The sequence below is a fragment of the Helicoverpa zea genome, chromosome 26 (assembly GCF_022581195.2).
Source record: "Helicoverpa zea isolate HzStark_Cry1AcR chromosome 26, ilHelZeax1.1, whole genome shotgun sequence".
Classification (NCBI taxonomy): Eukaryota; Metazoa; Arthropoda; class Insecta; order Lepidoptera; family Noctuidae; genus Helicoverpa; species Helicoverpa zea.
In genome coordinates this window covers 1,170,476-1,225,426 of record NC_061477.1, presented here as the reverse complement: position 1 = coordinate 1,225,426, position 54,951 = coordinate 1,170,476, and the positions used below count along the sequence as shown (strand labels likewise).

Here is a 54,951-nt window from a genome sequence, read left to right as displayed (position 1 = left end):
GCTAAAAATATCAGATTAGAGATACATACGTACTTCTTTATGACTATAACCAGATTGTGCCAGCGTTGCATAGAAACTAATTCGCGCTCCTGGATCAAAGGTAGAGCCTTCCTCGTTAAATGGGTTATTTAACACTGAAAGAATTTTTCAAATCTAGCCCGTAGCTCCCGGACATTCAAATTCTCTTCACCTTTGTTATTGCTTTGTAATAGATATATAGATAACTATCCGTTTTCTAAAGTTATCCTAAGGGAAATCTTATACGCATGATTTCATGAAAATATAAAAGGTTTCCTCTTAGAACAATGGGATACTGGAACATTATTATCTCAAAACTTTTGTCGGTCCTTCCTAGTTAATGTATGCAACATATTTCACCTCTACCTATATTGCAGTTTGTTAGAATCTTATTACTTTTACAATACGTGAGCCCAAATAAATGCATGTAATATTAAGAAATTGATGTGCCTCATAGATAGCGAATACTCAACTTACCCAATTACGTTAAAGTGCACTTAAAACTCGGTATAACCGTGACTCCTAATTAATATATTACAATGTAAGCCAATGATCTGAACCACAAAGGTATGCTCTTGCGCAAACGCAACTATCAAACTTTGATTTATTGAGGGTACTTGCAGGGGCGCTCAACTAAGTAGGTGCTTACAATTTTGGTCAATATATTTTAATTTACGATTCTTATTTACTTACCGTTGTGTTTATCCCTATAAAAGAGAGGAAGAAAGAAAATGTAAGTATAGTTACTTATTCGCGCAATATAATGTGAATGTATGAATTCTGGTTAGAATAAGGTATATACTTATAATCCTGCATGTATGAGAAAAACTGGTGAAGCATTTTGAATGTAAATCAGCTCACTTCACTTTTCATCTTCCCACTTCCATTAAAAACCGGCCAAGTGCGAGTCGGACTTGCGCACGAAGGGTTCCGTACCATTGTTTATAAAATAGGCGAAAAAATCACGTTTTTGTATGTGAGCCCCCCAAAATATTTAATTTATTCTAGTTTTCAGTATTTGTTGTTATATAGCGGCAACAGAAATACATTTTACCCTTTGGGTATGGAACTAAAAAAGCTCAAATTTTGACCAGTTCTCATTCCATCATTGTTTTACTTGTCAATGTCTTTTTAATTACAGATATATGTTTGAATACAATTAGAGTCTATGTCTATATCTACATTATTTCAAAGTAAACAAAATTGTATTTGTATTCCATCTAATTGTATTTAAAGCTGTCCAAATTGTTTGTCACCTCATCACTACATTCATAACTCTCGAAAGGCCATCAGTAATAGCTCTCGGTGTCTGATAGCGAGCTATCCCAAAGCATGGCCCGATGATCAACTTTTTGTTTTAATCACTTTGCTGTGGGAACTTATTGTAATTTAGCAAGGATGTCGAAATTCAGCTTCAGCCACCCCGTTCACAGTCCAGGGTAAAAGAAGTTCATTGTGTTCTTCGTATATCGAAATCCATTGAGTAGTTTTTGCGTGAAAGAGTAACGCCCATACCTGTCCATACTCTACCTATACCCGTTTTATAATATTACTAAAAGTAGTTTTTCTTTTTGCTTTTTCCTGGGTTTTGCAAGTTCCGGGGTAATGTAGGGTTTTCTAAAATAGTAGGGCCAAAAGGAACGGAGGTGGAAGGCACAATTTTAAACGTAAAATAGGTATAAGTAATACCACCAATATTTTCCGCGCTCCTCAACAAATTAAGTAAGTATTGCAACAAATGCTGAAGATAGAAGTTTATTCGGCAGATCATTTATGACTTAAGAAGGTTCTACTTATCTTTTGGTTCAAATCGTCAGGTACATCTAAGAAGGTAGGTACTTCCCTTTAAGAAATACCTTTTAAGCCCGTGAGAGAGACCTTGAAATCGATGGAACTTACTACTCTAACATTGCATAATAATCCAATACTAATTGTAACACAAGCCATTGTATTTAGAATATACAAAATTCTTTAATTCCATTGTATAAGTATGTGAAAATTTCGTGAAAAAGCGCTTGGAGCATTGAACCAACAGGAACCGCTATAAGTACAAATTTAATCTATGCGAACAAATACTTATAATAAGTTAGGGCGCCAAAGGCGTACCTTTGGCAGAAGAGATGTCACAGCAATTACAATGGCATACCATATTCATCTGCCTAGCCTATTCCCAACTATTTTGGGTTCGGCATCCAGTTTTAATCTGAACTCCTAAACCCAGTTACCCGGGCAACCCGATAGGTACCCTGACGTCCTCCTAGCCGATTATCAGCTACGGCGGCTGTTCTCATGTAAGGAGATTAGCCAACTACGCAGGACATACTTAATAATATTATAGTGCACGAGCTTTTGCGCAGACACAGGTGCACTCCCTATTCCTTCACTCTCATAGCCCGATGGGACGGTAATCCGACACGACCGGAGAGAGATCAGGCGCAGGACCGACATTTACGTGCTCTCCGATGCACGGGTGTATCAATTCAGCTTCCAGGCTCCGGGCTGCTTTGTGAAAGTCTTCTAAAACCCACAAAGCGATTTCGGCCCGACTCGGGAGTCGAACCCGAGACCTTGCGACAGCTAGACCAACGAGGCAGTTACCCTAAAGTAAAACTGGTTATCTGTCTGGCTCTGACTGCCAAAACTGTTCAAATGACAGCCGGGACCCACCAGTTTATCGTGCCTTCGAAATACGAAAAAACTCATCATGACAAGATCACGCATCCACGGACCGACCGCAGCAAGGGTATATCCAGTTGGTTCAATGCTCTAAGCTTTCATGTAAGAACATTTTTAATGGCATGGGCGTTTAGACTAAGACTTGCTTAACTAATGCGAGGTTTAGTAGGAAAAGATGTTAATCTGTGTAAATTAGATCACACACGTAAGTAAGGTAAGCATTATGTACCTATCTACTTACTTACTTAATCGTAAGGTAGTGTGTGAAACGGAAAATGTAGATAGATAGGTATTGCAAGAAGCAAGAAAATGCTAATGTAAAGTGTTATCAATGAAAGACGAAATCATCGTGGCAGTCAACTTTCTTATAATAGCTCGGGTTTAGAAATCCTTGCTTAATAATTGTACCTAAGCATTATAAACAAATGCGAAAGTAACTTTGTCTAAACTTCTGTCTCTGGCCAAAACTACACAACCAATTTGTATAGGGAGGTAGCTTAGAGCCTGAAAAAAGACATCAGGCTAAACCTTTCATCTATTTGCGGGAAATAAGTGGATCCGTCGGGATACGGGCGGAAACTAGACGATTAGATAGATATGTCACCGTAAGATTACAAATATCGTTAGATTACAATCTATCTCGAGAGATTGTATACTGTCGAATTATTGTAAACCGTAACACCTGATTGCAATTTAACGCATTATTTTTCGCTATATTATAATCTATCGATGAGAAATTGTGAAATTGTCAACTGTCCGAAAGCTCTCCCTGATTGGTCAGTCTTTTTGTAAGATCGAGAGCGATGTAGAGCGGTCAAATTGTCAACTGGCGTAGAACGGAATGCATCTTGCGCGCTGATTGGTAGAACGTCAAAAAAGACAATGTTCTTTGCAACTCCCGGTGTCACAGCTCTTTGACGTGCAAAAATAAGTGACGGTTTAATTTTTTATAAAATCAAAAATTGTACTTAATTTTTAAGACTCAAATTACACACAATTAAAAATTGTATTAAAAATTGAAGTTAGTGACGAAAACGAATCGCTGCAAAACCGACTCCACGTAGTCTTGTCTGCCCTACCCCTAGAGTGCAATTCAAAACCGCGTAGGCGCGGAGGGGCGAGGCGGCCTGCGAGCTGAGGCGCAGGTAGTTTCAGCGCTCGCCACCGCGGCTGAGGCTGGCCGGCGGAGCCGGCCAGCAAGCCGAAGCTGCGGTGGTGAGCGTGAAAACCATCTGCGACGATAAGCTCGCATGGGACCGCCGGAGCCCCGCAGCGCCGGAGCCGTGACAGAAGTTATGCTTGCTGCATGTTGCATGCTTACTTCCATGCTGGGTCAATTAATATGGGATGTCAGTAGGTACGAGTTAAAAAATTAGAAGGTAAATAAATATTTTTATGATGTCATTTAATAGTATTTAAGAAGTTTACTGTTAGAATGCATGCTACAAATTTAGATGCAAAAAAATAACCATCATGCTGAGTTGTATTTAGAGTGGAAGATAACTCGTGGCTTCTTCTTTCTCCTGCCCTGTTCCCAAATATTACTTGGGGTCGGCGCAATATGTCATTTTCTTCCATTTTCCCCTGTCACTCGTCATACTGACACTCACTCCCTTCCTATTCATATCATCTTTCAGGCAATCCATCCATCTTTTCTTAGGTCTTCCTCTTCCTCTCCATCCATCTACATTCATACTTAGCACACACTTTGTTGCATGCGTATCATCCCTCCTCATTACATGTCCATACCACGACAATCTTCTACTTCTCATCTTTTCTGTAACTGGCGCTACTTTCAGACTTCCTCTAATGTAATCATTCCTCACTTTATCCATTCTTGTAACACCACACATCCATCTCAGCATTCTCATTTCTGTTACATGCACTCTCTTCTCGTCCGTCTTTTTCAATGCCCAACACTCCGATCCATACAGGACGACAGGTCTAATGACGGATTTGTAAATTTTGCCCTTCAGTTTGAGGGGCATCCGCGGGTCACAAATAGCGCTAGTTACCTGTCGCCACTTCATCCATCCAGTATTGATCCGATGCGTAACGTCCCTGTTCACCTCACCGTCACTTTGGACGAGTGAACCAAGGTACCGGAAGTCGGAGCAAACTGGTAGGGGCATGCCGGCTAGGGTTATGGTCATGGGTCCCGAAATACCGCCAAAATCACAATGAAGGTATTCGGTTTTACTCCTGCTCACCTTTAAACCCACTGTCTCCAGTCTCAGCCGCCATGCCTCCAGTCTACTCTGGACCTCTGGCCCACTCTCCCCCACCAGAACAATGTCATCGGCGAAAAGCATACACCAGGGTGCCTCCTCCCGTATATCTGCCGTAAGCGCGTCCATTACAAGCAGGAAGAGATACGGGCTGAGGGCCGACCCCTGATGTAAGCCAACACCTACACTGAAGCTGGTGGTAGTGCCCGCTGCGGACCGGACTTCTGTACGGCATCTGCCGTACATCGCTCGGATCAACTGCACATACTTCCCTGGTATACCTTTCTCCTCAAGGGCCCACCACAAAACCTCACGAGGCACCCGGTCATATGCCTTCTCGAGGTCAACGAACACCATATGCAAGTTTTTGTGTGCACCCCTGTACTTTTCGCACAATTGGCGAATACAGAATATAGCGTCCGTTGTACTCCGACCAGGCATAAAACCGAATTGATTTCGTGCGATATCACTCTCTTCTCTCAGCCTCCTTTCAATAACTTTCTCCCACACTTTCATACTATGTGACATTAGCTTTATTCCTCTATAGTTGTTGCAATTCAACACATCACCCTTGTTCTTAAAAATGGGCACCAGGAAACTATTGCACCACTCGTCTGGTATAGTTTCCTCTTGCAACAACTTATTGAAGAATAAAGCCAGCCATTTCCATCCATCCATCTTTAATAATTTCCACACTTCCACTGGTATTCCATCTGGCCCTATCGCTTTTCCATTTTTCATTCCATTCACTGCTAATCTGACCTCATCCTCACATACATTTCTTACAAGGCCCTCGTTCACCGCTTTATGATGGAGCACACCGCTCCACTCATTTTCTTCATTCATCAGTCTTTCAAAATATTCCTTCCACCTACCTTTAATCTCCACATCATTCGAAAGGACCGTTCCGTCTCCATTCTTTACACACCTTATCTGGCATACATCTCTTGTCATTTTCTCCCTAGATTTAACCAATCGGTAAAAGTCATTTTGACCAGCTGGGCTATCTAGGGAGTCATACATCCTCTCGTGCGCTTTTGCCCTTGAAACAGCCACAATCTTCTTTGCTTTCTTCTTACATTCATCATATTCAGCCTTTTTTCGTGCTTTTTCACTATCATCATTGTCTTCCGTCCGCTGCCATTCCTTGAATTTCATCTTCTTTTCCTTTAATACACTCTGCACTTCTTCCACCCACCACCAAGTTTCCTTCTCTATCACTCCATTCCCTTTTGATTCTCCTAGAATGCTTCTTGCCGCTTTCCTTATACACGTCGCCATTCCACTCCAGCATTCATTCACATTCTTTTCATTCATTTCTCCCATTTCAATCATCTTATCAACCACTACTTTTCTAAATTCCCGGGCCAACTCAGCCTTCCCCAACAGATGCCATTTGATTTTGGGGGGCCGTCTCTCTTTGGCTTTTGGCCGGGAAGTTAAAATCACATCCATAATTAGGGGTCGGTGCTGCGAGACTACAGCTTCGCCTGGTATCACCTTGCAGTCTTTGATGTTCTTTAAACTACTGCGTCTGACCAAAAAGTAATCTATTTGTGTCACGTGGTGACCGCTTTTATAGGTGATTAGATGTTCGGTGTTCTTTTGAAACCACGTATTTACCACTGCTAGGTCAAACGCAGTAGCAGCCTGTAGCAGGGCTTCACCCTCGTCGTTCTGGCAACCGAACCCCCACCCTCCATGCACTCTTTCATAATTCCCTCTCATTCTGCCAACATGGCCATTAAAGTCTCCTCCCACAAATACCTGTTCATTCGTCGGCACATTCATCATTACTGCATCGAAATCCGTCCAAAATTGTTCTTTCACCCTGTCATCACAACCGACTTGAGGAGCATACACACTTATAACATTTATTATCAAACTTTCATACATTATTTTAACAACTATTATTCTATCATTCACTCTCTTTACATCTATCACACTTTCTTTCAAGTTCTTATCTAACACAATGCCTACCCCATTCCTTTTCCCATCACTTCCACAATAATAAAACTTGTATCCTTCCCCAATTTCTCTAGCTTTCGTGCCCTTCCATTTAGTCTCTTGCAAACATGCCACATTTATTCGTCTTCTCTTTAATACATCCGCTAACTCTCTGGCTCTTCCAGTCATCGTTCCTACATTCCAACTTGCATACCTCAATCTTACTTCCCGGACTCGCTTCTTACATTGCACCCGCCCAGGTTGGTGCAAAAACCCTTGTCCACTTCCCACAGGGGCCGGGTGCTGCCCCTGCGCGTCGCCTGAGGGGTACGCCCTAGCCCTATCGCTCATCTCTTCAACATTCGACATATTGCTATATGATTTGGCATTGTGTTTTTACGACCGGCCGCCTGCCTGACGTCAACCCTCTTTGGGAATGCAATTGTTGGTGGTCACTCTCCTACCACCTAAGGATTGGTGTATTTTAGGATACATACATTAAAATATTAAACATTAAATTAACAGACATTAAAAAAAATATCACACTCCAGTCTTTTAAAATCCGGATCTAGTCTCCTCACTGCAACCTCCAGCTTAGAGAGGTCTAGTATGAGTTCCCTCATGTTCTTATTAGGCCCACAGGGGCCCTGGTGGGATGTCATCTGCTAGGCGATCTCTTCTTTTGACGCTTCATCAGCATAGGATTCATTTTCCTCTGTAGCCGCATGTTATAGTTCAAGATTATCTGTCGGCTGAAACGTGATGCTCTTGTTGACATATATATCCGTTCTTCTCTCTACAGTGCAGGTATTTGGTGGCTTAGACCACATCTTCGGTCCTTATCTTGTAGGCTACCACCCACACTACTGTACCTTAGATCAGCGTTGCACTCATCTTGGTTTTTCTGGTACTCCAGGGTGATCACATCAATGTTGATAAAATCTTCTCAGGTAACAATAATCCAAAGCCAAATATCATTTATTTTATTATTTCACGTTTCGATTTACCAAATTTATAATAATATGAGTCCCTTTATTATGTAAATATAATTAAATAAATTAAATTACAAAAAATTTCAGTTCAGTCATTTTGACAAAGAAGATAACTCGTGGCTAAGATAGTATTATTTAGATGCTCGACGCTTTATTAATTGTGGCTGACTTAGTAATTTAGAAGGCAACATACATTTTTGGGGGCGAATAATGATATTAAAAAGAAGCCTGTTTAATTAGCACCCCTTTTATTTTATTTTTAAATATTAGTTTGTATTTGAAGACAAAATACCTAACTGTATTTTTATAAGAGTTATTTTTATATAAATTTAATACTTGAAGAATTTTTGAAGAGCATTTATTTTATTTAACTGACACCTCTATTTCATTCCTAACTCTACGGGAACTCCATGGGAACAGAACGGCTGGTCGTGATTGGTCGATCTTACAAAAAGACTGACCAATCAGAGAGAGCTTTCGGACAGTTGACAATTTGTCAATTTCTCATCGATAGATTATAATATAGCGAAAAATAATGCGTTAAATTGCAATCAGATGTTACAGTTCACAATAATTCGACAGTTTACAATCTCTCGAGATAGATTGTAATCTAACGATGTTTGTAATCTTACGGTAACAGATATATCACATAAATCCTAGCGACACAGCACGGCACCGAACAATGTAAAAATTTAAAACATCAATTTACCAAGAGTCTGTGGGTGAAAATCGCATGAAAATCCCTTCAATTACCTATGTATGAGTGTATCCTGGACAGACAGACAGATGATATAGAGGACTTTGTTTTATAATGTTAGTGCGACGCCGTAGAAATCACTATGATTTATTTCGTCATACTTGTACCAGTAACTACATACATACACTAGGATGTTAGAAACATCTTACTCACATCTTCAAAACATATAATTTTTCGTCAATTACTGCCAATATGGTGTGCCTAATTACCCAAATCAGTTCAGTTCACTATTGCAATATTTCGTAAGAGCAATAGAAGATATTAATTCATGTTATTGCATTGCGTTAATAATGGTACTTCGTTTAATTATTTAATTTTAGTGTAAAACGTATTTCGTGGTGGCCTAGAAGTTCATCATCTGACTAGCCTTTTCACAACTATGTTGATGTCGGCTTTCAGTCTTACAGATGCAGCTGAGTAGTGAGTACCAGTGTTTTACAAGGAGCGACTGCCTATCTGACCTCCTCAACCCAGTTACCCGGACAACCCAATACCCCAGGGTAAGATTTCTTGTCAGACTTATTGGCTTCTGACTACCCGTAACGACTGCCAAAGATGTTCAAATGTTTTTCGTTCAACATAATACATATAATTATCATACAAATGTATAATACTCTACATTCGTTAACGAAGATCATTGGCGGCCATCTTTCCTCCAAGGACCCATAGACCACGTTCCAATTTCAAACTACAAAGCGCGCCAACGTTACAAAATTTATGAGTTATGTTTCTATTTTTTAAAGATGGTATTGTTAAGATAGCTTTTTAGGGGCCTAATGACGATAAATTGTTTGTGAAATACTTAGGAAATTAAGATAGGTACTTAATATTAGGTACTGTCGAAATAAATCACATTAAATCTAATGTTATTTCTCTTGCAATGTAAATCAAACTTAGGTAGGTACCTATATAAAGTACTGAGTTACTTTAATTGGTTTCTGATAGACTTATAACGAGTTATGCCCGATTCGTCATTTTAGTGATTTGGCATCCATAAAAAACGTGTCCCAGTTGGTCATTCAATAAAATATTTTATTTTGCTTAGTCCCAATTGGTCATCCGTACTTTATTTTGTAAAAAGTACTGTCAACAAGATAAGCTTTACAATATTGTAATATGTTTTTTTTTTATTTATTTTGGTTATGTTTTTTCCGAACATGGCAAGACGCTATTAATAAAATCGCGATTTCAACGGCGTCACACACCGCACGGCCAAAACCAAAATACCAGGATCGCATAAATCAGATGAGTAATATACCAATCAACGAGTGTCCATGGAACTGCCCACCGTGTACTAGGACCGCATAACTTACAGGAGTATAGCAGTCAAGAGTGTCAGGATTTTACGTTTTTTTCCTAATTGTAGATAAACATACCAATTTAAAAAATCATTCATCATTTTTATGTATACAATGATACAATCTCTTTGCTAGTTATGGGCCCCTGGTACTTTTGTTACCGGCACAAAAAGTATCGAGTCACATTATCGGGTTTATAAAATGCCCATGTTGTCTTCACCTGTGTTTTAATGTAAATTTTATTATATTTATATGAGAGCTATACCTTTACCTACATCGAAGTTTTTCATGTAAAATTTCTTCTAACACTTTTATTTCTGACGGTACTCTGATACGTGAAATTTTATGCGGGTGACGAATCGGAACTCAAAATTTAAATATTAAATTATTTATTTTGCTCGAATGACCAATTGGGATTTGGTATATGGAAAAAATAGTTGGTGACCAATCGGTACTAATGACAAATTGGGAATAACTCCTTATAACCAATATCTATAGACAATACATACTTTTTTGTTTTAAAATTTGCTAAATCATAGACAAAGTTTAATTTAAAAAGGTATCATACCTACCTACTCGTAATTGATACCAATTTATTTTATACAATTCCGTTTCCCTGTAATTAGTCTTATTCAATTATTAAAAATTATAATTGACTTAATTAATAGCACCTTCATGAATGACAAAAGGTATTTAATGATTGTCTGAATCGAACAATGACACCAAAGTTTTGCAGATTATTTTTAGTTATTATCTTGATATTATAAGGCAAAAAAAATGCATAGATAAATGATTTAATCTCTGGATCAATTTGAAATATTGTTCAATTGTTAGATAGTAAATGGGCTATCTAACAATTGAACTATTAACTAATCAAGGATTAATATAAGCACTAAGATTAACCAGCTGCGAATTCCATATTTAAGTGGTCCACAAGCATTTGCGCAGACCACCAACTTCCAGACTCCGTGCTACCTTGCGTTTCTTAAAACTGACGAAGCAATTTTGGTCCGAGTCGGAAATATAGTTATCGGCACGGATAATGAGCTCTCGGCGGAAGAGTGGGGATCGCTTTGCGCACTGTACACTTAAGGCATCCATCCATCCTCCGAGCCTTTTCCCAACTATGTTGGGGTCGGCTTCCAGTCTAACCGGATTCAGCTGAGTACCAGTGCTTTACAAGAAGCGACTGCCTATCTGACCTCCTCAACCCAGTTACTTGGGCAACCCAATACCCCTTGGTTAGACTGGTGTCAGACTTACTTGGCATCTGACTACCCGTAACGACTGCCAAGGATGTTCAATGACAGCCGGGACCTACAGTTTAACGTGCCATCCGAAACACTGTCAACACAACAACAGGCTCTTTACTTTATAAGTAGAAAATATAACCCACATACTTATTATAACGTGGTACGTAAATAATGGTAAGGTCTTTGCCAGCTCAAAGGACGCCGAGACGACATGCGACATTAGGATTGCCATATAAGATTTTTATGCATTGCACAATTATTTTGCCTAAACGAATCACAGATAATGAGGTTCTTCCAATTAAAAGATCCATGAATTTCAGCTTTTGGAGCAGGTATTATAAAAAAATTCGTTAAATTCAAAGCTGATATATCATGTTGATGTGATCAGATTTCTATCTGCTTCACGAAATATCTAAAACAAAAACCGGCCAAGTGCGAGTAGGACTCGCACACGAAGGGTTCCGTACCAGAGAAAAAAATATCACGTTTGTTGTATGGTGTATAACTAAAACCTGAAACCCCCTAAAACATTGATTTTATTCTAGTTTTCAGTATTTTTGTTGTTATAGCGGCAACAGAAACACATCAACTATGAAAATTTCAACTCTCTAATTGTCACGGTTCGTGAGATACAGCCTGGTGACAGACGGACGGACGCACAGAGGAGCGGAAACAATAGGGTCCCGATTTACCTTTGGGTATGGAACCCTAAAAACACAGATGATATACTAACTTTTTTATTTTTGATCCTAGTCCCTCAGATCAAAAAATATGATCTGAGCCTAGTCCTATATGCAATCTAATATCCTCCAAAAACCCAAAAACGGCCCTGAATCAAACCCTTCACCTTCACATCCACTAAACTCATGGTACAATAAGGTAGACGTTATTAAATGTAGTGACCGTCACGCCTTCAATGTGATCATAACAAATAGAATAGAATAAACAAATAGAATTGATGATTGTTTTTATTTTTGTATGTATTAGTTTATAATTATTTTAATGTTATTTGTGTAGGTATTGTATTTTCTATGGGCCCTAGTTGCCTGAATTAAAGGAATTAAAGGAATAAATAAAAAATAACCACACATACAGACAAACAGACATCATCATCTCACGAGCCTTTCCCCAACTATGTTGGGGTCGGCTTCCAGTCTAACCGAAAGCAGCCGTGTACCAGTGTTTGACAAGGAGCGACTGTGCCTATCTGACCTCCTCAACCCGTGCATCCCATTCCAATACCCCTTGGTAAGACTGGTTGTCAGACGTAGTCTTTTAACTACACGTAACGAACGACTGCCAAAGATGTTCAATTACAGTCATTGGTGAGTACATGATATACTTAGAAACTTAGATAAGTTGCATTGGTACTTGCCTCACCTGTAATCCAACCCACACACTCATACTTGAGAGAGTTCTTCACTAGGCCACTACGACTTGTATGTAGTGACCGTCACGCCTTCAATGTGATCATAATCAGACACAGACAAACAGACATGATCAATCTGAAACACTTGATCTGACTGCTGACAGTGAGTGACGGCTTAGCTTGAATAACATGTTAATCAGTTACCGTCATATCATCATATGATGCAAGGGTCTTTTCGTGAAGTAGGTAGGCATATTATTAAAAAAACAGTCCGAATTGAAGACGAAGGGTTGACTATTGAACTGGCTGTTAGTTTTAGGTTTTAATTGCTGTCCTTTTGTAATTTTGACGTGAAAATGTGCTTATATAATTAGCCCAGTTTCACCAAATAATTATGACTTTGACTGCGTACTTACTGTTATCTATAGACCAAAGAGGCCAAAAACTCACGTTTGTTCGATGGTTCTATATTATTATAGTTTTCAACAATTACTACCTCGGTTTATGAGATACAGGATACCGCCTGGTGACAGACGGAAAGACAAACTACATAAGTAATTGTCCTTTTCTAAAACCCGCCTGAAACAGCCTACCTAGGTATCTATAGCACATTTTAAATAAGCTTCTGCAATTTTCCACATCGCTAAACATACTTGCCTATTACCATACAAACAATAGTTAATACCTTATTATTACATCACTTTCGTCTCATAGAGCTATGTAATATCTTACAGCTGACCTTGCTTTCTTCTCAATAATAAACAGATACATCTTACTACGTCAATCTCGTCAAATGTATATAAAAACAATAAACAAAACGCTTATTGTATTTGTTTTTGTCGCAAGTTGTGAGCGAGAGCGACTTTTGATTAGAATTATTTTATTTCGTTCGTAAGCGGTGTCACCCGCGTTTCATCCATAATTAAGTGCTTGCAAAAGCCTAAATTATAATGAAATTAATTATTTGACTTTGACTTTCCTTGGGTGGGAACTATTTCGCGAAAAGTGCACTTTTTCGATAAATTGACTATACCTAAATATTGAAAGAATTCTTCAAATCGGTCCACAAGTTTTGGAGCCTTGCGGTACAAACAAACAACCTTTTAATGATAAGAATTTAGATATTTTTAATAGAGATGGTTTTATGTTAATTATCTGCAGGATTGTTCTAAAGATTTACCGCAGCCTCGGCTGGAGTGTTATATGCCTGGTACCTATATGAAGGGCTTTTCATACATTTACATAATAGTCAGTAAGAGTCTGACACTTCCTCACGCTGCTAACACACAACGGGAGGGGTAATTTGATAATTTAACATAAAAAAGAAGGCACACAAAGATATACCATAATAAAACACACGTCCATGAACAACCAAAAACAATAGGATACTTCTATTTTTAGGGTTCCGTACCCAAAGGGTAAAACGGGACCCTATGTATTGTGTTCTCTCCACTGTCCGTCCGTCTGTCGCCAGGCTGTATCTCATGAACCGTGATACCAAATACTGAAAACTAAAATTAAATAAATATTTTGGGGGGCTCCCACACAACAAACGTGAATTTTTTGTCCGTTTTATAAATAATGGTACGAAACCCTTCGTACGCGAGTCCGACTCGCTAACTACACCGAGAACATTCCAAAAACATACTTTGATGATCAACCAAAAACCACACTTCTATTTTATAACATCGGTCAAAAGCTCTCCCAACTCGCTCCCGCTGCCGCTTACACCTTACACCGCGGTTGGAAGACACCGGACACAATTGGTTCATAATTGCGATCCACTGACCTTGCTCCAAATCCAGAGATTATTTGTTTTGTTCCATAGAGTAGATGAGAGGCTGCAGAGGTGGCTGTAGGCATAATTCTAACGCCGTTAAAAATATTCTGTCTATATACAATTTTGACATTAGGGAGCGTTCAAGTATTAAGTACGTAAAGCAAATTGGAGGGGGCGGGGGGTTCTTGTAATACGTTTACGATGCGGTAGGTACAGGGGCGGCAGGGGGTCCTTCTTACAACACGTTACGTAACAGTTCTTTCTTTATGTAAAAAAATTGGGAATTAAAACTCCCAAATTGGCAACCCTTTACGTTTACGTTTTACGGGGAATCCCTCGATTGTATTGTACGTCATGAGATAAGTGTGTTCAAGCAAACAATCAAAATTATCGCAAATCGTGCAGTTTCTTTTGGAGGTAATGATCAGATTCTAAAACAATCAACTCTATTATGATCTCACTTCTAAAGGTATGTAAGAATCAAAGACGCATCTTCTAAATAAATAATCTTTGCCCCAACCAAACCACACAATAATAATAAAACGCATGGTGTTTTCCTATCTGGATCACTACTCGCTACGTCTGTGTGGGCAAACTTTTGTAATTACTCAGCCATGATGCAACGCAGCCATATTGTTCTTTATTTGAGTTTTAATAGCCGCCATCTTGTGAACTTGAGAAGGTTATGGTTAGAAAGGAGATCGGTTGCTTTGTGAAATTGTTTTTGGAAAAGGTATTCAATGACTTCTGTATGAAGGTAAACTAAGTATGTAATTAGGTGCTAAGTATTTGCCTATCCTTATAGGTAACTACTTACTACCAACCAGGTATGTTGGGAACCTCAGGCTGACCTCTTCAAGCCCCTTTGTTAACAGGTTGTCAGTCTATCTGGCTTCTGCCTAGCCGTCACAACTGTCAGAGATGTTTAAATGATAGCCAGGAGAGGACCCACAGTTTAACGTTCCTCCCCAATGTAGGTACTGGAACACGTAATGGATCGAGATGGTAACCTACCTTCCCTCCATGGACTGACTGCGCCTCTTCTTCTTCTTGGTGAGTCGATGGCAATCAATCTTTAATTTGAGACGCCCAGTACCTACCTACCTATTTATCAAACGCACACGGCATTCAAGATTAATGACTTGCTTACCTACTTTTATCTATCTTTAAGTCATCATTCTCAGAACAAAGAAATAATCATTATTACGATAAAAGTACTGTCTACTTTGAAGGCGAAAAAGTAGAGACAAGTGCAGTGCCGAAACCTAAATACCTAAAATTTTAAAAGGGACTGAAGGATGATTTAAGTCATTTATGTAGGTACACAACGTAAGAGTTATGTAGGTGCGCCCTCAAAAGGACGATTTTTAATTCATCAAACATTTTAACACACTGTCATCTACCGGTGATAATTGAAACCAATGAAAAATGACTAAATGGTTACGTAAATATTGAATAAATGCTTTAGATGATTATTTTTGCAATAAACAGTATATAATAATTATTTATTTAGTGATTCAAATGCAAAATAGACTTTTATTAGTCTATTTTGCATTTGAATGAGAAAGAACAAAATCTGAGACAAAATCTATCTTGGTTATTTGTGAACAGCGCCATCTATTATCGAGTAGCACAACTAAACGGCAATCGGAGGCGGCTCTTTTGTGTTTGAATAAATGAGTGCCGACAAAACCATCGGGTCCTTTGATAGACATGTAGCTTTACTTGTAGGTACAGCAAAAGTAATCTCTGATTTTTATTTGTTTGTATCAAACGAAGTCATTCCTAATCGAATAAATATTATGTTAATGAAAAAATATTATATGGTCTGGGATAAAACTTGTAATTAAATATTTCAAATAACTACATAAATAACTTAAACTTTAGAATGTTCTCTATCAAGTTTTTATCGCACTTCTAAACAACGTATAAGTACCAAAACATTAAAACAACATTCAATTATGGTTACCTAAAATTCTATTGAAACTTTGACAAAAAATCGAACCTATTACTACTGAACCTTCAAACCACAGAACAACTACGGTTGTCGGCATCCTTTGTGCGGTGCCGAAAGGCGAAAATAATCAGTTTTATTTTTGGTAAAATATTTCATTTCAACGCCGAAGTTCGTAGAGTAAACTTGTGCTAGCAATGAGCTCTATCAACGGTAAGTTTTGATTATTATATTATTTATTTACACGAAACCTTGTGTTTGTTTACTTAGGTATTGTATTAGGTACACAAATTAGTATTTGTCGTAATTTTTTATCATATTTTATACGGAATTTCGTGACTAAACTTATATGAATCTTATAAATAAGTATTGAATTTTATAATTGTCTTACTTTATTATATTTCATTCATATTTTTTTTCTTTGTTTCCTATTGTGAATATCCGGAACTTAGAGAGTAGGTACTTATATCCGGTATTTTTTGGGTTTGACATAATTTAGCAATTTGATTAACTGTAATACTACTTAATTATTTTAAAAGTTTACCTTAAACATGATAAAGTAACAACATCATGGTTTTGGTTAATAACATTCTTACAAGAATCTAATTCGACATAATTTGGCCATATTTTCGTGTGACGTAACTTCCGGCAAACTTTCAAAATGGATGATTGATTTTTTTTTTCTATGCAAAATGTAAATAGTGTCAATTAATTTATTTATTATATCCTGGTGTTATTTCAGGTCCAAAAATGTTTCCTACGAAAGGCAATAATGATTATATGAATGAAATGAATCGTTTGTTCCCTCGGAACGCAGAAAATGGTGAGTAAAACAAAAACATTCTAAACTTTTATTTTGTCGAGATTTCATTTTGTTTTCGATTATAAAATAATTCAGTTGTCTTTTGGAAGTTTTCTATGACGTGCGCTGTTCAGCCATGCCAATTACTATGATCAAAATTCAAACAAATGAACATGAAAAGTAAATTGCGTAAAACAAATGACTTTCTGTAGTTTTGATAATTATTTCGAGCTGTCGCTAGTTTTAGCTACGTAGGTACCATTATCAGAACTTAGATTGACATGTCCATCAGGATTGAGGAGCCACTTTTTGTATCTTAATGAAATTTTGTACTTATTTAGTAGTAAGTTAAAAAGTATTGTAGGCTCAATCTTTGAATTTGTAGTATAATAGTTCAAAAGTTATATGAACACAAAGGTGGCTCCTCAATCTAAATATTTGGACCGAGGAGCCACGTTGGAACACAGAAAGTATACGATGTACATTCTTGAAAATTTTGTATGATTTAGTAGTAATTGAGCGCAATGAGTACTAAAAATTTAATTCCAGTACCTTTAATATTTAAGAAGATACAATACTTTTAATGTGGCACCTTAACCCATACAATGAAAGTGTGAATTCCCATGAATCGTAAGTCGCAAATTCAAATTACACCCCATAAACATTTAGTAGTAAGTGTGCCTGAATTTGTAGTACATAAACAAAGTAGTAAAACTGAGTGAATTTTGTAAAAAAACGTATTTTAAGTGGCTCCTCAATCCTGACGTTTCTGAAATGAGAAAATGCTTGAGTTACCTGAAATCGGAATGGAATAAAAAAAATAAAGACACTAACATTTAGTATAAATTTCTACTAAATATACATGCACAAATGAAAATTGTATGTATTCAATATCTGATAAAAAAACATCTTTTCCATATTCCTTAGGACGTCGCCATTAAGGGTGACCATGTAATATGAAAAACATCAGGATAAATAGCTCTCAGCTTTGCCGCCGTGCTCTCGCTGTGGCGGCATATTGGGCTGACATAGTGCAGTCTCAATATATGACATGTCATCGACACGAAAGAAGAAGAAGCTTTGCCGCCATTTTTTTTTATATTCTTTATTATTTTTTATCTCTAATAATTTGTCGTCAATCGTCGTGCTGTATGATCTTATTCTCATTTAGTACAGCTGTCAATTTTACTAAATGTGCATGAATTTTCTAAAATGTTTTGATGTAACAAAAATGTTCATCAATCAGTTATTAAAACTGCAGTATCAGTTTCCTGAACATCACTTGGAAAACTTGCTATTCAAAACACCGACATTTCTACTAGGAATTAGTCCAGAACAAGGTATTAACAACTTACTTAGCAATTCTCCAAAATTAAAATTAAGAATAGATACACATGCTTGGCAAAACCTTTTGATGCTAGTAATATATTCCAGTCACTAAAACCTTTTGAAACATAAAGTTCTTAAAACCAAGATTTAACATAGGTGCCCGCTTTTTTTGCAAAAGAGTGTATTTTAAGTACCCTTAGTGGCAGGTGTAAAGATCTCGTTAATACGAAGCCAATGATCCCAAACACTTGGCAGTTGCTATATACCGATACGGAGTTCCCTTGATTTTCTGTCGCCTCCATCATCAGGTAAGATCCAAACCTTCATAGTCATATCACGAATAACCTGTTAGCTATGGGGCAAAACTGCGAGTAGAAAGAAAAAAAAATCATTTCGGTCCAGGCGTCTTCCAGGTAGCGAGTAACAAAGAAAATAACAAGTGACTTGAGAACTTGCTCCTTTTTTTAAAGTCGGTTACAACAACGCAGCAAATATGTTTCAAATGTAATGCTGTCATTATTAAAAAAAAAAATGCGAAGTATCGAATTTACGGACAATGAAAATCAAATCCATTGCCACTACGAAATACTAGGCAGTATGGTCGTAACACTAGCCTGCCCTATAAAGGGCAAAAAAAACAGGCGCGTTTTTTTAATTTGGAACATTACACCGCTCCAGCAATGTTGAATGACAAAGCAAGTTTATTAAATAGGTACTTTATTAAGTAACGTTATTAAATACTTTTGTATTTACCCAATAATATTTTGTCATTCAAGAGGCGGAATAGCCATAAATGTGTTTGCCTACAGAGGTTTAATAAAAAAATTGGCGGCAAAGCTGAGAATTACCTATTTATCCTGATTTTTATTCATATTACATGGTCACCCTTAATGGCGACGTCCTAAGGAATATGGAAAAAATGATTTTTTATCAGATATTGAATACATACAATTTTCATTTGTGCATGTATATTTAGTAGAAATTTATACTAAATGTTAGTGTCTTTATTTTTTTTATTCCATTCCGATTTCAGGTAACTCAAGCATTTTCTCATTTCAGAAACGTCAGGATTGAGGAGCCACTTAAAATACGTTTTTTTACAAAATTCACTCAGTTTTACTACTTTGTTTATGTTCTACAAATTCAGGCACACTTACTACTAAATGTTTATGGGGTGTAATTTGAATTTGCGACTTACGATTCATGGGAATTCACACTTTCATTGTATGGGTTAAGGTGCCACATTAAAAGTATTGTATCTTCTTAAATATTAAAGATACTGGAATTAAATTTTTAGTACTCATTGCGCTCAATTACTACTAAATCATACAAAATTTTCAAGAATGTACATCGTATACTTTCTGTGTTCCAACGTGGCTCCTCGGTCCAAATATTTAGATTGAGGAGCCACCTTTGTGTTCATATAACTTTTGAACTATTATACTACAAATTCCAAGATTGAGCCTACAATACTTTTTAACTTACTACTAAATAAGTACAAAATTTCATTAAGATACAAAAAGTGGCTCCTCAATCCTGATGGACATAGATTGACGATTATTGTTTCTTAACTGTATTTTTACGTACTTATCAAACTTTATCCTCTCTCTAAGTAGAAACTCTTGAAACTAATCTTTATAAGCACTGATACTATAAAAATTCACATTTCAGATGTCTACCAGTTTCCTCCCACAATGCCGAGCCAAAATTTCTCATCACCGTTCCGGCAGTCAACACCAGTCAACCACTCTTCAAGCTCTGCTGACTCCCTGTCACCAGACTCCTTTCCAGACATGTCACACCGTTCAGACACTGACAGACCAGCATTTGACACTCCATACATAGTCAGACACCAAAGACCGATCATTGGACGTAAAATATTTGACAAGCCGGAACCACCAACGGTGAGGCAAATCATGAAAATGAATGAACATGACGTAGAATTCCCTAATACAATATGGCAGCCAGATGATCACCATTTATTCCCACCAACACCCCCAAGTATTGGTACAGAGCAGAAGAGTTATACTCAAAACGTCTTCTATGAGCTATTTCCAGCAGAAAAGAGGGAATTCGAGTTCAAGCCACCAGCTTCTACCCTGTCTCCTATATCAAACTATAGCCAAGCTTCGCCAAGGTTTTCACCAACATTACCAAGTACACCAAAATCTGTATACGTTGGGCCAACACATATGCAGCCAACATTGCCATTTAAGCTGCCAAGACAGCCAAACTTTAGGCCAACTTCTTCGAGAGACCAGGAGATGATTAAACCGAAGATGTGTACCTTTTGTCGCAAGAATGGGGAGACTCCAACTGTGTATATGACTCATAATGTAAGGGAAAATGTTGACAATAAGAATATTGTGTCCTGTCCAATTTTGAGGTCACATGTTTGCTCTATTTGTGGAGCTTTTGGAGATAATGCTCATACCATGTAAGTATAAACTTTGCCAATATTTTTTTTAGGAGAGAAATTTTCTTCAAACACATATAATCTAGGCTTAAATATTTTAACCAATCATTTGACTTTAAATTAGTATTTATTTGTTAAATACTTTTTAGTATTTATAGTTTTGTAGAGCACATAAAGAAACAAAATTTAATTAAGTCAAAACAATATGATTCAAATAAAATAAGTTACATTTTCCACTCTGGAAAATTATCAAAATCTATTACCTCATACCCAGTCTAATGTTATTTAATATATCTTTTTCAGCACATACTGCCCGGTGCTTCGCAGCAACAATAATGGCCGACCACTACAGTCTACCACTATAACTCTCAAAAATACAAGGATTAAAAGCAATGGTAGGAGAAGGTATTAATTTATTTACTATTTTCATATACATATAATTTTAACTACTTCACTGTCCACGATGCAGACACAATGGTTAAACAATTGGTGTGTGTCACATATAACTCATAGGATTGGAGGGAATTTATTAAATTTTATTACTTTGACAAAGAGATTATTGTTATTAAAATATGAAAATGATGCCAAGTTCTATGTGCCTTTATTATAATACAAAAAAATATATTGTGAAACATTATAATTATTCAAAATGTGTGACACTAATGACTAATTTGATATCATTATTTCATTAGAAAGGTAGACAGCTGTTAAACAGCTACAAAAGATTACATAATATAGTTAGTAATTTTGTTTCTTAACTTAAAAACAAGAAATGCATGACCCCCTAGATTTTTCAAATTCTCTGAATTGTTGTTATTGTTAGCTCAAATATCCAGATGGTCATACTATTTTGTTATTCCATTACAAGTACCTACATTAACTTGTAGGTACATCTTATGATCTCATTCAGTATAGGTGACAAATACTTTTAAAAGTTTTGTTCAAAAACCAATAATTAGTTTTGAAAGTATTTTTTAGTTGTTAATAAGACTAATTTAGAAAAGACTTAGAATTTCAACCTACTTTTAATTGACTGATCTCATAAAAATTGTCTCCTAAGATTTCTATCATTAATAAGTATAAGTTATTTCAATGACTGACTAAAAATAATTATAATTATATAATCAATAACAACATGGTTATTACAAACTAGATTCTCTTAAAAAGAGATTATTTTGGCTATGAGCCTGTAAAACTTGGTTGTCTCTTACAATTCTTTCTAAAATCGTGTATTTCTTTCCCAAGTCATGTTACAAGCTTAACTTTTTGATATCACAATTTTGATTTTATAACTTGTACTTATATTTAGTGTTTTTATAACTTGACAATTAACATTAAAATAATCACTGATCATAATTTGATGTTAACATAAGTAGTTATTTTGTAGTAGTTTATGAAACTGTTTCCTTTGAAAGTAGTAGTATTTTTTTTTTTGTTCTCAAATTATTTAGCTGTTTTGAATAATACTTATTAGTGCTATACATATTTAATTTCTGTATTGATATGATTGACGATTATTCTACCATCATTAAAAATCGTGTTTTGCTTATACTTTTTGACTGCTTTACGCAAATTTTTAATCTCTATAATATCATGTTTTTTTCTTAATATTTTGACTGACTTGATGACTGATTTATAAATACTGACTGACCTATTAAAAAGGTAAAATCACGGAGTAAGGAATTAGCGGAGATGTCATAATGCTAGTAGGTCAGGCGCCTTCTTCTAGCTCAAATACCTATGGTGGGCATTAGGTACTAAAAAGATCGGTTACTAGTGAACAAATGAAGCGTTTTGTTTCTGAGACATTTGTCAACAATTTTTCGTATTATTATAGAAAAAAATGGGCGTTTTATCCAAAGAAAGCATATAAGGGCAGAGACAATAACGTTCCTCGTCCCACGAACACCCATTTGGCGCGATACTTTCTTAGGATATTTTCCGTTATGGCATCTCCGCTAGTCAGTTTTGTAGTCCATGCTTAAAATCTTGAAAATGTAAAATCATGTTTGACATGATTATGTGTAAATCTCTATATTTTAGACACCTTTTGCTTGTACTTTTTTATCTCCTAAGATGTTTAATATTTGGAAAATGTTCCAAATAACTGTTTTAACTGTGTTTATAAACTACTTATACTGTGTTCCCATAATTAATTAAGAAATATTTGATTACGAAGATGAGTGAGCCATACTTATGTATATTATTGTTACATGTTCTCTGTATGTATATTTACTCACGCAAACAAGAAACGCTGACCCGCTTTCGTGAAAAAAAATATCTGTTTTGTTAAAAATACATGCAATATAATTTTAGAGGTATTACATATACCTCTATACTGTTTTGTTAAAAAGTACCTGCTATATAATAATAATAGAGGGAATATTCTATAAGATATTCACTGCGTGAGATTTTTAGCCATTTAGTGGTAGGATTTAATAATGTGTTAGTGGCACTGTAAATAAACTTCTGTCTAGTATTTTATGATTTTTGTGACTGATACAAATTAAGATTACACTACATTTTATAACTATGAAGAATATTAATTAGACCAAGGGTGCATCTACAGGGTGCAAGTAGCGGGTTACATGCATTTTAATAACGTGCGGGTCCACCGACTCGCGCATTTACCAGAGCAAAATACCCACCCGCGTGCTCTTGTCACTTGCGCATGTTAACTTGCTCCAGCTACATGCGCCGTGTAGACGCACCCTAAGAGTTCTCTAATTTTATGTATTAGTGAAGTTATTTCATTATGCCAATTTGCCATACTTTGACTGCTTCTAGTTTTTATTGGTATCTAAAGATACTTTATTGATTTATATAATATTAATTAACTCTTACCCTTGTGTAACTTTCAAAGACTAAATTCAGCTAGAATTGGTCTCAACATACTTTGGTACCAATTTTTAAATGTCTTTCTCTCTCTGATTGATGATTCTTTGATATGAAATTCTAAGATAACAATGATTTTTGTTCATGAACTAAAATGTGAAAGGTGTCATGTGGACCTTATTTCTTTAGCTGTAAGGTTAATTTTTGAATTTCTTAGATAATAATGGTTTTGAACTACAAATGTTCCTAGTTTTTAAGGCTGATTTCAGTACAAATGAGTTTATTAAAAAGTTAGGAGTGTTTATGTTTTGTTTTAGATTTTTATTTGTATGATTTTAATGTTCTGGTATTGTTATAAAAAATTGTATGTAGTTTTCTTATGGTTTTTCTGATAATTTTTAATGTTTTCTGAGTTAAAGTAACATTTTGAAAAGTTATTTTTCCATTATCAATTGTGCCCATAGATACTCTATTGCAATGTTTTTCAAAACGTTTTTTTTTTCATTAATTATTTCCATAGATAACCGTCTAAAGAGGTTGTATGTTTTAAATGATTGTTTATGGCACAGAACTTTCAATATGTAATGAATATGGTTTTTAATAATTACTATTTACTGTTTCAATATTCCGAATTATTTTCTAATGTACACTAAGTACTTATTTTATGTATTTGTAAGCTTGTTTACTAGAACAGTACAAACTTATTGCATGTTTTCTAATACAATTTTAAATTGAAACATCTTTGTTTTATTTATTCTCATACTGCTAAGTCAGAACTCCTTTCAGTGATAAACCCTCTTTAGCAAAATTTTACACACATAATATAAACTGCATAAAATAATTAATACATTGTTTGAAATCTGTACATATTTACCAACATTTTGATAACACTTTAAAAGTCATCAAGATTGTTTTATCTTTATATAAAGTACTTGCTCGAATGGAATGGGTATAGATCTTTAGATACCCTAGGTAGTCTACATTCAAGACCTACCTACATAAGGCAGGTAGGTGCTTAGTGCCTAATTTGTGATCTAAACAGCAAAGAACATAGATATAATATTACTAAACAAGATTGCGCACGCTCAAAATATATATTTACGAAAATGAACTCTATTCTAACGCAATAAGGTACTAAATTGGTTGCATAATACACAGAGGCAAATCCGAGCCGAGAGGGATAGTTCGAACGGAGGCTGTTTGTCTCTTTCTAACACCTTGCCAGCATAAAAAAATGTTGTGATCAAAAGTTTTGTCTTCCCAAAAACAATTGAATCACTTATATTTTTATCTTATTTTAACAATTGTAAGTCAACAAATTAATAACAATCGCATTAATTTATTCGTATTTATTATTAAAACATAAACAACATAAATTTTTATTTTGCTTTTTTTTATTTTCTAGCGGTAACCCTGAACATTCTTGGCGCGTAATCAGCATTTAAAATTTTGTTTATATTTTTTTGTATTAAATCAATTTAAACTATTAAAATGGTGAAAAAGTGTTGCGTTTCTACTTGCAAAAGTGAATCCTATGGTGGTTGCAATATATCGTTCCACAGGTTAGCTAATAATAACATTTTCGTAAACCAAACAACTAGGGTGCCCATGAATTCTTGTAACGAGTCAAAATATGGGTGATGGATTTTAAAACTGTTGTACTATTGTTATAGCTTCCCAAAAAATGAAGAAAGGTGACATAAATGGCTCAGCAGTCTATATATGAAGTAGAAATACAAAAAAACAGTCTTCACTTCGAATCTTCCTGCTTTTATACTGCTAATTTCCGCTAATTATTAAAAGCCTTTATTAGTATTTTAAGGTCACAAACTGCGTAAGTTAAAACTTCAATACTAATCTGTGTTTAATAATCTTAGCAAATTCGGATTTGTCTCACATAGCTTAATCTCATAGTCACCCTATTAGAAAGGGACAGACAGCCTCCGTACTAACTGTTTCACTCGGCTCGTTTTTTGGGTTTATATGCGCAGTCCTGTTTACTAATATTATGTCTATGGCAAAGAATGACAGCTAGCGCCATCTAGTACCTTTTGATTGAACGTAAAAGTTTACTGTACAAGGTCAGGTTACAACTACGTTATCAAACAAGTGGCCATATGATAAGTTAAACATATACCTAGCTACCAGTAGTTCCTATGTCATTGATCAAAACATAGCTGAATCATTACAATCAATCGTGAGTGAAAATAGTGAGACGTGTGTTTGGGATAGCGACAAAAAGTGCCAAAACTATTTTTAGTTCTGTGTTATATGTGGTTTATTCCACTTATTATAGGAAGCCAGTGCGTTTATATTTTAGTTAATTAATTGAAATATTGTGCGAAGATGGATGAAGATAATTATAACAACGGTGTTTATATTGATACGGAGAATTTGCCGGTGATGCGGCTTTTGACTCCGTTTAACGCGGAGGCTAGTGCAATATATGGCAGGTATGTGATAAATAATGTATATTTTATTTTATTTAATTACAGGAGCTATAAATTAGAAATTATGCTATATCATAAGTACGTATTGTTGTGAATAAATTAAATATTTAATTTATCATTCCATCAAAAAAAGTTAACGTAATTAACTTCGCAAACGCTCCTCCGCTTTCACTCAATGTCAATGTCACTTCAATGTCATCACAAAATTCACAACATTCGATTTTTTTACAAAAATAAACAATATCCATTCGGTTATGGCATAAAAAATTTACTGTGACAACAAAAAATGAGTTCTCCGCCTCAAGACCCGTCTACCCCGAAGCCGGGTTCTCCGGGAGCTGCGTCACCGGTTAAAGTAGCTTCTCCAGTTCGGATTTCAAATACTCCTTCACCAGGAACGGGTTCTCCAAGGAAAGTTTCTTCATCAAAAAGATCTTCAGATGTTAATGTCGCGAAAGAAGAAGACGACGATGAAGATTATTACACGAGGCCCGATTTCATTTACGGGGGGCCCTTCATTGGTGTAAAAAAACCTTCGCCGTTTATTGATACAGCGACGCCCATGAATTTGCCGCTGCAGGGCACGTTTAAACAGTATGTATTCTATATTCTGATAATTTCAAAGTTCTACCTATTTGGACTTTGCTGGAACTAGAAATTAAGTAAATTATGATAAGGAAATTTACAAACAAATATTATTTAACAACAGTAAATGTATAAATACTTTGCTAAATACTATCTGTATTGGTATAATTTATATATTCTTTCTTAAATAATTTATAAAATAAATACCGTGCCAATGTAGTTAAATCCTTACTAACAATATAAATGTGAAAATAAATCTGTCTGTCACACTTTGACACCTAAGTACTGAACAAATTTAAATTAAATTCATACACAGAAACTCTGAGCCTGTTACCAACAGAAGAAATTATTCTCATTATCACTCTTACATAAAGTAATGTGGATCTGTTTTTCTGCTATTTGATAAGCTCACTAATTAAGACTGCAATTCTTATCAATTATCACATTAACATTGATGAGCATTCATTACAACAATAGCGAGTAAAATTCATTGCAGTAATATACAGATTAATGTGTTTACAGAGTTTTCTGTTAATCTAGATTGCGCTGAAATGTTCTATGTAGGTATACAGGTATTTGCCATAGTAAGGTTTTGATTTAAACACATCCCCAAAGAAAACTGAATAATAGGTGGACAATAATTTTGTTTTTACACTATTTATTTTGTTTTTCATTTGTTTTCAAAGTTAAGTTAAATTATGTTTTTATTGCATTTTTATTTATATAGATAGGTTGTTATATTTTCAATAATTGGAAAGAAAACAAATCCCAAGAATATAATCTTCAAAAAAATAACCTTTACTTTTGCTATTATATTAAAGACGATATTAAAATTACTTTGTCCCTGACAATCCCTTGATCGTACATAATTTCTATTTTTAGAACCTTTTACATGAACATCTGATTCTGCACACATTATTTTTTGTATGTCCACTAAGAAAACAATTGATTTTAACCTTTAAGACCTATACAATAAGAATCTAAATCGTGTAAGAGATTCATACGAAGTTGTATGTTATGGCAATATGAACTTTATTTCTTTTAGGAATAACGTCGTTAATTGTCTTGAATGAAAGTTGACACGCAAATGTAAAATCTTGTTTGTAGAATTGAGTCAACAATTTTAACGCGTCTCTCATAGCCCGGATAGCTCAGTCGGTAGAGCATTGGACTTTTAATCCAAGGGTCCAGGGTTCAAGTCCCTGTTCGGGCGGGCTCTCTTTTTGCAATTTCTTTATTTATTTTAAAATAATTTTGTGACAATACTTGTTTTTTTTTTGAATTTTTTTATATAACTTACTTTTTTCTTTGATTTCAGGAGTTTTGCTTACTTCACTCTGAAAGAAAGGATACCAGTGATTTTGACCAAAATAATAGATTATTTATCAAGAGAAGGATCAAAGATAAAAAGTGCTCACGGGGCGGTATGTTTACCTTATTAAAAATAATACAAATTAGAACATTTACTCAATTATTTTTTAACACAAGATCAAATTCAAATTATGAATAAGACAATCGAATTATTAGAAATCACAGCTTTTTTCGTCTATTTTTTCACAAGAAATACGTTATTTCCGTTGCCATGGTAACATGCATTGTTAAACTCCTTTTTTTTCTTACAATTACTTTGTTTTCAAGTTTTTAAGGGTGTGTTACCTGAAATAAACTATTTTTTTTTCAGTCAGATGACGACGTAAGGAAATTCATGCAATATGTAACAAAGTTAAAGAACGATTTAGTTACGAACAAGACGTATGATGATTTACAAGTAGATACGCCTAACGCTCGCTTGTGGAACGCCTGGATAGCCGACCAGGAACATAAAAAGTATTTTAATAATACCTTTCTGTTTACCGAATGTTATGTGTACAGGAGACTTAAGGAAGGCTGTGAATTAACGTGAGTAATATATGTATTTCTTACTATTTAATCCATTTTAAATTATAAAACATTTCAAAACCTTTATTACACCACCACCTCCTTTATTACTACTAGTTCCTAGACTTCAATACTAGATGGCGTTTTAATAAAATGAACAACAACGCCATCTAGTGTGTAAAGTAGGAAACTAGTTTAAGGTTGGCTTTACTGAATAGATGGCACTGAATGGGGGCTACCGTTTTTTGTTTCACCAGATGACGCAACTGTAGCGTGAGGTCTAAAACTATGGCAATCAAAGTTCATATTATGAGCGCTAAAACTTATATCTGACATTTTGACATTAGATGATTATATTAGATCATAATATGATATATTACATAATATGTAATACAATATAACTATAGTGTGAACGTATTGGCGATGCCACAGTGTTGCGCAGTGCCGTATTGCTCGAAAAAGAAATGCAAACATAAGTTTCCGAAAGATTAAAGAGTGTCAAAGCAGTGACATTTATAGAACCCTGATCTGTATTTGCCATAATTAATCTAAAGTATTGTTAAATATTCATAATATTAATTTAATTAGAAATATAAACCCTCGCGCGTAAACAAACAGTGGCATTTGACGTTTCGAAGACCTCACGCTACACAAGCGCCTCTAGCGGCGATTTCATACGCGGTAGCCCTCATTACATTTAAATCCCGGTTTTACTAATTTATCAATACTTATCTTATCACCAAATATATTAAAAATATATTTAATTATTTAATATATTAAAAATATAAAAAAAAAACTGTATCTTATGAGTAACTGTATCTTATGAGATACAGTTTTTTTATGTTTTTGAGAAAATGAAACTGACTGATAAAAAATACTAATTTTTTATTAAATCTTCTATAATTTATCTCGAAAAGTATTCTTTCCCCTCACCACTAGATGGCGCTGTTGATACATTTTCACAATACATAATTTCGATCCGTTATTTTTTCTTTTTAGGAAAGGTTTAGCTAATTTTGATTATTTTGAAGACCAAAAAATCTCGGCATTCGAGAACAACGTAGAAATAATGTGTATAGTTGCCGATAGAATGATAACTATGATCAATAAGTCGGATAAGGAAAAACGGAAACAAGATTTTATTATGCTTTTGAAGGTTTGTACTGAAATTATATTTACTCGTATATTATTTTTGTGTATTGAGGAACTTTATTTAACTGTTACTCATTATTTTACCACTTTTCTTTCCGTGTAATCGTTTGAATATCTCTACAATGCATTCGGCTTAAGGTCAATTATTCATTACGTAGGGGAGATGTTCTTAAAACGGGTAACCGTCCTAAAACGGGTAGGCTTTACCATTCGTATAGTATAAATGAAGATTACTAAGACTATTTTATGTTTTCCAAAGTTTATTATATAAACAATACTATTAGCACAAATACAAGTCCCATGTAATGTTCTTGGTTAATTTATTTAACATCTCCCGTAGCTTACCCGTTTTAGGAACATCTCCCCTATTTATTATACGTAGGTACAACTTTCAAAGAACATAAATAAGATAATTGCATATGACAAATGCAATTGGGTATCATTTATTTTAAAGAAAAACATCTATAGTTAAAATAATATAACAGACTCTTAATTTTTTCTGTCCTTCTACATTTCAGTATTCTTACTCTCCTGCAAGAAGTAGCTTTAAATGTTTTTATTGTCATTTATTTATTTAGAACATATAATTTACATTTTTAAATATTAAATATAAAAATAAAAAACATTTAAAAATATAAAAAATAGGTTGCCACCGATATCGGGCACAGGGTCCAAGGTACCGGTGGTTAGGGTCCCAGAGACAGAAACCTCCTCACAATACGTGCCGTATCAAGGAGTACTGCCTTCTGAATCAGTCCCTTGATCCAGCCGCCCAACGAGAGCCTCCTGAGGTGTTCGTCGAGGCTCTTGGCTATTAAACCATTGGCCGTAACGACAATCGGCACAACAACAGCCGTGTCGACACTCCACATGGCGACAACCTCGTGCGCTAAGTCGAGATACTTTATTTGTTTCTCTTTCTCAGCTTTCACAAGGTTCTCGTCATGCGGAACGGCGACATCGACTATCATCGCGCGGCGCGCTAATCGATCTATCACCACAATATCAGGCTTATTGGCTACAATAGTCCTGTCAGTGATGATAGATCGATCCCAGTACAACGTGATATGGTCCTTTTCGAGAACTGGGTCGGGCGCATACTTGTAGTACGGTACCTCAAGGTCTACAAGGTTGTATTGCAGAGCAAGCTGCTGGTGGATGATCTTGGCCACTTGGTTATGTCTATGCAAATATTCACCATTAGCCAAACGAGAACAACCAGATATAATATGTCTGATAGACTCACCCGGATGGTGACATGCCCGACATATGTCAACCGTCCCGTCTTTCACGACATATCTCCGGTAGTTATTCGTAAGGATAACTTCGTCCATAATTGCACATACAAACCCTTCGGTTTCTCCAAACAAGTCACCGAAGCGTAGCCAAGATACGGACGCTTTGAAGTCTACATCGGGGCCATGAAGAGCCCCGAAGAAGCGTCCGTGTAGCTGTTTGCTCTGCCATACCTCCCTGCGATCGTGGGTAGTTAGTACGACAGGTTTGCGCCAGTTCTCATTTGCCAACGACAGCGGGGTGAGTCCTCTGTCCACTGCCACCATATCACGGTGCATACCCACGTCGCTTTTGAGAAAATATTTTCTGAGACTGCACACCTCGCGGTTGTGGAGCGTCTTTGCATTTAAAAAGCCTCGGCCTCCACATTTCCGTGGGATGTACAGTCTCATCACTGACGATCGTGGGTGATGCATTCGTTCTGCGGTCAGCAGTGTGCGGACTTTCCTATCTAGGGCGTCCAATTCAGTTTGAGTTCATTTGAGTATGCCGAAAGAGTACATCAGGACTGGCATGACCCAACCATTAAAGGCGCGAACCTTGTTGCCTCCCGATAAGGAACTTTTCAGGACCTTATTCAGGCGGCCAAAGAAACCTAATTGTTAATGTTAAATGTTATTATTATACTTCTTCTATTTTACTTCTTTACATAAATTTTTCAATAAGAGATTTTCTTCCTCAACCTTTACCATTTTCTTTACAGATCTGCCTCTGGGCCAACAAATGTGACCTCTCCCTAACGCTAGGGTCTCAGGTGAACTTAGTACAAGCGGCTAAAGACGCCACAGAACGCTTGAGGGCCAACCCTCCTCCTCCTCCGCCCCCCACTAAAGGGAACAAGGAGCCTCCACAACAGGGCCCGTTGGTAGTTAGCCACGACCCCTTTCAAATGGTGTTGGATTTGAAGGATAAGGTAAGAACATATTTTTATAAGTCTACTACTAGGTATACCTATTATTGACTGCCTCGTTGTTCTAGTGGTCGCAAGCGCAGCTGCTGTCCTTGAGGTCTCGGGTTCGATCCCCGGGTCGGGCCGAAATCGCTTTGTGGGTTTTCTTAAACTTTCACAAAGCAGCCCGTAGTCTGGAAGTTGGTGATTGATTCACCCGTGCATCGGAGAGCACGTAAATGTCGGTCCTGCGCCGGATCTCTTTCCGGTCGTGTCGGATTGCCGTCCCGTCGCGCTATGAGAGTGAAGGAATAGTGAGTGCACCTGTGTCTGCGCAAATGCTCGTGCACTATAATATGTCCTGCGCAGCTGGCTGATCTCCTTACATGAGAACAGTCGCCGTGGCCGAAATCGGCCGTGGACGCCATTTTTTTTTATACCTACTATTTCTGTGCATATATTTTTATAGTATGCTATGGGGGTTTTGTCCATTTGGGATACTAAAGGTTGAGGTCAACCTACTTCTAATATTATAAAGAGGAAATCTTGTTTGTTCATACCTCCTTGAAACTACTAATGAAAAATAGTTCTCTGTTAGCAGGCTACAATATAGCTGTTGTATTTTTGATGATATAGGAAATATTTTATCTTGGTACGAAAATTAGTTTCGTTTCCACGGGGCGTGAGTGAAAGCAGCTGGTCTATATTAATATAAAGCTGAAGAGTTTCTTTTGTTGTTTTGAAAAAAGCATCTGAGTTGCATAGCATCTTATCAGGCTGTAGTGCGATTTTTTTCCAGGTGCGTGGAGTAGTTGCCACGTAGTGCTTAATATAAAACTTAATACTAATGATTATTTATATTTCAGTTATTAGTAGACGACACGGCTAAGATAGCTGACCAAGTAGTGACGAAAGCCGAAGCCATGCTGAAAGCTGTAAATGCGGTATGTATCAATCATATTTACATTAACTAAACTATTTATATGCAATAAAATCATTACAAAAAATAATACCAACTTCTACGATGTAACTACCTAAAGGTAAAGATATATTTATTTTGCAAATATGGGTACAAAAGGAAATGGTGTTATAAAATAAGTAAGTTCTGCCATATTTTGCCATTCGGCGTGCAAACATTTACAAATTGTTGACGTTACAACTAAACAATTAAATTATACAAATCAAGTAGCATTAAGTAAAACTAGATGAAACCTAAATAAACCTAGGTCGACAAGTACTATGCTGAAAACTACTAGCCATACGTACAGGTTTTCTGAAGGCAGTTAAAAACGTAATTTCAAATGAGAAATAAATATTTATTTTTCAGAAATAGGTACTAGTTTAGTCGGAAAACAGTTGCCGCTACTTACCTTATTCGTTCCTCATTAGTCAATTTGATAGTAAAAAAAATCAATTTATGAGAAAATTATGTAACGATTTTCATGTATTTTTGTTCCAGAATACCACATTTAAGTTCAAATGCAGTTGCCATAGATTAGCCACAGCGATCGGTGTACCGATATGTAAAGAAGATGTGAGTTAAAACCCTTATATACTTTCCAATCATTTTTATATCCTTCCTTACAAAATCTATACTAATATAATAAAGAGCAATCGTTTGTTTGTAATCTAAAAACTCCGATACTACAGAACCCATTTAACAAATTCTTTTAATTTTGGAAAGCAAAACAAATTGTTTTTTTTTTCACTGTTGGAAAGCTAAACTATCCGATAATATAGGTTAAATATTATCCGGGTACGGGAGTAGTAGACGCGGGTGAAACCGTGGGAAACGGCCAGTATTATATAAGCTAGTATAAGCTAAAATAACTGTGTTTGTCAGTCGTTCATAACAAAACAACAGAACTAATTTACATATTTCTTCTGAGTATCTAAAGGTTTTAGGTTTTTTTTTATAATTGTGTTGCCCGGGTAACTGTGTTGAGGAGGTTATATAGGCAGTCGCTCCTTGTAAAGCACTGGTACTCAGCTACATCCGGATAGACTGGAAGCCGACCCTAACATAGTTGGGAAAAGGCTCGGAGGATGATGATTTAAAGGTTTTGACTGTCCCCCCTACATTTCTAGCTGCCCCCACCACCTCCCGAGCCTCCTGCAGAAGAGAAGACAGAAGTGAAAGAAGAGAAGAAAGAAGAAGCTCCCAAACAGATACCATGTCCAGCTAAAATGACAGTGCCTCAAGCTGTGTTTTTTGGTAAGTAGTTTACTTATTATTGGTATCTATTATGTATAGCTAGTGACGTGTAAAAATGTCGAAGGAATAAAAAAATATATTTTATAATATGAATTAATATTCGGCGAAATAATCCTTTATTATAAACTAGCTTTCGCCCGCGGTTTCACCCGCGTCCCGTAGCCGGATGGTGACAAAAAATATCATAAAACCTTCTCCCGGGTCTAAGTTACCTCCTCTCTAATTTTCAGCCAAATCGGTCAAGCCGTTTTCATGTTATGTCGTGACAACGGAAAGCAGGTTTCATTTTTATGTACCTATATAGATTTAAATAAATAATATACAATGATAACTCGGAGATTGATAGGCTAATTTAGATAATAATTTTTTGAGAAGAGAAAATATCTCAAAGTAATTTTTGAGTTACTCATGAATATTTTCACCATATAAATATTATTATTTATGTTAACAGATATAGTATGCGACAACGCTGGATACGAGCTGTTTGCCGATCTATGTCTCGCGCACTTTTTGGTCGCTCAGAAAATAGTACAAAAGGTAAGTAAATTATTAGTCAAAATAAATCACACAAATATTATAAAGGCAAATGTTTGTAAGTGTGAATCTATATTTGTACTTCTTCACGTGCAAATGGCTGCACGGATGTGGATGAGACTTGGCAATAGTTCAGCTCATACATCAGAATAAATATATCGGGTGTGTCGTTCATAATCACATTAAATGAAATGCGTTAATATACTGGTATAATAATAATATATGTCGATTAACACAAAGAAAAAAGAAAAATACGTAAAAATAATTAAAAAAAAAATTTCAAACATAGTAAATACAATAAAAAAGTGCGAAAATTAGAACACCATATAAAAGTCAGTCATTACAAACAACTGAAATTCTCCCTTGAAAACTGACAGCTGTCAACTGATCACAACATTCGATACTCCTAACTTTATCTCTGCTTTACAATGATGTTGTAAATCATAAAAACGAAAAATGACTCCTGTGGCTAAACCACTGAATGAATTAGGTTATTTTTTTTACAATTCGCCAAAGAATATCATCAAGTGTATGCGATAGGATTTAATGTGATTGTGAACGACATATCCTGTATAGGCTCACTTAAATTCGAATGTGCTAAGTAGTTTCGCGCAGGCAGAGGCAGTATAATATTATGTTTTCCTTTGTTTGCAGGTCAGATTTCATGTCAAAGATATGCCTTGGTTTATATCAGACGTGACGATCAAAGATTTCAAGTGAGTAAAAATAAATTCTCAAAATGTTTTCTTTTAATTGTCATGTCTTGAATGCCTTGTTAATATGTTATTGTATTTTTTTAGACACCTCATCGACGCGTGCGCAAACAGTAATTTTAGTAAAGAGGCATCTTCTGGTAAGTGATTACTTATTACTTACATACCAAATTGTATGCACCGAAAATGATCAAAATGCTAAATATTTCTAATTATATGCATTAAAAAGGGCGAAATATGCAAGAAATAGTTTTGGCTAATTATTTCATTAGTATAATAGCTTAGAATCTATACTAATATTATAAAGCTGGGGAGTTTGTTTGCTTGAACGGGATACTACCAAGAAGGCCCGATTAATAAAAAAACAGTGTTCGATATCCCATTTTATCCAGGTACGCGAAGTAGTTCCTAAGGGCCTTATCATACTAGCGGATTGCGAGCGTCTCCAAAGCGGAGCGGGCGAATAGCGAATGCGACGCGAACACGCTGCGGCTGCTCAGCGAAGACGTCGCGGACTTACGGCAAATTCGCAACGTTTTCGTCGCGTGTTTGTAGCAAATTAACGACGTACAATACACTCAGTAGCAAAATGGATTCAAACAATCTTTGTGTTTTCTTGCAAACGAATAAAACACTGCTTTTCGTGACGAATTTTTTGCGCGTCCGCAATGAATTCGCTGTGTATGCGCGGCGTGTTCGTTGCGCGCCCGTAACGTATTCGTTGCGCGTCCGTTCCGCTTTGAAGACGCTCGCAATCCGCTAGTATGATAAGGCCCTAAGGGACGCGGGTAGAACCGCTGGCAGAAGATATTTTTATGAAAAGGCAAACATTAAAGAAAGAAAGAAAGAAAAAACATTTATTCTTGCGCAGACGCACACGTATCACACACAATGAGAATATAAAAAGAAAATTACAAAAAAACAAGATAAAAAAAAACTTATAATTAAACACCTAATGATGGGGACCAGCAATCCAAACCACACAACACTTAAAGACTTTTCTATAATTTTAATTTAATATTTTTAATTTAATAAAGGTATATGTTTATCAGGTGCTACAGAAGGCGAGGGTGGTGAACCAAAGATAATAAAAGCAGATAACTTGAGAACTCTGGGACAGCAGTGGAACCAGTACTTTACTGATGGAATATTCGTTGTTATGGTAAGTTGTCTAATTTCATGTTATAAATGTTAAATTACCTGCTATCTGTTAGGAAATTATATATGTGTGCGACAATCTTAAAGAAACATAAAACACTTACATACAATAAAAATATAATGTTAAAAAGGAGAAAGGATATTATTGTGAAAGTTCCACAATCCAAAACTAATTTTGCTGCTAAACAATATAATATACAGTCGGCACGGTTATATAACAAAATAAACAAAGACATACACATCTACACTAAACCACTACATGAAGGAAAGAAATTGCTAATAGATTGGTTAAAATTACGTACATATGTAGATATTGAATCATTGTTATACTAAATTAGTAGATACTAGATATATTGCACCGTTACAACTACTATATAATCTAGTTATTGTATTTGAGTGACAACATAGAACTGCATAAAAATTAAATATAAGTTTGCTTTATATAGTATAGTTACAAACCGTAAGTTGTACATACAAACAGCCAAAGCTATGGAGGAGCGGAGCCTCCTAACACAGGCATCGTTATGCTTAAAAGGTGGCTCCGATCATAAACTAATGTAAACATTTTGGTACTGAAATAAACATTTTGTATTTTGTATTTTGTATTGTAATTACCGTACCGATTTACAAATGTACATACCAAACAATGTTTAAGGTTCTTCTAACCTACAGACAGACATGTGTTGCTGGGGAGTTTGTTCCACCACTTCTTCTTCCCAGCAAAAACACATAGGAAGTGGTGAAAGGAGGGCGTTTTGGGGGCTGTCTATTGTAAATTCCTGACGTTCAAAAAGTGCTGTCTTGCAGCGAAGTTCGAATAAATGATTTTTGATTTTGATTTTGATTTAAGGGTGTGATACACTGATAGTCCAGTAGTTTATGTAGATTAAAGATAGGTAACAGTTAGTAATTTACTTTGAAAAAATAAAACAAAATGAGTCTTTGTAGTTTCAAAATAACCGCTCAAAGAAAAAAAATATTAATGTCTAAACCGCATAAGAAAATATGTCTGCTTGTCTGTTCATTTCTTCCGTATAGTCTTAAGAATGTTTTTGTTCTCTTTATTATAAAACTGAAGAGTTGGTTTTGTTAGTTTGAATGCCCCAATCTCAAGACTGGTCCAATTTCTAAATTTCTTACACTGACAGATCGCCCATTTATCAAGTAAAGTTACAGGCTCCTTCTTACCCTTGTGCGGGAAATAGCTCCCTTCTAATAACTAGTTAACCATACCTCCATCTATTTTCCCCTAGGCTGAAGACTACTGGACCTACCCCCACGTGTACAAAGACATGAAGAAATTCGACCCTAACTTGTATCGCAAGCTGCAATACGCCGTCGCGATCATGTTTAAAGGCGACCTCAACTATCGCAAGCTGCTGGCTGACAGGAACTTGAACCCCACGACTGGCTTCGAGGCTGCTTTACAAGGTAAATTAAAGAAATTTTCTGCAAAGTAACTCATTCCCTCGAGAATCTGTAACTTAAATTCTGAAATAGGACCCCTGTCCTGTCTTTTTTGGACAAATATGAGGTCTAAATCTATCTTTGGGAAAGGTAAGTCATTTTTAAAGGTCCTGTAACTTAGCTGCTGGAATAGGACCCCTATGCTGTCTATTTTGGACTAAAATGGCGTCAAAATTGACATATTTGAGACCCCTTAAGACTATCAATTCAGGCAACAACAGAGAGGGTCTCAAAATCTTCAGAATCATGTTATCTCGCAAACATTTAGGCTCTTAAAGTGCAAATAACTCCCAAAAATACAAAGACATGAAGAAATTTGACCCTAACTTGTATCGCAAGCTGCAATACGCCGTCGCCATCATGTTTGAAGGCGACCTCAACTATCGCAAACTGCTGGCTGACAGGAACTTGAACCCCACTACCGGCTTCGAGGCTGCTTTACAAGGTAAATTTGTGATTTTTTTCTATAAATTTCTGTGTAACTTTGGGAAAGATAAGTCATGTTTTAAGGTCCTGTAACTTAAGTGCTGAAAAAGGACCCTTATGGTGGCTTTTTTAACAATTATGAGGTCAAAATTCGCTAATTTGAGTATATTTTTGAAGGGTAAGTGATTTTTAATGGTCCTGTGACTTAAATGCTGAAATAGGGATCCCTATGCTGTCTTTTTTGGACAAAAATGGCATCAAAATAGATATATTTGAGACCCTCTATGGGTATCTATTTGGGCAACAAGAGAGAGGGTCTTAAAGTCCAAAAACTTCAAAAATACAAAGACATGAAGAAGTTGGACTTGTATCGCAAGCTGCAATACGCCGTCGCCATCATGTTGAAAGGCGACCTCAACTATCGCAAGCTGCTGGCCGACAGGAACTTGAACCCCACGACTGGCTTCGAGGCTGCTTTGCAAGGTAAATTTTGTTGTTATTTTGCTGTAAAAACTCGGTTTTGAAGTTTCTGTACTTCAATAGTTGCAACGGGAATTCTATGCTGGTGAAAATTTGAGGTAAGCATTTTTTTAACCCATTTTAGGTTTATTTAATGCTAAAATTTGGGTATTTTGACTCTATCCGTCCGTTTTGCAAGATAGATGCAAAACTTAGATAAGTAATTTCAGATTATTCTTTACTCCAAGAGTTTTTTTTTTATATAGGGCTATCAATTTCAGCAATAAGAAAGGAGGACCGCAAAATCTTTAGAATCATGTAATTTGGCCACAGTGAAATGACATAACATAACTTTAACTAAAAATATATTCTTTCTATACTTGATTTATTTCCATCTCGTACAAAAACCCAACTAAAAATAGCCTTGCAAGGGTATCATCATCCTCCGAGCCTTTACCCAACTGTGTTGGGGTCGGCTTCCAGTCTAACCGGATGTAGCTGAGTACCAGTGCTTTACAAGAAGCGACTGCCTATCTGACCTCCTCAACACAGTTACCCGGGCAACCCAATACCCCTGGGTTAGACTGGTGTCAGACTTACTGGCTTCTGACTACCCGTAACGACTGCCAAGGATGTTTAGTGACAGCCTTGCAAGTGGTATACAAAACTATGATTTATTCCCCCCAGGTTTCATCCCAGCGCCACTGATAGCAGTCCGCACAGTGAAGGCCGAGCTGATCTGCGGCCTGCCGAAGGGCAAGTGGGATGCGCTCACCAAGCTCGATGCTGAATGGATGCAGAAGGGCGATTATGGGTATGTCACCCTTTAAGAGATGAAACTAATAACTATAAATATAATAAAGAGAAAACATTTTTTTTATTTGAAAAATTATCTATCCCTGTGTGACATAGGCTATTTTTCCGGTTACGGGAAATTTTTCCCCCTCGGACGCAATTGAAACCGCGGGTAACAGCTATATTCATAGACTTCATAATCTTGCTAGCCTTTTATCAACTATGTTGGGGTCGGCTTCTAGTCTAACCGCATCCAGCTCAGTACCAGTGTGCCACATGGAGCGACTGCCTATCTGACCTCCTCAACTCCTTTATTTAGGCAACCAGATACCCCTTCATAAGATTGTTTGTCACGCACTCTGACTTCGGAGTGCCTGTAACGACTGCTAAAGATGTTCAAATGACAGCCGGGTCCCATCAATTTAATGTGCCTTACGAAACACGGAGAAACTCGTCACGCATCCACAGGGCGACCGAACCGAGGGTTGCTTAACCTCATAATCGATCGACCATTTCGGCTGTTACTTAGGCATAGGCTCCTCCCATTTTAGCATTTTTTGGCGAATAAAATAATAATGCATTGGTGATATGATAATTTCAAATATTTTATTATTTTTCAGAGTAATACAATACTGTCCGAAGGGCGAGCCGCTCAAGATATCAGATCGTCCGTGCATCGACTACTGTCAAACTTGCTTCGGCGTCATCTGTCCCGAACATACGGACATGTGAACATATTGTGAGTACTTACCTGTGTTTGAAGCTTTTATATCTATGCTGAAGTGATAAAGAGGAAACATTTTTTTTGTGTGCTTGTTTGTACCTTAAAGGCTACGAAAGTACTGAACATATTTTAAAAATCTATATTAATAAAATGTAATAAAGGGGATATATTTTTTGTTAATATCCGAAAGGCGCGGAAGCTGCTGAACCGATTTAAAAATATATTTTGCTCTTGGGAAACCGTGGGTATCAACTATTTTATACTAATACTAGCTGTTTCCCTCGTTTTCACCCACGCTCTGTGGGAACTACTCCCCGCACGCGGATAAAATTTAGTCTGTTACTCGGGGATAACGTATATAGCTTCTCAACTGTGTAATCATTTTTCAACTCGGAGTTTCAAAGGCTTTTTGGTACAAACAAAAATTGTTTTCAAAAAGTTAGTTTTATTGAACTGATCGCTAATGTCAGGAACTACCTACTGGACTTATTTGAAAAAATCTCTGTGTTACATAGCCCATTTATCGAGAAAGTTTTTTTTCTGGGTACATAATTAATTAAATATTTTTATTTTTGCAGATGGCGATTGAACTCATTTTTTGTTGTTTCTAAAACAATATTTTTCAAATATTTTGGCACAGTTGGCTTCTACACCATTTTTATTAAATAAATAAATCTTATAGTTCGGCCATTCAGAGAATGCGTCCCTGACACGTCGCGATTGAACTGACGACGTAACTTTGCAATGGCGTTGCAGTTACGATAAAAATATTTTTGCTGGTTGTTTACCGTTTTAACAATTGAGGAGCATTAAAACAACATTATTATATCAATAATCAATGAATGTTATAATTTTGTGCCAAACTGAGTGTCAAATAACTTGGTAAACAATATTTTTCTAAATCTATACTGCGCTATTACAAGGTTATGTCAGCGGTTTATATTTTGTAGTGCTGTGCTAAAAATAACAGGCAAGTATCGTAATCTGTTCTTATACAGTTATAATATAAAATAATACGTTTTGATTTTCTTTTTAAGAATTGGAAAATAATGGACTATAAGACTTAATTATAACGTTTATGAAATATAAAAATAAAACTATGACCAAACCGCATTTTTATACTTAGATTAAAAATGGTAACCCCAAATGGCGTTATGGGCCGCCATTTTGTGACGCTAAAACAGTCGTCCGTTGTCGTTTCGTGCGCATAGACCACGTTTTTCAAGTGTTTTCGATCTGTTTTTATTTGATTACCCGGCTTTTGTTAGACCGAGATATCAGGATTGATTCTGTTATTGATAATAATATAATTATACATGTAGGCGAAGATGATGATGAAGACACCACCTCCTCAAGCAAATCGGAGTCTGATTAATATTCTGTTCGCACATTCAATTCAATGTACTTGTAACAAAGAATAAATAAAACAATTTTATTATATGAATATTACCTTTTTTTGGTTTCCACTTAAATAACTAAAATATAAAACAAATGATTCCGCCAATTTAAAACGAAAATAATCTTAAAATAATGCGGCGGTTCATTTTGAAGGAACGGTAACGAACTCAGTGTTATGTTGTGCCCATCACTAGTCGTGACTAACTGATAGGTGTCAGGAACGCATTCTCTGAACGGCCGAAGTATAATATATTGTATCATTGTTATTTTTCTGTTTACAAATTAAACTCGTTTTGAATCATTATTTTGTGTTTTATTTAATATTTTTTTTGAATTGTATAAGGTAGGGAATTTATTTGTATTTTATTTCATTTTTGCTGCTTCTCTGTATGTCTGTTCAAGATTCGCTCAGAAACCACTGAAGAGATTTCCTAGTGGTTTGCAGAAGGCTTAGGTCATTAGGTGTTTCAAGGACTCAGTTGCTTTGCTACTGATTAAAATACCAACCTTTTTTAAACATGGTTATGGATTGGTAATCAAAAAACAGCACATATTTTTTAAATCATTTATTTACAAAATAATGAGTTACGCGATCTAAAGTACTAAATGTTTATTATTTATATGAATACATAAATATGAGAGCAATGATTTTCATATTATTACATCGTTTTCTTTCGTCCGCTATGACTATTAATAATCTGTATTAAAAGCATTTTTAATAATGCTTAATTTAATTTTGAGCATTTGGGTTAACTGGCCTGCAAAGTCGTAATTACATTAAAATGTTCAAAATCATAATATTATTCGATAATTTCAAAATAAAATTATTTTTCTGAACAGTTCACAAATAAAATATATGTATAAGAAAAACAATAGACAAAATAGTTTTTTTTTTAAATAGATTGATGAAGATTTTTTGATAAATAAAAAAGATATTTCGCCATTTTGTTTTCCTTAAAACTACTTCTAAATAAGCGTTTTGTACAAAATCTCGTAAATGACTCGTTTCCTTTAAAAACAGCGTAAGTCGTCGTCTTAAAATATAACCTCAAAAATGTCGAGAACGAAAATATTATCCTTTTGCATTTACTCTCAAGGCTAGTTAAAACAATAGCCTTGATTCAATTAAAATATAATCCTACTAAAACAAATTGACTTGTCTTAAATACGGCACAACATTAAAAAACATAACATTTTCGTTTTCCACATAACTTCTCCAACTTTCCCGCCATATTGCAAACATGACAGATAAAATATGTCAACTGTCAAAATATAAGTTTCACAATTTACATATTTTATCAGTTCGAATGATATTAATAGTAACAACCATTTTTCATTTCCATTACATATTTTTAACTTTTAACACGTTTAACAAAATCCATCCAAAACCGATTGATAAAGTCGAAAATTCTTTGACAGGCTTAAATATACGAAACACTAGCTGATAGATAACTGACACTTATGTGGAGGTAATTTATGACCAGTTTCATCATTTACTGAAAGTCTCTGATAGCCTATCAGGAACTTATCAGACACAAACACAGGTCTCGAATACCAATATCTGACAAAAATTACAAGCATTCTTTATCTGGCAGATACCATCAACTATCATATAACTAACTGACACTAACAAAACCGGGTCTTACCCAACTTCATTACCATGTTTCGTATATTTAAGCCTAAGCCCTATTTTTGGAGTTATTTAATAGCCCTGTCCTTGGTATCCACCGTTGTAGCCAGACTGGCTGTTTCTGTCGTAACCTCCCTGACCCAGGCCGGTGTCTTCGTAAGAGATCTTCGGCTTGTAACCGCCTTGATCGGCTTCGTACTGCACGGTCTGTGAAATTAATTTATTTTGGTTAATAATTTATTTAAACAGGGGTATCGGCCCGATAGCACTGCTATCCGCATGGTAGTGAAGTAAAAGCCCTTGCTCAATAAGGTCATAGATAGGTAAAATAAGCATAAGCTACATTTTTACCTAATAGGAGCTGACAGCTATGAGGAAATTTAGAATAACCGAATGAATAAAATTTGTTTAGATATTATAAATTAAGATGAGAATGAAGATTTGTATCTAACCTAGAGATAGTTAAGGAGCCACATAAGTTTACTTTCCTAAAAAACAGCAACTTTAACACTCTTACAATATGTAATGTATGCAATATTACATTATGTTCAGGCTACATAATGAAGATTTGACGTTAAATGAACAATTGCTATATATTATTACAAAAACGTAAAAACCGGTAAATTACCGGTTACATATTATTTTTACCGGTAAATTGAAAATCGCGAAAATGGGCGGTTTTACCGGTAAAACCGAAACCGGTAAACCGGTATTGCATGCCCTAGTATCGGGTTGCCCGGGTAACTGGGTTGAGGAGGTCAGATAGCTAGTCGCTTCTTGTAAAGCACTGGTACTCAGCTGAATCCGGTTAGACTGGAAGCCGACCCCAACATAGTTGGAAAAAAGGCTCGGAGGATGATGAGTTTATTTACACTGAACACAGCCAAGAAGAGAAGAAAAATAGAACACTTAGTACAAAGGCACAACTTATTTCATAAGAACTCTTCCAGCAGGCCTCTTATGGGGGAGTTAGAATAAACAGAGGTTGAGCTGTGTTGGGGTCGGCTTCCAGTCGAATTGGATGCAGCTGAGTATGCCATAAGAGCGACTGCCTATGTGATCTACTCAACCCAGTTGCTTGGACAACTTGATTCCTTGGCAAGACTGGTTGTCGACTTTCCGTAACTTACGGTCATGTCATCCACGAACCGACCGCGCCAAGCGTTGCTGAATCGAATCTTTGGAACCGTGCGAATGTTATTTAGCCATTCGCTCTAGAAAGGGCCATCCATAGTAATACCTCTTTTTTTTATAAAGGGAAACTGTTTGCTTTTTAGTTGGGTTGTAGCATAAAAGCTCCGAAAATACTGGTCCGATTTAACATTTTTTTCACTGTAAAGCATCACTATTCCCGGATGACAGGCAATATTTTATCCTGTTATGGAAACTGGCATGACACTTGCCCGTGAAACACCTTGCTTTTTATCCAAACGTTTTTAAAATTGACACAGTTTCAATAGCTGCTCCCCTCAATCAAATGTTCCTTTTAAACAACCTTATATCTACTCCATTTACCTGTTTCCTACCATCAGGGAGGAGCACGTAATAAAGTCCCTCAGCCCTGTCTCCCTGCCTGGACTCGCGGTGACCGAAGTCGTTGCCAGACTGGTCATCCTTCACCATGTACTCGAAGTTGTAGTTCGCTGGCTCCTGGAATTTAACAAACAGGGCATATGTCACAGACTGTCTGGTGGATTAGAGAAAGCTGATAATAGGATCCAGGTGGTACAGTAGATAGGTCATAAAATATCTATAGGTATGATGTACTATTACTATTATAAGTATCCCGTGACATTGTATGCAGGCCTGATGATCAATGTGCAAGCCAACTCAATATGATGCATATGTCTGCTATAGAAAAAGAGAATATAGAATATAAAATGATATATGTATATAAAAAAGGGTTGTAAACTCACTCCGTTGCTGCCATCATCGCTGCCGTATCCTCCGGCACCAGGGGGCAGGTACTGACGGCTCTGAGCCTGACCTCTGTAAGAACCTCCGCCTTGAGAACCTATAATTAGAACAAAATCAAAATCGATTCATCCGTTTGGGACCCATGATGCCACAAACACCCACAAAGTTTAGTAACAAATTGCAATTATTTTTGGATGGTAAATGAATTTGTTATTTTTTTTTAAGAGATTGACTACACCAATAATTCCTCCCTGTGCAATGTTATATCAATTATGAACATGAACATTACAACAAATAAAAAGTACAAACATAACAGATCTAGATATTGTTACAATGTTCTGTTTCTTTCTGATTACGATAAGGATCTACAAGCTAGCTTATTGTTTTACAGTGCTTGCACTTTTTGATTTGTAACTCCAGATGATCAGCGATAGATTCTTGCCTTTCTTGTCGCGAATTGTTAGTATAAAACATGTCAGTGCGTTGAATTACGCTTTGTTACAGACTTTCGAACTTTTGATATGAGTGTTAACCGCTAAAGCTCTATCTTTATTTTTTACTCAAATACCGTCGGGTACCGAGTTTACGCACACATGAGTGAACTAAGCCTATCATAAATGACAAATGAAAGAAACTCACCACCGAATCCAGGAGCACCATACTGCTGAGAAGGAGCATTAGCGGACGGGGCGCCATACTGAGACGACGGGGCGCCAAACTGAGAAGCAGAAGGAGCACCATATTGAGAGGACGGGGCGCCGAACTGGGAAGCAGAAGGCGCTCCATATTGCGATGAAGGCTGGCCTACACCTGGGGCGCCGTATTGGGTAGAAGGGGCGCCGTATTGAGAAGAAGGCTGGTTTTGACCAGGGGCGCCGTATTGAGAAGATGGGGCGTTGAATTGTCCTTGGGAGGGCGCTCCGTATTGGCTTGAGGGGCGACGGGAACCGCCACGGGATGAGCCACGACTGAAAGAATAAAGTATTATGTTGTTAACAGTTATTAAAGATTAAATTATATAAAGATTACAAATAATACACTGAAACATAGTAAATAGCAAAATCTAGATTCTTCATGCTTTCGGGCACGCCAATTTTATATGGTTTTCAAGTTACTGATTGTAAACTGTTGGTTAGGTACACTTAAAATGTTATTTGTATTCAATATTTTTTTCCCGGCTAACTTGTGAATTAAATTGGTCAGGTATCTGTTACTTCATGCTCTATATTATAATCCTACTGAAATTCCACAATACACGTGAATAAAACATTCCATAAAACATTTGAGAAAATCTAATATGTAACAAGGACTTTTTTGACTGAAATGATTTTGATGGGGTTTTCAGCATAGTATTCCTTACCCGAACAAAGCATCAGTCTGGCTGTGCCCCGCGCCGGGGGCTCCGTACAGCTGCGAGGGTGCTCCGCCCCCGGCCTGAGGAGGGAGGTACCTGTTCACCGGGGGCTCTGCTAGGCAGACCACCGCTAGAGCGCTGATGAGGAGGATCTGAAGGGCAAGGAGTGAAATTAGAGTAAGAATTTTTAAGGAAATTGATTTTCTTACAAGCATATTTTGAACTTTGCAACGTGAGCGCAAATCGTTTCTAGTCTGTTTCTGAGCTAAATATAAAGGGCATTGAACAGTTTTTTACTAAAGATTAACTTTAAAAAATACATATAGAATTCCTTATTAATTATAATTATATAAGTATGAGTAAATACTTTATTAAATAATGCAAAATTTACTGTTTGTTGGTCCCATTTAAAGTATATCGGTATTCTAGATTAGGTAAAGTACAGTTTCCAGGGGAATTAATTAACAAGGGTAATCAAATATAGCCACTATTTCATTTGAATACACACTACCTATCAGAATGATATATAAAATTAATTTAGGTATGTAAAAGAAATTAATACAACTCACCTTCATAGTTATTGAGGTACTTGAGATTTTCCTTACACGAAAGCGTTAACCTGAAACAATTGAAAGTTTCAGCAAGTGCACATGCACACATGTAGTCCGTTTGTTATAATGGGGGTGAGCAGAGAAGTAATTTAAGGTATGTTTTCCAGATATGTAAAAGGTCTGAGCTTATAAATTAGGAAGATATTCAGGGTTTCCTCGGAATGCAAGTAAAAACGTAGGGAAATGCTAGTCTAGCTTTTAAATCTTGATTTTCTTTAAAACTAGAGAAATTGTAGGATAGGTATATTTTAGTGCAATCTTTGTATCTATTGTATTGTATTAGCTGTTTTCCGCGTTTCCACCCGAATCCTGAGGGAACTTTTCACATTCGGATAAAAAGTAGCCTATGTTTTTTTAGGCTCTTATTTTTGTTCCATTATTTAAATTGGTTCAGTAGTTTTGGGACCAAAGCGAGACAGACAGAAAATAAACTGGAAAATGATGCAATAAAAGTAGGAAAAACTTTGAGTTTTCTCGTGTTTTCGAATAACGAGTGTTGATCACATATTTTTCTAACATACGAAAAAGTTTCCATTAATCCCATAGATAACATAGACACGTGCTAATTTCATCGATCAAGTAATATGAAAAGCATGGAATTTGAAAAGGATTTTCCTAATAGAAAATTTTCACATAAATATGTATACGGGAAAGTTATATTTTGGCTATCTGTATCACTTAACCATAACTACTAAACTAACCTATAAAAACTCCAAACTCAAACCTTCACAGAACACTTCACTCAAAAAACGGTTATTTCAAAAATTCAAATTTGGAACACCGCACGAGAACGGCCGATGTTGCCCGAATGATGATTCGTATTGATTCCCGACCGCTTATATACCATAAAGTGAGTGATTACTGATTAAATATAATGCATGTACATCCTTACACACATATATATGTACTTGTGCATGTGTGCGTGACGATTGGTGCATCTGCTCGATACGGTTAGAATGTTGCTCTACTTCGAATAAGATTTAATTTGGGGGTCATTGCCAATTGAGTGATAATCCACGCCCATTAAAGCAATAGATATTATTTGTATGTTTTGTTAATTAAGAGTTTGAGTTTGATGTTTGAGATTTTTGGAATTGGAAAAAAAATGGGTTGATTAGGTTAAAACTTAGGTGAAAACAAATATTACCAAAACAACAGGCTAGAAAGAAGAAACAGTGACGAACAAAGTTCCTAGCAACACAGCTGTATAATTTGTCTGTAACATATTACGTAGATAAGTACCGAAGCATCATCATTTTAATCTTAGCTAAACTTGTGTGTTCCTTCCCCATTGATTTCCAAAGGAGCGACCGAAAGGTATGTAATGTAATATGTCTTACCTTTACTTTACTAGGATAAAAAAGTAGAGCATACAACCCACCGCATCAGGCACACTCTCCTAAAAGCTAGACCTATGGCGTGCTCCATTTGAAACTAGCGTAGACTTAACTCGTGTATTACAAGCTTAGAACATACACAGTTATTACGGCACTATCATCATCATCATCTGCCTAGCCTTTTCCCAACTATGTTGGGGTCGGCTTCCAGTCTTACCGCATGCAGCTGAGTACCAGTGTGCCACAAGGAGCGACTGCCTATCTGACCTCCTCAACCGAGGTATCCGGGCAACCCAATACCTGTTAGTTAGACTGGTGTCAGACTTACTAGCTTCTGACTACCCGTAACAACTGCTAAAGATGTTAAATGACAGCCGGGACCTACAGTTAACGTGCCCTGAGGTCTGACTGACAACTAATCACAACTAGTCTCACCAAGATGTTTTGGGTTGTCCAAGTTACTGGGTTGAGGAGGTCAGATAGGGCAGTCGCACCTTGTAAAACATTGGTACTCAGTTACATCCGGTTAGACTGGAAGCCGATCCCAGCATAGTTGGGAAAAGGTTCACAGATGATGGATTTCAGTGATAAGGTACTTACTATATATAAAGAAACTCTGTGCTGTCGCTGAAATCTTTTCACTGACAGATATATAAATTGTAAACAAAGTACCTACAACTAAACCTGTGATTTTTCCTACTAAGGTTAAAGATCTCGTGTACATAGGTCAAACGTGCATTGATAAGTGATAACGTTTTCTCACTGCGTTTTGCTGATATTATATGATAGATAAAAGATCATTGGATCTATGCATTTTATCTATTTATATAGATATATGATTTATCTATTACTTAGGTACTTACTGTAATTTTTTAAAATATTAGTAGTATCTGTCCCCAGGGCAATGTAGTGTAGCTTCCCAAAATTGAAAGAATATTTCAGATCGGTCCAGTAGTTTCGGAGTTTTTGGGGTAAATTAAACAAAGAAACGTTTGTTCTAGAAGGAACTATACTTTTCGATCATGGATGAAAAGTTGCCTTTATTAGCTGCCTTTGATAAATAGACTATCGAACACTCCTTATCGTTTACTAGGCATTATACATGGGTAAGTGTAAGCGATTTCTTTCAGCTCCACCCGCGTCCAAAAACCTTTTTCAGTTGATGGAAATTCTTGACTTCTCCCGCTATGGGTGCAGCGTGAGGGAGTGTCGGACTCTTACTGACTGAAACCCATTATGTTCCTTCTTAAGCTCTTTCCACCTTATTATAAAACGTGGTTTTAAGAAGTAAGTACCCGCTCTAGTAACAGCTTGAGTCCATTGATTTTGTTCGGGACGATGGTTTAAAGGTGGTACAAAAGCCGGTACTTTTTTAAAACCATATTTTGTAATAAGATGGTTTATGTCCGGAGACCTGGCCTTAACTACAAGAAGAAGATGATGATGGTAATGACGTTAATATGGATTTCAATAATCTATCCATCTTATTATATGGTACTAAGTATGTATGTAACCTGTCATTTCCAATATCACCTACCCATCATCTTTTACACAATCCTCGCATAGTTTGCTCAGACAAAGTCACGGTATTTCACTAGTATACAAACCTATAAATAGTAAACTGTAATAATCTTTGGAGACAGGTTGCATCTGTCACGATCTTGAAGGAATAGACAGGGCCTACTAAATTATTATACTACGAAAACATTCAAGCAATTTCAACTTTATTTCTGTAGAATTAAAGTTGGATTTAGTATGGCAGAGATGACTGAAAAGGTTGTAAGCTTGAGAGCTGGTAGTGAAATTTGGACGATATGTTCTTGGTAATAAAGTTTGGTTTTGTGTAAATGTGTGGTCTGCTAGAATTTGTGTAGGCGTTTATTGGAGTTTCGCATCAACAATTTAATTTCAAAATTGTTGAAAGTAGTCCTGTTCAGTGATTGCTAGGTCGTCAGTTCGATTCTCGGGTCGCCCTTTATTATTGCACTTTCAAATGTAATCAAGATTATTTCATTAGGATCGTAAATAAAATATCGTTTAACAAGTATTCTAATACCTACTGGCTACTTAAGTACCTACATAATATTACCTAATAGAGGCAAAGTTTGTGTGATTGTACGCATTAATCTCAGAAACTAGTAGTCCGATTTGAAAATTGTTTTGAGTCAGATAACCCATTTACTGAGGAAGGCTTATAATTTGCTTCTTAGGTACTGCGGTGTCAAAGTTAATGTAATTATTTTTTATGTCAAAGTTAATGTATTTATTAATGTAATTATTATTTAATATTAATTATTTATTACTAGCATATTCCTGCGGTTTCACCCGCTTCTGAAGGAACTACTTCCCGCTACCAGACAAAAAGTATCCAATAATGTCCCTCGATAAATTTGCTATCTAACACAGTTTTTTTCCGACATTCAGATTAGTTGGTTTAAGCAAACAAATAAACAAACTACTTATAATATTGATATACAGGTAGATAATGCCTTTCACCAGATATGTCAATCAGAACCTAGGACCGCACGCTACAGAGTCGTGCTTACGCCCACTGAACTACAGAGGCATGTCGCAAAATAATTTGGCTTTAGAATCTCATTTATTTTGTGCTAAAAACCAGTAAACTGTCTACGAGTTGACTTCACCCTTGTCTCCAAGTATTGTTTTTGCTCAATCATATATTTAAATACATAAATCCAAGTGTTCATTTGCAAAAGATATACTTTTTTTACCATGGATCCACTAATCTATGTATATATTTATATCACTTATCCACTTTGGATTATTGCTGGGAAGTTTGTTCTTCACCACTTCTTCTTCCCAGCCATAACACTAGGAAGTGGTGAAAGGGGGGCATTTTGGGGGTGCTGTCCTTTTGTAAAGTTGACGTGAAAAAGTGCTAAAATCCCACTTTTAAATGTATGGTATATTGATTTTTTCGGACCTTACCTACAGCCTTTTCACACTGGCAGGTTTTCAGCTCGTACGGCGGCGTCGGTCGTTTTTTACATTCTCTATATTTTTCGTACAGTTGCAGTCCGGCAGTTGTCAATTGTTTTTCCGCTTGAAAAGCCAGTTGTTCACCTGCGTCAAAGGGAACTACTTCCAGATAAAGGATACTTTAATAAAGTATCATACATAGAATTATGCTGGTTGTTATAAAAATAATAAACGTAGACTATCTTTGTGTCAGTAGTTTGGCGTAAAATTCGGACAGATGCACTACAGACTGCATTTCGCATTTATAAAACCTATTTACCCCTCATTAACATATGCCTGCCAAAGTTGGAAATTTACCAGGAAAGTAAAAAATAAAATTATATCCAGCCAAAGGAGTATGGAGAGGAGCATTCTGAAAATAAGGAAAATCCAAAAGATCCATACCCATATAAGACAAAAAACTGAAGCCTCGCTCTCAATCACTCACAAAAGCTCAAATGGCGATGGGCTGGACACGTAGCACGGCTAAGCGATAATCGTTGGACAAGAGAGACAACACAATGGACAGGCCCACTAGGACAGAGACGGAGAGGAAGACCAAATGCACGCTGGGCAGATGATATTATAAAAGTAGCAGGTACTCAATGGTTACAAGCGGCGGAAAATAGAGAATACTGGACTTCTCTGGAGGAGGCCTTTACCTTTCACTGAGAGGGTTCTTGCTAAAAATATGTAAAATTATTACTATGTCAATCAAATTATTGTTATGCTAATCTACCAATGAATTATTCTTATTATATTTTTTTCCTATTTATATTTAATTAATCATATCAATTTTAAATCTCTTTTTAAGTCTATTTTGAATGCACAACTATTTTTGTATTGAAATTGTAATTTGAAAAGCAAGAAATATAAGGCTTTTTTATTTTTATTTTATTTTATTTAAAACCTATTAAGAAATTTTAGATTGGTTGCACTAAAACTTATTTAAATAAAGCTTTTTCTTCGAAATTATGTGTACAATCACATCTTCTACCCCATCCAAAAACCTGCCTGAAGCTCCCCAATCTAATACAACACTACACACATTGCTTAACTTGCGTACCATATGATTTATCGACCTGCGCATACGCAATGATCGTGATGCTCCAAATCGTGATCGCTACCGAAAGGTATAGTTAATTGAATGGATTTTTTTTACTTATTTTATTTAATAAACTTGCTGACCTAGTATAAAGTTGTACTGGATATATCGCGGGCTTTTGCGGGTCACTTAATTTGCAGTATCATTGCTAAGTAACAGCCGGTCAGATAATTAAGACTCAAGTTCACCGACTAACGTTTATATTGTCGGTGAAAGTGGGTTTAAGGTATCTATCCCAGCGGGAACCAGCAGGGCCAAGGTCTGCTCGGGCTGCGGGATTGTTCGAAAGAGTTACCGCGGCCCTGGTACATAAAAGGCCTACGACGGAACACGACGGTGTTTTATTCAGTAAGAGTCTGACACTCCCTCACCGCAGCTAAAAAACAGCGGGAGGGGTTGTTTGAGGATTTTTGACGTCGTTTAAAAAAATCTAATCTTTATCTATATACCGTTGTTCCGAGTTCCTCCTTGTTTCGGTAGGCATATAACATTTTCCCCGGTTATCCTTTAAACATATCTGGCAGTCATTCTGGGTAGTCAAAAGTGGGGAAGTTTGACACATCTTCCCAAGGGGTATCAGTTATCGGGTTGCCCGGTTATGGGGCTTAGATGGGCAGTACTCTTTCAAATTATCAGCCTTTTTAGGGTGCCGTACCCAAAGGGCAAAACGGGACTCTATTGTTTTCGCTCCTCTGTCCGTCCGTCCGTCCGTCCGTCTGTCACCAGGCTATATCTCATGAACCGTGATAATTAGAGAGTTGAAATTTTTACAGATGTATTATTGTTGCCGCTATAACAATACTGAAAACTAGAATAAAATAAATATTTCGGGGGGCTCCCACACAACAAACGTGATATTTTTGCTAGACTCACACTTGGCCGGTTTTTATCTTTCTACTACTGGTCACAGGTATCTTCTCAGGGAAGGATTGAACGCTGATCACCATTCCGCTCAATGACTTGAAAGAAATTAGGAAAAATAAACGTTTGGTTACCCCTAAGTTTCCTTTCAACAGCCTTGAATTATCAAGTCTAATAGTTGCATCCTTTTCCCAAACAAATGCATAAAATATGAAATAAATTGTTCTTCTTAAGATCATCTATAACTACAAGCTTGTCAGTTTGATCACGAATTAGAACTGAAATTGCTACATAACAATAAAATAAATGCATTTCTCAATAACTGTGTGATGGGTTATTTTGGTTGAGTATGCATTTAATTTCTGTTTTATTTTATTGCCGATGTTTTGAATACAATATTGGTAGGGGATTTATGTAAACTGGGTAGGTTCAGTATTCGCTCCGATATTTCAGTGTTGAAAAGTTACACTCAGAAAATACTGCAAAGATTTGAAAACTCTTTCACTATTTGGAAAGCTATACTCTCTGCATGGAACTTGGATTATATTTTACCCCGGTACGAGCAGCAGTTCCGCGAGTGAAACCGTGGGAAAACAGCTAAGTAGTTTCTAACGGTCGATCAGCAAATGTTTGTGTCCAGTTAGATGTAAAACTCAGTAATTTTACGTTCTTAAGCTACACAAAATAGTTTTGAATCATCTGCCTTAGTGTCCGAGTTTTAATTCTCAAATCCGCTTGACGGCCTCTGACGTGGAATTGTAACAACGACTTCTACTGAGCAGCATTTGTTGATGCCGGCGCCACGTGCACTCCCAGGCACGGGGGTGTAACACCGCCCAACTTATAGACTTTGGGCTACTTTTCTATTCTTCTTTGTGAAGGTTTCTAAAAGCGATTTAGGCTTGTCCCAGGAATAGAACCATAGACCCAGTGTACGGTCTTTGCTCTATATACCACTGTGACCAACGGGTTGTATGTAGGTAGACGATATATCATCGAATTGAAACTCATTAGGACATACCAATCATTACCCAGATCGAAAACATTTAATTAATCCTACTCCAAATTCAAGCCAACAAATTAATCTAATCTATTTTAATTAACATAGTTCGTGTAAAAGTAATGAATCGAGAGATCGTGTATCGATACCGATTTGATTGCGATAATCGCACGGAGGAAGGAAAGACAACGGAGATACTATAAGGAAGGTAGGTCGGGCGCCTTCTTGTAGGTCAAGCAACATAAGGTAGGCGTGATCAGGTACTAGAACTAACGGGGCCTTCGGGTTCCTTGTCAAATCAAAACCAATCTGTTAAAGATTGGTCTTGATTGATTGGTGATTTTATTTTGAAAATTTTGGACGT

At 36.3% G+C, this 54,951-nt stretch overlaps 4 protein-coding genes and 1 non-coding gene across 7 annotated transcripts; 3 read left to right on the top strand and 2 right to left on the bottom strand.

Moving 5' to 3' along the window:
* Positions 1 to 3,191: 3,191 nt before the first annotated feature.
* Positions 3,192 to 7,381, bottom strand: LOC124642865 (craniofacial development protein 2-like). The gene is made up of 2 exons (XM_047181617.1): positions 6,133 to 7,381; positions 3,192 to 3,198 (listed from the first exon to the last, which is right to left on the bottom strand). The coding sequence occupies exons 1-2, from the start codon at positions 7,236 to 7,238 to the stop codon at positions 3,192 to 3,194; spliced, it is 1,113 nt and encodes a 370-aa protein (XP_047037573.1). The 5' UTR covers positions 7,239 to 7,381.
* Positions 7,382 to 16,390: 9,009 nt separating this feature from the next.
* Positions 16,391 to 22,650, top strand: LOC124643122. The gene is made up of 4 exons (XM_047181986.1): positions 16,391 to 16,485; positions 17,015 to 17,095; positions 20,075 to 20,840; positions 21,123 to 22,650. Exons 1-4 carry the CDS (start codon positions 16,470 to 16,472, stop codon positions 21,229 to 21,231), a joined length of 972 nt encoding a protein of 323 aa, XP_047037942.1. The 5' UTR covers positions 16,391 to 16,469; the 3' UTR covers positions 21,232 to 22,650.
* Positions 22,651 to 25,784: 3,134 nt separating this feature from the next.
* On the top strand, positions 25,785 to 41,035 carry LOC124643045 (damage-control phosphatase ARMT1-like). Of its 2 annotated transcripts, none has more exons than XM_047181884.1 (16): positions 25,785 to 26,107; positions 28,008 to 28,113; positions 28,371 to 28,588; positions 29,567 to 29,723; positions 31,719 to 31,928; positions 32,771 to 32,848; positions 33,364 to 33,438; positions 33,993 to 34,119; positions 34,571 to 34,656; positions 35,308 to 35,369; positions 35,454 to 35,506; positions 36,419 to 36,528; positions 37,778 to 37,955; positions 39,564 to 39,690; positions 40,292 to 40,410; positions 40,974 to 41,035. In XM_047181884.1, the coding sequence occupies exons 1-15, from the start codon at positions 26,001 to 26,003 to the stop codon at positions 40,401 to 40,403; spliced, it is 1,806 nt and encodes a 601-aa protein (XP_047037840.1). In that variant the 5' UTR covers positions 25,785 to 26,000; the 3' UTR covers positions 40,404 to 40,410; positions 40,974 to 41,035. The 2 variants fall into 2 exon arrangements, with proteins under 2 accessions (XP_047037840.1, XP_047037839.1); XM_047181883.1 differs by lacking the exon at positions 25,785 to 26,107 and adding an exon at positions 26,283 to 26,698.
* Positions 27,830 to 27,902, top strand: Trnak-uuu. Its single transcript has one exon. It is a non-coding gene; the product is annotated as a tRNA-Lys (tRNA).
* A 1,309-nt stretch (positions 41,036 to 42,344) lies between the features above and the next one.
* On the bottom strand, positions 42,345 to 48,113 carry LOC124643156 (pro-resilin-like). 2 transcript variants are annotated; one of them, XM_047182030.1, is made up of 7 exons: positions 48,030 to 48,113; positions 47,264 to 47,313; positions 46,701 to 46,846; positions 45,980 to 46,308; positions 45,340 to 45,437; positions 44,939 to 45,073; positions 42,345 to 43,630 (listed from the first exon to the last, which is right to left on the bottom strand). In XM_047182030.1, the coding sequence occupies exons 2-7, from the start codon at positions 47,267 to 47,269 to the stop codon at positions 43,496 to 43,498; spliced, it is 849 nt and encodes a 282-aa protein (XP_047037986.1). In that variant the 5' UTR covers positions 47,270 to 47,313; positions 48,030 to 48,113; the 3' UTR covers positions 42,345 to 43,495. The 2 variants fall into 2 exon arrangements, with proteins under 2 accessions (XP_047037986.1, XP_047037985.1); XM_047182029.1 differs by having other exon boundaries at positions 48,007 to 48,098.
* Between the last annotated feature and the right edge of the window lie 6,838 nt (positions 48,114 to 54,951).

Excerpts from the sequence above, each read along its gene's own strand:
- LOC124643045 (XM_047181883.1), top strand. The coding sequence starts at position 26,391 with ATGAGTTCTCCGCCTCAAGACCCGTCTACCCCGAAGCCGGGTTCTCCG. Across the intron at positions 35,507-36,418 it reads TAGTAAAGAGGCATCTTCTG|GTGCTACAGAAGGCGAGGGT; the intron begins GTAAGTGATTAC and ends TATGTTTATCAG. Across the intron at positions 36,529-37,777 it reads ATGGAATATTCGTTGTTATG|GCTGAAGACTACTGGACCTA; the intron begins GTAAGTTGTCTA and ends ATTTTCCCCTAG.
- LOC124643122 (XM_047181986.1), top strand. Across the intron at positions 17,096-20,074 it reads CCCTCGGAACGCAGAAAATG|ATGTCTACCAGTTTCCTCCC; the intron begins GTGAGTAAAACA and ends TTCACATTTCAG. Across the intron at positions 20,841-21,122 it reads GGAGATAATGCTCATACCAT|CACATACTGCCCGGTGCTTC; the intron begins GTAAGTATAAAC and ends TATCTTTTTCAG.
- LOC124642865 (XM_047181617.1), bottom strand. The coding sequence starts at position 7,238 with ATGTCGAATGTTGAAGAGATGAGCGATAGGGCTAGGGCGTACCCCTCA.
- LOC124643156 (XM_047182030.1), bottom strand. Across the intron at positions 45,438-45,979 it reads TGGTGCTCCTGGATTCGGTG|GTTCTCAAGGCGGAGGTTCT; the intron begins GTGAGTTTCTTT and ends TTCTAATTATAG. Across the intron at positions 45,074-45,339 it reads GCGATGATGGCAGCAACGGA|GAGCCAGCGAACTACAACTT; the intron begins GTGAGTTTACAA and ends GTTAAATTCCAG.